The 72,089-nt window shown below is 43.4% G+C and overlaps 1 protein-coding gene across 1 annotated transcript; it reads right to left on the bottom strand.

Annotated features, from left to right (window-relative positions):
* Positions 1–13,595: 13,595 nt before the first annotated feature.
* ptgir (prostaglandin I2 receptor) lies at positions 13,596–62,733 on the bottom strand. The gene is made up of 2 exons (XM_052044373.1): positions 61,657–62,733; positions 13,596–14,961 (listed from the first exon to the last, which is right to left on the bottom strand). Exons 1-2 carry the CDS (start codon positions 62,452–62,454, stop codon positions 14,734–14,736), a joined length of 1,026 nt encoding a protein of 341 aa, XP_051900333.1. The 5' UTR covers positions 62,455–62,733; the 3' UTR covers positions 13,596–14,733.
* Between the last annotated feature and the right edge of the window lie 9,356 nt (positions 62,734–72,089).

The following is a 72,089-nucleotide window of genomic DNA, read 5'->3' as shown; positions in this document are numbered from 1 at the left end:
TCACACAACTACCCAGAGAGCTCATCATGGTCCACCTCTCACAGCCATTTATAATTTGATTGTTGCTATAGTCTTACCTCTTTATATTGCATTTTTCTCTATGAGAGTTTCCCCATTACTGGTGTAGAATGATCTTTTACCCATGTCCTTTAGTACTACCCCTATGGTTTATTTTAAGGTAAGTTTTGCCATTTCCTTAACAATGTTATTATCCACTTATATCCTTCACAAGGAGTCTCTTGTCCTCGACTGTAATGTCTAATTCTCTCCGGCCTTTCCCATTAGCTCAAACTTTGAGACAAGCCTTGGCTCTCCCCTGCCCTGCCCCTAGAACTTCAAATGTCTTTCATCCGGAACTGGAGGTAGTATTCAATGGTCTTTATGACAGGAACTCAGTACAGGTTTTGCACTACCTCTTCTGACTTGCATTCTCCTGTAAAGGTGTAATTCAATCTCCTTTTGGAGGCCACATGAACATATTCATGATAACAAAAGTGAGGTTGACCAAAGGCTCAAGGTCAGCCGAGGAGAAGAGTTGGTGATCTATCCTATCCGATTAGGTATCATCAGCACGCAGCATCAAAACAAAACAGAACGAATTGTCCAACACAGAGAAATGTTTATTATTTTACACAAACAGCAAAATCTCCCAGAGGAAATAGTAACTTGTCCCATGCAGTACTATCATATTTACAAATACAGTTAATAACAAATAATTGATTATCCACATCTATCCATCTCCAGAGTGGGGGTAGGAGGTTCCAATATTTATGAACCCACTGATAGTTCTTATTGCACCTTCTAACCACCCCTTCAGAATTTAGTCATCTGGTGTTCTCCACACCTCTCTTGATTCTTGCTGATCTTCATTTCCAATTCTTCATGTGGGAAATGGGGCTATGTACTTGTGTGGGAGAGCGGAATGTGTATTTCCCTGGGCATTGTGTATCAATGTGCAAAGTTGGTTTATGGAAGGTAATTGAGTTTGGTAGTTTTTGTAGGTGTGCCAAACTGGATGACAACCAAATACTGGGACTTTTTCGAGAGTTCTCAGGATCAGATAAGTACTGGTTTTTGATGGATCTTAAAGATCACAGAGCATTATTTCAAAGAACAGCAGAGTTCTTCCTCTTGTCATGGTTTATATTTAACCCCAATCGACAATTAAAAGCAGACATCTGGCAAATATCACACTGGTTAGTAGGAACTTGCTATGTAGACATTTTCAGCTTTATTTTCCATAACAGTGATAAAACTTCAAAAATACTTTAAAGCCCTTGGGATGTCCTGAAATTGTGAAAGGTGTTACAGAAGTCCAAGACTTTTTATTTCCCTTTTCTAAGCTTTATTGATTATTCAGTGTCACATCTAGATTGTGCTCTCTTCTACAATCCCTCTAATGGCTATCAGATTTTGCAAGTCTTGGGTGATTCAAGTTCCATCTGGTGATTGCTCCAGATGGTCCCTGCATTGCAAATCGATGAGGTTCCACATTTGATCGATCCAGCAACAACTTTTCCTTTCAAGACTACCTGAAAGGAGGCTTTGTATTTAATAACAGGCCTGGACAGTTAATTGCAGACATAATCCAACCCATGCAGACAAGATGTGTGCACTTGAGATCCAGGTATTCAATACAGTTAGTGCCCCTGGTTGTGAAGGCCCTATGCATTGTGTTTGGAGCATCTGCAATCCTGTGCCTTAATATGTCCAAAAGAATAACACCTCCGAGAGGTCTCAGGTGATCAGATGCGGGTGATGGATAAATGTCACAGAGGTGCACATGCCACAATGTTTTGGGCTTGGGAGTGCAGAAGGAACTTTACACTTTATCTAATCTATGCAGTGTTTGACCTTGGAGTGTTTGATAGGATTGTGTAGAAGGATCTTTACTCTGTACTTAACCCAACCTGTACCTGCCCTGGGAGCATTTGACAGGAGGGTGTAGAGGGAGCTCTAGCTTTCATGTTGAGCTTGCCCCAGGCACATTTGATTGGACAATCTCAAAGGATTCTTACTCTGAATCCAACCCATGTTGTCCCTGCCTTGGGAAAGTTTGACTGGACAATGTAGAGGGTGTTTTACTCTGTATCTAACCTGTATTGTACCTGCACTGAGAGTGTGAGTTCAGTCTCTTATTCTCCAGCAAAGTGGAATGTCATCTTAAGGAAAACAAAAACATAAAAATACTGGGATAGTAATAAATGTAAGACACACAGTTTTCTGATTTGAAATATCAAACGTAATTACAAATTGCTGAACACAAAATTTAAACCAGATTTATAACATGAGAAAATATATATGATGAAAATGTTCGGTGGGACAAATAATTGAAGTCAGCACATTTAAATTCACACTGTAACTCATGGGAGCAGAGGAAGTGAGCAGTCCCACTACCCAGGATAATGGGCCCAAGAAAGGAATAAGATGCAAGCACCACTTATGGAAGGAAAAAAGGAAAAGCAAATAGCTGCATTTGTTGGAAATCTTAAATAAAAACAGGAAATGCTGCTAATAATCGGCAGGTTTGGCAATAGCTGTGAGAAGAAAAATAGAGATAAGGTTTTAGAAGATGACTTTTCCTCAGAAAAGGTAGGCGTTGCTCTTGTTTTGTTGCAGAGAAAACAAAGGGATTGTCTGTGACAGGGTGAGACAAAGACAGATTAATTACAGTGGTGAAGGCTTGTTAAATGCGGATGCTCTGCCTGGAGATCATCAAAATGGAAAAATCTGAATGAAAATTGTCACCTTGTGAGGAGAAAGCCTTTGCCTCCATCCCACTGTAATCTAGTCCAGATTTGCTGCCACCTCTTACCAGAAGCAGAAAAGGCAGTATGCCAATTAATAAACAACAAAGCCTTGGAAGTGGATGGTATCTCTGCTGAAGTTCTAAAACTTGGTGGTGAGCAACCACAATCCAATCAACCACATTGGAAAAAGGAGGCTATGCCGGGGTACCTCAGAGATGCCATAAACAAGACCATCTCAACAAAGGAGACAAATCCAACTGCGTTAACTACACTTCTGCATAGGGAAAAGCATCACCAAAGTCTTTCTCAACCATCACCTTCCAGTGGAGCTGCTTCCTGAATTGCAATGTGGATTCTGCCCATCCGGAGACACAATGGACATGATCTTCACTGTATGATGTCGAAGAGAAATGCAGCAGAGAGCACCAATGCTTACATTGCTTTTACTAAAGGTTTTGAGTCCATCAACTGGGAAGTACTATGGAACACCCTCCTCAAATTTGACCTTCTGCAGAAATTCATCTCTGCCTTACATTTGCTTCATGCAAGATCTATACCTGTCTAGGGATCCACAACAGTCCTCTTCTCAGTGCAGAACTGGTGTAAAATCAAGTTATGTCATTGCCTTATTACTTTTATTCAACCTTCCTTATTGTAGTGCTGCACCTTTATCCCCTGCAAGTTTCCAGCTAATCTACAGGACTAACAGGAAACAGTTAACCTATGTCGCTTCCACATCAGAACCAAGGTCACTCCAATAACAAGTGTTGACCTGCAGTACACAGTGCCTCTGTATGAAAGCATTTGGGGGAATTATCTCCATGCTACTGGCCTCTGACAATGAAGGTGCACGATGAGACCCTGGAAAACATGAACCATGTTTCAGGAGCCACTTCTCAGTGAAGGCAGATGTCATTGATGAAAATCATTGTTGCTTTCAGTGAGCCAGTACATCCTTTGGCTGTCTGAGGAAGAGGATGTTTGAAGATCAAGACCTCAAGCACAGCACAAAATTCATTGTCTACCAGGCAGCAGTGATACCTGCCCTCCTGTATGATTTTTGAGACTTGGATTACCTACAGCAGGCAACTCAAGGCATTATGAGAAGTACCACCAATGCAAAATCTTCCAAATCCACTGTCAGGATAAATGAACCAGCTTCAGAGTTCTCCCTGGGTAACAGCCCCAGTAATGAGGCCCTGATTGCACTCAGTGGGATTCAGTGAGCATGCCCATGCCAATAGCATGCCAGACACCAGAGTCCTGAAACAGATGCTCTTCCTGTCACAGGAAGAAATTACTGAAGGCACAGAATAAAGGAGTCAAAGATTCCTTGAAAAATGCAACATACCCACTGAGTCCTGGGAATCCCTGGCCCAGAACCACTTAAAATAGAGAAAGGACATTTGGAGTGGGAGTGAGAACCTTGAGTCCATGCATTAGGAGAACACAAAGCCCTGGTGGAAAGAGTGCAGCACGTGACAGACTATCCACTCTCCTGCCTCACCAGTGGAAAAATCTTGATTTTTGCTATGTCAATCACACAGAACTGGAGTTGATGCAAATCATTCCTGAACTGGAAGTTACAGCTGAGAAGAGAGAAGATGACAAATGAAAACAGAGGGGAGACAAAGAAAATGAGAAGAAAATGACGGTACAACTGGGAGATATAGACGGTAGAAGCAAAGCACTGCAGAATGTGCAAATTTGAAATAAAAACAGAAGATGATAGAAATACTCAAAAGGTTGGGAAGCATCTGTGAGAGAAAAAAAGAGTTAATGATTCAAGTTGCTGACTTTTCATAGAACTGGCTGGTTCTGATACAAATTGGAAAAGCTGGTTTTCTGAAATTATTCGATTCAACATTAGGTCCTGAAGTCATGTGGAAATTGAAATGTCATCAGCCTGAAATGTTAACTTGGTTTCTGTCTCCATGGATTCTGCCTGGTGAGTTTTTATTAAGGAATAAAATACTTTGCACTATGGGCAAGAGTGCATTGCCTCCTAAACTATAGACTCCTGCTAAACTATAGACTTCTGACAAACAGGTCTGTTTGCGCTCCTGTCCCAGTAGTGTAGTTTTTCTGCCTCAGGAGGCTGTCGGTTCAAGTTCCTGTCCAGAGACTTGGAGTCATAGAGTTATACTGCATGGAAACAGGCCCTTCGGCCCAACTGGTCCATGCCGGCTAAGATGCCCCATCCAAGCTAGTGCCCTTTGCCAGCGCTTGGCCCATAACTTTATAAACCTTTCCAACCCATGTACCTGTCCAACAATTTTTTAAAGGTTATTGTACTTGCCTCAACCACTTCCTCTGGCAGCTCATTCCACAAAGATACCACCCTTTGTGTAAAAAAAAGTTGCCCCTCATGTTCCTATTAAATCTCTTCCCTCTCAGCTTAAACCTATGCCCTCTAGTTCTTGATTCCCCAACGCTGGGAAAAAGACTGAGTGCATTCACCTTATCTATTCCTTGCATGATTTTATGCACAAGCACAAAAACCTTGGCTGAGGGAATACTTCCATTCAGATGAGATGTTGAACCTAGAACCCATCTGCTGTTAGGTGGTGGTAAGAAATCCTATTGCACTATTAGAAATGAGAGTATGGGAGTTCTCCCCAGTATCCTGGATTAATATTTCCCTGAACCAAGATCACTAAAAAAAAAGTCTATTGAACAAATTTGGGAATGTGAAATAAAGGGCCTGGGTGAGAGATCGTTGCCGATCCCGAGGAATTCCAGATACAGCAGCAGAGGTCACCAATAAGGTTTGCTGCTTTCCCGCAGTGATGCTCACAGCAGTGCCTAGGAGATCATTCCTCGACTCTAAGAGAGCCCTGTCATGTTGGTGACCCTGCTTACATGGAATTGTACAGCACAGAAATAGGTCCTTCAGCCGACCATGTACATGCTGAATTTTTGCCTATTTACACCATTTAATCTCATATGCCCACATAGATCCATATCCTTCTATGCCTATTCAAGAGCCTGTCTAACTGTCTCTTAAACAAAGTGATTGTATCTGATTCACTACCTCATCTGGCAGCGAGTTGCGGATATCTACTAATCTATATCCACTAATCTTTCCCCTCAAATGCCCTTTAAAACTCCTACCCCTCACCATAATCCTATGTCCTCTTGTTTTTGATACACCTACCATGAAGAAAGGATACTTCCTATCTACCCTATCCAGGTTACCCCTTAGCCTCCTTCACTCCAGGGAAGACAAGTTCAACCTATCTAATCTCACCCAATAACTAAAATCCTTCAATCCAGGCAATATCTTGATGAATCTCCACTGGACTCTCTCCACCGCAACCACATCCTTTCCTGTAGTATGGTGACCAGATCTGCATGCAGTACTCCATGTGCAATCTAACCAGTGCAGTTCAGCTCAGCACATTACAGAAACCAGCCTCCCCTCCACAGACTGTCTATACTTCTCATTGCTTCAGTAAAGCAATCAACACAATCAAAGACCTCACCCACCCTGGACGCGCTCTCTTCTCGCTGCAACTCCCCACCTGCCCATCAAGCATAAGATACTAAAGCCTGAAAGCATGTACCAGCAGGCTCAAGGACAGCTTCTATCCTGCTATGACTATTGAACTGTTCCCTAGTACGATAATATGGACTCTTGACCTCACAACCTGCCTTGTTGTGGCCTTGCACCTTATTGTCTGCCCGCACTGCACTTTCTCTGTAACTGTAACACTATTTTGCATTCTGTTATTGGTTTCCCTTGTACTACCTCAATGCACTGTTGTAATGGAATGATCTGTATGGGTGGCATGCAAAACCTTGGTACATGTGACAATAATAAACCTATTTGCCAATTTACCATTGTTTTGTAAAGTTACAACACAATACCCCAAATTTATATTCCCTGCCCCACCCTTTTAAGGCAAGCATGCCATGTGCCTTCTTCACCACCCTATCTCCCTGTGTTGTTACTTTCAGGGAACTATAGCCTTGAACCCCAAGGTCCGTCTGTTCATCAACATTCTTTAGAGCCATACCATTAAATGTATATGTCCTACCACAATTTGACTTCCCAAAATGCATCACCTTACACTTGTTAGGATTAAATTTCAGCTCTCTGCCCAACTTTCCATCTGATCCATATCTTGCTGTAGACTTAGACAACCTTTCTCACTAGCCACAACATAACCAATTTCTGTGTCATCCATAAACTTACTAATCATTTCTCCTACATTCACATCCATGTTGTTAATATACATCGCAACAACAAGGGTCCCAGCACTGATCCCTGTGGTACACCGCTGGTCACAGACTTCCAATCAGAAAAGAAACCATCCACTCTCTGCCTTCTACCACCAAGCCAATTTTGTATCCAATTTGATAACTCACCTTAGAGCTCATGTTCCTTAACCTTCTGGACCAGCCTATCATGCGGGATCTTGTCAAATGCCTTACTAAAGTCCATATAGACAATACCTGCTGCCTGCATTCATCAATCTTTTTAGGTACCCCCTCAAAAAACTCTAATCAAATAAGTGAGAAAAGATTTCCCTCGCACAAGCCCATGCTGACTATCCCTGATCAGCTCCTGCCTTTCCAAATGCTATTAATCCTTAGAATTCCCTTAGAATTTTCCCCAATAATTTCCCTACCACTGACATAAGGCTCATCAGCCTGTACCTACCTGGCTTATCCCTGCCAGGTAGGTACAGAGGGAAGCAGGGATAAGCCAGGTAAGTATAGACAAATAAAGGAACAACATTAACTATCCTCCAGTTTTTGGTACCTCACCTGTGGCTAACCAAGATGTAAAAATCTTCATCAGGACCCTAGCTATCTCCTCTGTTGCTTCCTGAAGCATCCTGGGATAGATCTCATCTGGCCCTCGGAATTTATCAACCCTTACATGTTCCATGGCATCTAACATTTCCTCCTTCCTAATACTGACATGCTCCAGGCTATCAATGTACCCCTCCCTGAACTCACTACTTTCCAGGTCCTTCTTTGTAAATACAGGTAAGAAATATTCCTTGGGAACCTCACCCTTATCCCCTGCCTCCACACATAGACTAAGGAGACCCACTCTTTCCCTGGCTACCCTCTTGTTCCTGACATAAATACCAGAAGATGCATGATTTAATCCATGGTGTGCTATACTAGTCAATAGCAAATAGGTAACAATTGTGGTACATATGAGAGAAGAGGTTACCAGGAAATGGAATTGATGGGAATGCTCTGAGAGCCAGCCTAGAATTCATGGGTCGAACTGCTTCCTGCTATGTTGTAAGAACATATGGAGTCATATGGCATGGAAACAGGCCCTTTGGCCCAACTCATTCATGCTGACCAAGATGCCCATATAAGCTAGTTCCATTTACCTGCATTTGGCCATATGAAGTTAAAAAGCTGGAAACAACAGCTCTACAGATTTCTTTCATAATAAACCCCTTCAATGTGTGGAACTGATCATGATCATCTTGATTGGAGACTCCTGTCATTGGCTTTTAAAAGTGATTGAAAGTAACTCAAAAATGGCAAATTTAGGCATTATGTGCTTCTGGAATACTCCTTCATCATACTCTACATCCATTATCAGTTCTTCTCCACATCCATTACCTGTCCTTCTCTGCCAGTTTTCCAGCCTGTTCTCCTATCACAAGTGTGGCAAGGTGCTGAGTCCAATGTTTGCTCCATTTTGTCTCTGACTCCCAGTTCTGTTTATAGTCCAGTGATTCACAGATCAGAGAGTGTCTCATACTCCAGAGGTTGAATTAGTCGGAGTCTGTTTTTCAATACATAGTTATGGTTAGGAGGGGGGCAATGGCATTGGTGGAGACTGGAGGAATATGGCCAAATACTGGCCTTCTCTTGAAGTTCGTCCAGTCCCCCTTTGGAGCCTGGGTGCTGGGCTATTGGATTTCTACATTGAATTTACAACGTAGTTCTGTATTATCTTTGTCCAACTCGGTTTTGCACTAACCCTGCACTAATTTTGTATTCTGTATATACTGTTTTTTGCACTATTTTTACTTGCAAAATTTTTTTGTCTGTGTTTATTGTATGTCCTCTGTTCTATGTATGTCCTCTGTTGTGTGAGTCTGGGGGAAACGACATTTCGTTCCTCCATGTGTTTTTATAGCATATGGGTGAATAACAATAAAGTATAACTTGAACTAGAAACTATTCTGCCGAACCACTCTATGCCAGTCTTTATGCTCCACACAAGTTTCTGTCCACCCTCTGTCATCTCATCCTAGTGGTTAACTTACCAACCTAGTAATCAAGAGGCTCAATCAATGATCCATCTGTTCTGGTCCCATCTTTGTAAATCTTCTTTGCACCTTTTACAATATCTATGTCTGTCCCTGATGCAATAGCATGCTACAAACATCATCAATCTAATAATGACAGAGAATTGAAGTGCATTGTATATGGAGTGAGATTGTGCACCAAGACAATGAAGGGGATGTCCCATGTTGTATTAATTTACTTTAGAGGGAAGCTGAACAGTTGTGCTGTCTCAAAAACTCCTGTTTGTCATCCATTTCCTCAGGAAGATGAAGCCTCCAGCACAATGTCAGTGACTCTGGGGTTATTCTCTTACTACCTCTCTCTTGTCTCTTTGTTTTCCACACCCTGCCTTCTTGCTCTGGTCAAATGGCATCCTTCTGTGTTGTCAATATTCTTTCCTCTGCCTATCGGGCCACTCTGTTTTTTCCCTTCACTCCTTTGTCTCTTCCCCATCTCTCCTGCCTCTCCAATGTCACCTTTCTCCATCTCTCCCCATTTTGTCCTTTATCCCCTTTCTTCTTTCCCATTAGCATTCCTCTTTTTTCTCTATCTATGCTTCGGTCTTTTCTTTGTATCCCAATGACTCTGTCTTTAAGCCACGAATATTGTGCAGATGGTATTGGTGCTTTGAAGGAGAGGCTGCAATTCCCACTCTTACAATGTTGGCTGTGATTCAGTTCAGCTGAGTCTTAAAATTAAAGACTTACCCTTTTAATAATTCAATAACCTAAAGTACTTTCCAACCAACGGAGTACTTTGTATGGGGAAGTGGTTTTAGAGCAGTTATAAATGGAGATAGCAGATTCATTATCTGAAATTGTTGAACTTATCATTAAATCTGTAAGGTTGCACTGTGCCCTGTGGAAAATGGGACGCTATTAATAGGCTTCATGCTGTGCTTCAATGGAACAGTGCAGGAGTCTGAAGACAGAGAAGATGGAGAATTAAAGTAACTGGGGAGCAGAAGCTCAGGGCTTGCTTGCAGGAAGATCAGAAGTTTGCTGCTAAGTGGTCAACCAGTGCGAGTGTGGTCCTTCTCCATGTGGAAGAGGCCAATCATGGGCAGTGACTGCGGTGTTCTAAAATGAAAGAAGTGCAAGTAAACAGCTCCTTCGCCTTGGAGCCCAGGACAGTGGGGAAGAAGGAGGTAAAAGAGCAAGAGTTGTTTTTTTAGTTTTAAAATTGATTTGGAGTGCTTCAGAAAGCTGAAGTACCTCAGTCTGTCTGGATTGGTGAGTATTAGCTATAAGGAGAGACGAGACAAACTTGGATTGTTTTCTCTTGAGCGTCAGAGGCTGAAGGGTGACTTAATAGAAATATAAAAAATTATGAGAGGCATAGATGGGGTGGACAGTCAGAGTCTTTTTCCCAGGGTGGAAATATCAGAGGGCATAGATTTCAGGTAAGAGGGGGAGAATTTAAAGGAGCCAAGTTTTTTTTACAGAGAGTGGTAGGTGCCTGGAATGTGCTGCCAGGGGTAGTGATGGAAGCAGATTACGATAGCAACGTTTAAGAGTCATTTAGACAGAGAAACAAGATAGGGGCCCATGGTTTTACAGGAAAGGTACTACCATGGATAGAAGATTGGCTGACTGGCAGAAGGCAAAGAGTGGGAAAAAAGGGGGCCTTTTCTGGTTGGCTGCCGGTAACTAGTGGTGTTCTGCAGGGATCAGTGTTGGGTCCTCTACTTTTCAGTTATATATGTTAAAGGTCTGATGATGGAATTGATGGCTTTGTGGCCAAGTTTGCGAATGATACAAAGATAGGTGGAGGGGCAGGTAGTGTTGAGGAAGCAGGGAGTCTGCAGAAAGACTTGGACAGGTTGAGAGAATGGGCAAAGAAGTGGCAGATGGAATACAGCATGGGGAAGTGTACGGTCATGTACTTTGGTAGAATGAATAGACTACTTTCTAAACAGGGAGCAAATTCAGAAATCGGAGGTGCAAAGGGACTTGGGAGTCCTAGTGCAAGATTCCCTGAAGGTTAACTTGAAGGTTCAGTTGGTAATAAGGAAGGCAAATGCAATGTTAGCATTCATTTCCAGAGGACTAGAATATAAAAGCAAGGAAGTAATGCTGAAGCTTTATAAGGCATTGGTCAGACCACATTTGGAGTATTGTGAGCAGTTTTGTGCCCTATATCTAAGGAAGGATGTGCTAGCGTTGGAGAGGGTCCAGAGGAGGTTTACGAGAAAGATCCCAGGTAGGAAAGGGTTAATGTATGAGGAGCATTTGATTGCTCTGGGCCTGCACTCACTGGAGTTTAGAAGGATGAGGGGGGATCTCACTGAAACCTACCGAATATTGAAAGGCCTGAATGGAGTGGACGTGGAGAGGATCTTTCCAGTAGTGGGAGAGTCTCGGACCAAAGGGCACAGCCTCAGAATAGAAGGACATCCCTTTAGAACAGTGATGAGGAAGAATTTCTTTAGCCAGGGGGTGATGAATCTGTGGAATTCATTGCCACAGACGGCTGTGGAGGCCAAGTCGTTGGCTATATTTAGAGCGGGGGTTGATAGGTTCTTGATTAGTCAGGGTGTCAAAGGTTACAGGGAGAAGGCAGGAGAATGGGGTTGAGAGGGAAAAATAAATCAGCCATGATCGAATGGTGGAGCAGACTCAATGGGCCAATTCTGCTCCTATGTCTTATGGTCTTATCTGTATGTTGACTTTCAGGGAACTATGGACTGGCACCTCTCTGTACATCAATGCTCCTCAGGTTCCTGCCATCTACTCTAAATGTCCTAACAGAATTTGAGCTCCCGAAGTGCACTTCCTTGCACTTGTTTGGATGTTTGCACCATGGAGGCAGTGTGACTAAAGTTTACCAGACATTACTGGGATGGCAGGACTGATAGATGAGGAAAAAATAGGTTGATAAGGCTTATATTCACTGGAGTTTGGAAGAATGAAAGGTCTTGTAGAAACCTATAAAATTCTAAGGGGACTGAACGCAGACTAAATGCAGAGAGGATATTCCTGGTAGCTAAGAAACCTGGGGTCATAGCCTTGAGATACATGGTATGCCATTTAAAAATGAGATCAAGAGAAAATAGTTTATGAGGAGTGGGATGAGCCTATGGAATTCTCTATCATAGAAGGCAGTGGAGCCCAAACCATTAAATATATTCAGGAAGGAGGTAAATATATTTCTTCATACTCAGAGGACCAAAGCATATGAATAGAAATCAGGGACAGGGTACTGAAGTAGATAATCAGCCACCATCAGGCTGAATGGTGGAGAAGGGCTGAATGGCCTACCCCTGCTTCTATTTTTATTCTAGGTTTCTGTGTATCCCTGGCAATAATTGTGTGCATTGAAAGAAAAGCCGAATTCTCAAAATGAACCTTTCAAGACCACTGAGTTGCCAAACACTGCGCTGTGGAAATTTCTGAAAAAGGAGGGCAAAGCTTTTGGGAAACACATGCTGCTAGCTTAGGAGATCCAAGCCTGTTGCTTACATCCACACAGTTCTTTCCTTACCAGCTCGCATACTGCCTTTCAGTCCTCTGACTGTCCTGCTGACAACTGCCAGCAAAACCACAAGTAAAAACATTTAACTGCTTGGAAACCAACATTAGAAAGTGAGAACAACAGCACTGGCAAATTGCAGACTGATGTTCTGTATCGCATAATCAAATCTTCATAAATGCATTGAAGAAGGGTTGATTAACACCTATTACATGACTCAGCACCACAGGGTGAATTTACTCAACAGGTAAATCATTTTAAGGTTATTCAAAACTCATGCCCAAGTCACATAGTTCATTGACCTCCGTTGAACCACATTAGGAAAACCCTCCATGGTCTTTCCCCATCCTTACTTCTGTGTCCCACTCCAGCTCCACACCTCTCTAGATTCCTTCATTACTTAAACTTTTGCCACTTGTCATCCCCAGTTTCCTTTGCACCATCTTTGGCGGCTGTGGCATCAACTGCCTGGGCCCTAAGCTCTGGTATTCCCTCTCTGAACCTCCCTGTATTTTCCCCCCTCTCTCCTCTAAAATTCCTTCTTTGGTGTCAATTTTTATCTGCTAACTCTCCTTGGGACATTTTACTATGGTAATGTTACAATAAAATGTAAATTGTTGTGGGGTTTGGAATTTGTATTTCAGAGTTTTAGTGACATTGTGCCATAGAATCTTGGGAATTGGGTAGCTGTCATGTGATTTTTTGAAAAAAAAATATCATTTCTCCTTCAGGTTAAAAAGGATAATGCAGAACTAAACGGAAGCATTCTCAGCACACACCGCACCAGGCATAAGAACAGCAGAACGTACAGATCAGTCCCTATACAACAAAAGGTGGGCAGAACCTATAAATTGTTACGCTAATACTTTCCAAAGATACTTGATCTTGTTGATTTTATCAATTGTAAAGGTTACGTTTGTGGATATAATTTCTGGAGGACAGCAAACATCATAATCCCCTTCCTGTTTGTACATTCCTGTCATTTCCTCTTCTGGTTAAACATTTCCTGAACCAAAGTTTCAATAACATAAGGGCAAGAACAGCAGCAGAAAACAGTGAAAGACTCAGTTAACTATAAGTGATTTGAATTATGTCTTAATTTTACTCTGACACTAGTTCAAGGGAAAGGATTTGTGGTTTTGACATCATTGTAGTAAACAAACATGCACATTGGGACTACTATTCAAATCCACTGAAGAAACAATCACAGTTACTTATAGAGAACACACATGCTCTAATTATTTATTGACAACATACAATCACAGGTAACATACAATACAGTCACTTATAGATCCGATGCACACACACAAATACTACCAACACTTTTATAGCGGACATGCACACACTCATACACTCTGAAACACACACATGCACAGACACACACATACACACATGCACACATACACCATAGTCACTGACAGAAGGGACACACAAACCATTGTCACGTACAGACCTTACAAAATTGCACAGTCACTAATGGGTCAGAGACATACCCACAAAACAACTACACAAGTAACAACTACATACAACCATGGTCACTTATGGTCTAGAACAGATCATAAAGTTACACACAGATCAGACACCACCCCTTAACCAAGCAGTGTGCTGCAGTACTCTTTACAGCCATAGGGAGGAGCTCTGCTACCCTGATATTATGTACAAATTAAGTTCGGCGAAGAATAAGCAACAACTATTATAAATATTTCTTAATCTTTTTGTACATAATGCTGTTGAAGCTACGCTTTAAAACACAGGGTTCTCTGTTTCTTAGACCTTGACAGAATGACAATAAAGTGTCTGAGCATCATAATATTATTATACAGCTGTGTGGTCATAGTATCAAGTGGTCCTATCCACAATCCTATTAACATTATGGTTTTGGCTTTAACCACACTTCTTATAATTCAGCTGAGCCTGGGTTAGTACTGATCGATCTGGCTGAATGGCTAACTTATGAAGCTGAGGGATTGGGGGTGGGTGGGGGGGGGGCGCAGATGGTGAGATGCATATTGATGTGACAAAGTTAGCTCCTGCCAAGGCATCGAGTGTAATAAAAGCAACAGAAGCCAATCTGGGCAGTCTCTCCCCGTGCTTTGAACCCAGTGCTCTCCATCATCTGACGGGGACACCACTCTGGTAAAATCTCATTGTGGATACCCACCGTACCAGCTCTCTCTGATTTATCTAGCCCACCCTAAAGCCCCTGTCCCAAACCTTCCCTCCCCTCCTTCACCATTAGTCAGCACAAGGAAATGCTCTGATGCTTTAATGGTTCTTGAAGATTGTTGCTTGTGATTGAGCTGGAGAAACAGCAGCAAAGTATCTGCTGAATGGTTCGGAACATGGACTTCCGGAATAGGATGAACAGCCAGGGGTCCAAGATGGGGTTCAAGGAGTAGAAGCGGAAAGCCACAAGGTCCTTTGTGTCAACGTTGTCAGGTCTGATGGCATTGACAAATCCACGAATCTAGATGGTGCAATTAAGGAGAAACAGAAAGTTAAGTGATACTCAGTTCATGAAACAGGCTGAATCGACATCACTTGTATCACTTGGCCGCAGAGTATGGTGAAAAGAAAAGAAATAAATCACACTACAAATGGCAATTGAGAAGGAGCTTGACTGACATCAACATAATTGATCATTGGTGCTTTCAGTTCGACATGCAGAGCAGATGCTAGAAGGTTGTGGGTTCGAGTCTCATCTTTCACATGATATGCTAAGCTTTGTCCACAAAGATCACATGACCACTATTTCAAAGAGCAGGGGAATTCCCCTAGATATACCAACGAATATGTATCTCCCCTGTTACAAAGATGATTCCACTATTTAAAAAGGAGGGAGAAAGGAAACAGAAAACAATGTATAAAAGTTGCATATAACTTTGGTTAGGCTGCACTTGGAGTATAGCGTGCATTTCTGGTCACCCCATTACAGCAAGGATGTGGAGGCTTTGGAGAGGCTGCAGAAGAGGATCACCAGGATGCTGCCTGAATTAGAGTATTAGATATAAGGAGAGGTTGGACAAACTTGGATTGTTTTCTGGAGTGTCAGAAGATAAGAGGAAACCTGATAAGGAGTTTATAAAATGATGAGAGGCACAAATAGGGTAGACAGAGTCTTTTTGCCAGGGTAGAAATGTCAAATACAGGAGGGCATAGCTTTAAGGTGAGAGGAGGTGGGCAGGTTATCAAGGCGGGGGAAGGGAGCCATGGGAATAAGGGACGTCATCTCCTCTTCTCCCCTCCCCCATCCTTTATTCCATGGTCCACTGCCCTCTCCTACTGGATTTCTCCTTCTTCAGCCCTTTGCCTCTTCTACCGATCACCTCTCAGCTTATTACATCTTCTCCCCCTCCCCCACCTACTACCTTCCCCCTCTCACCTGAACTCACTCATCCCCTGCCTGTGTGCACTCCTCCCCCACTCCCACCTTCTTATTCTGGCTTCTGCTGTCTTCCCTTCCAGTCCTGATGAGGGGTCTCAGCCCAAAACGTCGATTGTTTATTTCCCTCCATGGATGCTGCCTGACCTGCTAAGTTCCTCCAGCACTTTTTGTTTGTTGCTCCAGATATATCCAGCATCTGCAGAATTTCTTTTGTCTCAAGAATGCCATATGCCTTCTTTACCACCCTATCTACTTATGTTGCTGCTTTCAGGGAGCTATGGACTAGGAGCCCAAGATCCCTCTGGACATCAATGCTGTTCAGGGTTTTGCCATTTACTGACATTGTGACAAATTTACAGAGGTACTTTCCATTATAAATATACACCTAGTGATTTGCTATGTTTACATTTGACAGCAAGCACATGCAGATAAAGTATTTTTAATATATTATAGATCTATTCAGAAAAATGTTGTCTCTGTTACCATCTCAAAGTGCATTAAGGTATGCATTTAGGGTGCCATTTGCAAATCACTTTTAAACCTGTTATTTTACGAGGTATACAACTACTTCCAATCATTATATGCTGCTCCCACAGCAAAATGTCCCAAACTAATTCACAGGAATGTAATCAGACGTAATTTGACACAGCCATATAAAGAGAAATAAGGACTGAAGACTTAAAGGAAATGTATTTTTAAGGAGAGAGGCTGAGGGAGAAAATTCCAGATCTCAAGTTTGAGATGGACGGTAGGAACAGCGTAATGTGCTGCTATCTCACAGCTCCAATGACCTGGGTTCAATGCTGACCTCTGGCAGTGTCTGTGTGAAGTTGGAATGTCATCCCTGTGACCATGTAGGTTCTCACATCCCAAAGACATGCTGGCTGAAAGGTTATTTGACCACTGTAGATTATCTCTACCGTTGGTGGTTGGTAGGAGCAGCAGGGCACGTGAGAGAGAATGGAAATAAGTAAGGGAATGGGATCGATGAGATTGCTCTGAGAGCGGGTGTAGACTCGGTGGACCTTCAGGAAATACGGAAAATATGAGGAGGCATGGCTGACAATGGGACAAAGAAAATGGAAGCAGCATGTAAGACCAGCAATGGTAGAATGTAGTATTGAAAAATGTGTTTCAACATATCTAAAATATGATCTTCAAAAAAATCTCCCAATGAACGCATGCTGTATTTTTGGTCTTTTTTGCAGCGCAGCAGTAACTTGAACACTTCACAGCTGTGTTTAAACGGAATTGCACTGTTCATAAGAACAATGGAATCTTTACTGTTGTCTGCAGAGTAAACAAAAATCAAAATTTTGTGGCTCACTATTCACCATTAAAAGTGGTTAACAGTCACTTCCTACGTACTTCTCTGCATATCAAAGATAACATTAAGATGTCGTAAAGCACTTCGTTGGATGAGATGGCATCTAATCTTGGTTTTATCTTGTTTTTCTGGCAAGTCAGCACAAGTCACATGAGAAATGTTAATGTTCAAAAAACAAACTCCTAATTCACATCAAGTACCAGCATCAAACAATCCCGGGGCCAAAGCAGCACAGGTCAGATAAGGAGTAAAACACCCTCTACACTGTGCTGTCAAACACCCACAGGGCAAGGATAGCACAGGTTAGATATGGAGTAAAATACCCTCTACACTGTGCCTTCAAACTCTCACAGGGATAGCACAGGTTAGATATGGAGTAAAGCCCCCTATACACTGACCTGTCAAATGTTCCCAGAAGTTCAGTCTGAACATGTGGTGTCATTGCTTTAGACAGTACACCAAAGACATTTGTTCTGTTAAAATGGATTAAATTATGAATGGAAGACAACTAGAGTGAGAAAAGGTATTCTCAGCTATGATCTGATAGAAGCAAATTTTTGATAATGCTTCAATTTTGAACAAAAAATTGATTTGTTATTAAAAAGAAAATTGGATAAGATACAGAGTAAGGCTTCCTCTATAATATCCCATTAAACATTCCCAGCGCAGAGGTGGCATGGGTTGGACATACAAATTAATTGAAAATTGTGTTAAAATCCAATGAAATATTTACTTTTGTTTGTAAGGGGATGATAACTGATGACGTGTTAATGTTAGATAAACGAATAACATTATTTGTGAAAATTTTAACTTGTCTTCTGTATTTAGATATTTCAGAATTTTTTATGAATAAACTATATTTTGAAACTAAGAAAAAGAATGGATTTGATACAGGGTAAAGCTTCCACTTCACTGTCCTGTCAAACATTTCCAGGACAGGGACAGCAGGGGATACAGAGTAAAGCTTCCTCCACAACGCCGTGTTTGCTGGGCATCAACATCTTGGAGGATGTATACTGGGCCCAGCACATAGATGCCATCATGAAGAAAGCACCCCAGCACCTCTACTTCGTTAGGAGTTTGAGGAGATTCAGTATGTCACCAAAGAACATAGCACGTAGAACAGTACAGCACAGTATGGGCTCTTCGGCCCACGATGTTGTGCTGACCTGTATAAATCTACTCCATGATCAATCTATCCCTTCCCTCCTACACAGCCCATAACCCTCCATTTTGCTTACATCAATGTGCCTATCTGGGAGTCTCTGAAATGTCCCTATTATATCAGTCTCCACCACCACCCCTGGCAGTGTGTTCCAGGCACCCACCACTCTCTGTGTAAAAAAACCTGCCTCTGACATCTCCCTTAAACTTTCCTCCTCTGACCTTAAACTGATGTCCTTTGGTATTGGCCATTGGCACCCTGGGGAAAAGGTGCTGGCTGTCCACTCTATCTATGCCCTTCATAATCCGATACACCTCTATCAAGTCGCCTCTCATGCTGCGTCGTTCCAAAGAGAAAAGCCCTAGCTCGCTCAAGCTATCCTCATAAGACATCTTCTCTAATCCAGGCAGCATCCTGGTAAATCTCCTCTGCACCCTCTCTAAAGCTTCCATGTCCTTCCTATAATGAGACGACCAGAACTGAACACAATACTCGAAGTGTGGTCTAACCAGAGTTTTATGGAGCTGCAACATTGCCTTGCGGCTCTTGGACTCAATACCTTGACTAATGAAGGCCAACACACTATACGCCTTCTTAACCACCCTATCAACTTGCGCGGCAACTTTGAGAGATCTACGGACTTGGACCCCAAGATCCCCATTTCCCCACACTGCTAAGAATCCTACCATTAACCATGTACCCCACCTTCAAGTTCGTTCTTCCAAAGTGTATCACTTCAGACTTCTCTGGATTCTTTTCCATCGCTTTCAGTAGTAACCTGGGGGATATCCCATCTGGCCCAGGGACTTATCTATCCTAATGTTTTTCAGAAGCTCCAATACTGCCTGTATCTTAACGTCAACATGCTCGAGCACATTTGCCTGTTCTACACTGACCTCACATTCATCAAAGTCGCTCTCCCTAGTGAACACTGAAGCAAAGTTTTCATTAAGGACCTCACCTACCTCCGCCGCCTCCAGGCACGTTTCCCCCTTTATCCCTGAGCGGTCCTACCCTCACTCTAGTCATCCTCCACTGAGAGCATCTGTTCCCAATTCATGCTCCCAAGTACTTGCCTATTGCCAGCATAATTTTCCCTCCCCCAATTAAAAGCTTTCCCATATCGTCTGCTCCTATCCTTATCCATGGCTATGCTAAAGGTCAGGGAACTGCGGTCAAGTCTCCGAAAGCTCGCGCACCAAGAGGTCTGTCACCTGACCAGGTGCAATGCCTCGTACCAGATCCAGTATGGCCTCTCCTCCAGTCGGCCTGTCCACATACTGTGTCAGGAATCCTTCCCGGACACACCTAACAAATTCTGCCCATATAAACCTTTTTCACTAAGGAGATGCCAATCAATATTGGGGAAGTTGAAGTCATCCATGACAACAACCCTGTTATTTTTGCACCTTTCCAAAATCTGCCTACTTATCTGCTCCTCAATGTCCCGTTGGCTATTAGGGGGCCTATAGAATACTTCCAGTAGAGTGATTGCTCCCCTCCTGTTCTGACTTACAATGACTGTGGACAATCCCTGCACAACGTCCTCCCTTTCTGTAGCTGTGATACTATCCCTAATTAACAATGCCACCCCCCCTTTTTACTTCCCTCCCTGTCCCTTTTGAAACATGTGAACCCCAGAACATCAAGCAGTCAATCCTGCCCTTGCGACAGCCAAGTCTCTGCAATGGCCACAACATCTAATTCCACGTACTAATCCATGCTCTAAGTTCATTACCCTTATTCTTAATACTTCTTACGTTAAATACATTTCAACCCATCAACTGCACTTATGCCCTATTCACTGCCTATCCTTCCTCACAGTCTCTCTGCGCATTACATCCAACTTTACACCAACTGCTCATTCATCTGACCTAACACTCTGGTTTCCATTCCTCTGCCAATCTAATTTAAACCCTCCCCAATAGCTCTAGCAAATCTGCCCACAAGGATATTGGTCCCTCTCAAGTTCAGGTGTAATCTGTCCCTTTCGTACAGGTCATACCCTCCCCAGATGACTCTTACCAATTTCTATAGGTGTATTTTTTTAAAATTTTATTTACAGCGTGGTAACAGGTCCTTCTGGCCCAACGAGTCCACACTGCCCATTTTAAACCCAAATTAACTTACCCGTACGTCTTTGCAATGTGGGAGGAAACCAGAGCACCCGGAGGAAACCCACGCAGACACGGGAGAACGTACAAACTCCTTACAAACAATGACGGGAATCAAACCCCGATCGTTGGCGCTGTAATAGCATCGCACTAACCGCTACGCTACCATACCGTGGTGGAAAGCATTTCTGACTGGTTGCATCACAGCCTGGTATGGACGCCCTAATGCACAGGATCGCAAGAGACTGCAGAGAGTTGTGGACTCTCCATCAGTTCCATCAGAGGCACAACCCTCCCCACCATCGAGGACATCTTCAAGAGGCGGTGCCTCAAGAAGGCGGCATCCATCACTAAGGACCCTCACCATTCGGGATATGCCCTCTTCTCATTACTACCATCGGAGAGGAGGTACAGAAACCTGAAGACCCACACTCAATGATTCAGAAACAGTTTCTTCCCCTCCATCACCAGATTTCTGAACGGTCCATGAACCCACGAACACTACCTCGTTATTCCGTTTTTTTGCACTGTTGATTTATTTTGGTAGTTTTATGCCTGCACTATACTGCTGCTGCAAAACAACAAATTTCACATCATTTAAGTCAGCAATAATAAATCTGAATCTGATTCTGACACTGTCTTGTCAAATATTCCCAGTGTAGGGATAACACAAGATGTTTGGCAATAAAATGAAGAAAAAGAAACAAGAATGAGTTAGGTATACAATAAAATTCCCTTTACCCTGTCCCATTAAACTCTTCCAGATCAGGGACATGATCTTATTCCAATCAATGTGGAACAGCTAATTGCAGTATGTGGGAACTCTGCAGTTGAGAGGAGCTGCAGAGAGACACGGTTTTCCATGTACTTTTGCTGGTGGGAAAGGGGAGAAAGGATCTAGTCGCAGAAGAACATCTGTACGTATGGCTCCATACAGGAAGGCTATTGAGGAAGTCAGAAGAGGCTGTACAATTGCAGGGGTGGGGCTGCCAGAGTAAAGCTCCCTCTAAAAAAATAAAAACAAATTCCAGCCAGGAACAGCACAGATGAGATGCACAGATTAGGAACCTCCAATGCACAGGATGGCAAGAGACTGCAGAGGGTTGTAAACTCAGCGGCTCCATCATGGGCACAGCCTTCCCCACCATCGGGGACTTCTTCAAGAGGAGATGCTTCAAGAGGGCTGCATCCATCACTAAGGACCCTCTCCATCCGGGACATGCCCTCTTCTCGGTACTACCATCAGGGAGGAGGTACAGGAGCCTGAAGACCAACACTCAGTGATTCAGGAACAGCTTCTTCCCCTCTGCCATCGGATTTCTGAACGGTCCATGAACCCATGAACACTACCTCGTTATTCCTTTTTTTGCACTATTTATTTATTTTTGTAATTTATAGTAATTTTATGTCTTTGCACTGTACTGCTGCCACAAAACAACAAACTTCATGTCACATAAGTCAGTGATAATAAAACTGATTTTGATTCAGAGTAAAGCTCCTTCTGTAGTCTCATCAAACAGTTCCAGGGCAGGAACAGCACAGGTTATGTATAGGATAAAACTACTAGATTGGCCCAGCTATTCTATAAAGACTGGATGTGTGTAGTTTTCCTGCACCAGCCATCTTGCTGTGTCTCTACAGATGGCAATGAGTTAAGACTGCCCCAGAATGATTGCACCTAATAATCATGCAGCTAACGTGCAGACAAAATATACATCTCTTGAGTCTGGGGTGATTGGAGGTCGGATCCCCACACACACTGTTTCCAAAGAAGTGTTGGATGTAATTCTAGGAGAAATGCCTGAGCCTATCTCCACAATCAAAGCCTACCTCCAGAAGTTTAATTTAGAACGGAGAGTCTTCCTTGGTCTCAGGGTGAAGTGCCTTGTGCCCGCAGGCAAAAGAATAATGAGAAGGAGGTATAACTTTTCCTTTGTTATACAGACCTACATGCCACAATGTCTGATAAATATTATTTTAACCAAATATTTTGGAGCCATTCTCCCATATTAGAACCATATGGTTCAGCATAGCTTTGCAAAATATGTTTGTTGAGGTATTTACATTATTGTTCAACAAGAAGCAACCTAGACGTTCATTCAAGGTTAGTTTTGCTTAGACATGAATTGTGTAAATTGAAAAGTGACTAGCAGGGACCAGTGTGTTGAAGGTCAGACATTCATCCAGGAAAGCATGGGAAAATAATCCAGGACAGTACACGTTAAATTAAGAAATAGAAGCAGGAATAGATAGATCATGATGGATCTTCCAGCTTGACCATTTCATCATAGGCAGTTGGTCAGAATTGAGGATGACTTGCTTTCTGTGGCTTCTGATGTGGCTGAGTAGTCCTATATGGGACCCCCAGACTCTGTCACATATGGGTCAGGTGGTACTTGACAAGGTGGGCAGGTACATGGATAGTATGGGAGGTGGTGCACACCTTCCAGCTTTTTCATTTGACTCCGTGTGCTCTTGATCAAGAGACTCATGGTTAGAAACATGGAAAAGTATAAAAGTAGGAGTAAAAGCAGGCCATTTGGCCTTTCCAGTCTCCTCTGCCATTCAATACAATCTCAATACCATATTCTTGCTCTCTTCCCATGCCCCTTGATGCCTTTTGTATCTTGATATCTATCTGTATCCTTCTTAAATATATTCAGTGACTTCCGTGGTAGTAGATTTCCCCAGGTTCACCTGAGAAGAAGTTTTTCAACATCTCAGTCCTAAATTTCTTACCCTGCATGCTAAGACTACGAACCTTGATTTTCGGCCCCTCCAGCTAGTGGAAACAGTTCCCTCTCAGAATTTCATATGTTTCAATGAGGTCCCCTCTCATTCTTCCAAAGTCCAGGTTCTCAATGCATTCCTGATGCTTCTTCAACACCCAGGAGTTGTCGGTGATGTTCTCTGGCAGCTCTACTCCCCGCTTCCTGTCAGGAATTGTTGGCACCATTTGACCCATAAGAGAGCAACCAAACTGCACCAACAAGGCCAGCTCCCAAACTGCATGCTCTGCTGTGACTGCAATACCAGCTCTGTGTAAATCAGATGCAGTTCAACAGAACAATGCAGAGGTCAGCCATAACTTCTATTTATAAAATAACCCAATGCTTAACAGGAGCATTATCTAAAAAACACGACAGCTATAAATTTGGATTGTAGTCGAAGAACTGTGAACACACAGCTGCAGATTAATTGTTGGAAAATTGTAGGATTAGGTTGGATAGTTCTGGTGGCACAGTGGTGTAATTGGTAGAGCTACTGCCTCTCAGCTCTGGTGACCTGACTTCCAGTGCTCTCTGTGTGGAACTTGCATGTTCTCCCTGCGACTACATGGGCTTCTCCAAATGCTCCAGGGAAGACGTGCAGGAGGTGGGTTAATTGGCTGCTGTAAATTGCCCCTAATGTATGGGTGAGTGGTAGAATCTGGGTGGAGTTGATGGGAATGTGGAGAGAATAAAATGGGATTAGTGTAGGATGAGTGTAAATATGTATTTGATAGCTGGTGCAGACTTGGTGAACCAGTTTCCTTGCTGTATGACCCTATGATTGGGACAGCGTAAGTACAATGGACCAAATGATCTCCTTCTCTGCAATAAACTTCTCTGATTAACGTACTTGGATAGGAGAGAAACAGAGTTAGTCTTTAAGATGCAGGACAGGGAAGCGGAGGAATGAAGTTAATGCCCTTCCTGAAAACTGAAACCATAAAATTCAATCCATTTAACTTTTGCTTTCTGCATAGCATCAGTAACTATAACTCAAAGCAATCCAGTGACATCTTAAGGGGACTTAGAAATGGTATTTAAATGCAAGGTTTTAACTGTCATTTAATTTTACTTAGCACAGGATCAAACTCAGTCCCGGTAAAAGTAAGTTATCAGGTAGCATTGCTTCCTATCTCAAGGCTGCTCACCTTTGAACACTTGGTTATTAGTTATAAAAGCAAAATAGATATAATTTGGAAGAGAGAGTTTGGCTGCTTTCTCTGTAAAATTGCCACAGCGTGCCCCTGATCATTCCATTTGCATCTGTTTCATTGATTTTCACTCCCAACCATGTCTGGTAAAAATAAAGGGTAATTCATTTTCCTGCACAGTCCACACAAATAGCACAAAGAATCAAAGAATCACTGGTCCCAATCCAAGAAACAGGTTTACTTAAGAGGTTGCAGCACAATCCAGGAAGGGCCAAAGTTCACCCCCAATTTCCTGTGCCATGTTGCTGGTGACCATGCCTTTATCAAGATAAGCCCCAAGCTTTGGAATTATCTCTCTGTGTCTTCTGGCACTCTACTCCTTTCATGACAATGTGCATTAAAATAGCACCTTTAACACAGCAAAACGTGCCAAGATACTACTGCAGGTGCATTATCGAACATTGAGCCAGATAAGCTGTTATTAAGATAGATGCATAGGACACCTTTAAGGAGGAGAGGGAATTAAGCTTAGGGAAGAAACTCTAGAGCTTAAGAGTCTTTGTCAGCTGAAGGCACGACTGCCAGAGGCGGAAAGATAGAAATCAGAGAAGACCAGAAGGCTGGGATTGGAAAGGAACACAGTTCTCTTAAATGGTTCAAGATGATGGGGCAAGTTACAGAGATAGAAGTCATGGTTGGATAAGGAAACAATAAAAACTTTTAAAATCTAAATATTGCTAAACTAGAAGTGAGGGATAATGGTGAATGGGATTTGGTGTTAGTTTGGATAAAGTAGCAGAATTTTGATGAATTCATATTTACAGATATTGGGGAGGAGGTTGGGAAGCAACCAATAAGGTTTTGGCATAACTGAGCCTGCTGATAATAGGGCTGAATAACAACAAGAAGCAGACACTTGCATTAAACACAGAAACATATTCGAAGGAACTGAACAGGAAGATAATAGAAAATGTTGTCAAAGAAACTATTCAGAAACACATCCAAAAGCTTTCTTAAAGCAGTAGGTTTCAAAGAGAGTTCTAAACGAGAGAGAGGTGAGGAAATTTATAGCTCCAGTAAATGCAGGCATGAAGTCAATGGTGGGACAAAAGAGGGAGAGGGACAAGAGGCTAACGTCTGAGGAACAGAGAGTTCTGGTTGGAACTGGGTAGGATATAGGGTTAGAGAATTTTATAAGCAGTAGGGAGGAAGTTTTAGAAGTGTTTCTCGTGCCCCTCACTCAATTTTGGGTCATCCTCCCACTTCCAAGTCTGTAATTTAAACAAGGAAAACATATAACTTGTCCCACTCGCCTGGATGACTGCAGCTCCATCAACATTCAACACAATCCAGAACAAAACTGCGTGCTTGACTTGCACTCCATAGACAATCCTAAACATTAATTACCTTCATCATGAGTGCAAAAAGCATGCATCAAATTGCCAAGGCTACTCTGACAGCATCTCCCATATCTGTGATCTCTACAGCTAAGGGTGGCAGGCGTATGGGAACACTACCAACTCAAAGTTCCCCTCTGTCACATACTGTTCTGTCATGGAAATACATCACTATTCCTTCATCACCACTGGATTCAAACTCAGCACCACTGTATGAGCACCTTCACCGAAGGACTGTAGTGGTTCAAGAAGCTCAGCACTCTCTTCTCAAGGGGCAATACACATTGGCCTTGTCAACATAACTATGCTCAGACTCCTGGCCGTGTCCATCTTGAGCTGCTAGGATAGACAGGGAACCAGAAAAGGTGATGGGGCAAGTGCAAGCACTTCTTGTCACACCCATTGGCAACCACAGGCCCATAATGGGTTCATTGCCCAATAAACAATGAATTCCATGTATGGAATTTGGACAGATCGAATCTATTCAAGGGCATTCAGATGATCTCATGGACCACAAGCACAGTGAGGATCTCAGCTGCTGCCAGCAGCTAAGTTTGTCAGTACATTTGAACCTGGAGATGCTAGATGGAAAACTTATGGTATTTTAAATGTTTAGGGGGAGGATCTTGTTCCAGTGTCTTAGAGACATCTTGAGCTCAAAATCTTAGAAGAAAGGGAGTGAGGGTTTATAAGAACAGGGACAAATTGATAAGAAGACACTTATAACCACTGTCAGCCGCACCGGCATATTTCCCCATTCCAGTCTCATTCTTGAGAAGATTTGGAAGACTGAATGGCATCCTCGTTTAAATCTGCTGCTGAAATTCCAGTTACACAGCGGATAACATTTACCCCTTCTGAGTAAACCATGATTCTGTACAGTCACACAGCAATTAACCCTTATCCTGCCAAAGTAGACATTGACTGTGTACAGTTACATAGTAACTCCTACCCTGCTGAACAAACAACAACTTTGTACAGTTGTACTGCAATTAATCCAAACCCTGTAGAGTAAATAGTGCTTCTGTGGTCACACCACAGTGAACCTTCACCTTACTGAATAAACAATGACTATGTACAATTACACCTTGATTAACCCTTATCCTGCCAAAGAAACAATGACAGTATGCTGTTACAATGAATAACTCTTAACCTGCAGAATAAACAGCGACTCTACTGTTAAAACTCGAATAATCCTTACCCGCTGTCTTGACAGCAATTGTACAGTTACACAGATTAACACTCAACCTGCTGAATAAACTAACTGTACAATTACACACTGATTAACCTTGTCTCTGCCAAATGAACAGTGACGGTGCATGGTTACAGTGTGACAAACTCTTAAACTGATAGATAAACAATTGACTCTGTATAGTTATGTGGTAACTCTAAACTTCCTTGCTGAGTAGACGGTGATTTTTAATTTATTTTTTAATTTCAGAAATATATTTTATTCAGAATATATTCAGTAAATACAATCAGGACACGTGTTTCACAAGAGATTCTGCAGATGCTGGAATCTGGAGCAACACACACAAAATGCTGGAGTCCTGATGAAGGGTCTCAACCTGAATCGTCGACTGTTTACTTCCCTCCATAGATGCTGCCTGACCTGCTGAGTTTCTCCAGCATTTTGTGTGTGTTGCTCCAGGACATGTGTTTCTCCATGTTCATTGTACCATCAATTCAACACATTCCCTTGCAATGTGTCAACGCTACTCATGTTTCCTCCTTAAGCAATGTACCCATGAAGTGTTTGAAAGCCTGTTACAAGTGCCCAGCCCCTCAGTTCCAGTGGCAGCCAATATGTGTACTGCAGCGTCATGACAATAATCAGATCACCTGTGTCAGTGATATTGCAAAGGAGATTAATATCAGTTAGATCACTGAGGAGAGCTGCCCTTGCTCTTCATATTCGTACCATAACTTCTTTTCTGTCCACCTAATAGAGCACTTTAATAACTGAATGGCAGCCCTCCTGCACTCCTTCAGTACTGCACTGGGAGAATCTGCTTGTGTTTTGGCCCAGAATTTGCGACAATTTGGCGTGATAATGACTTCCCTCTAGCTGATAATGGCTGCTGCCTGGAGAGAGATCAAGAGATTCCCTGCTGGCCAGCAGCTGTGATGTTATCAATTTGACTGAGCAGCCAATCCCATTACAACAACCAGGAGGCAATTTTTAATTGAATTTTAAATGTGGTACAGTGCTAAATAATGATTAATACAAGCACAATTAAAGTAAAGGATTAAATATCATAAACAGATTTTAAAAAAAATAACGATTTTAAAATCCTTGAAAATTTGAGAAACGTAATGTTAAACCACTACACAAACATAAATATTTTGGACAAGATTTTTTGCCAAGCAGGGAATATGGTTTATAATACTATTAAAAGCTTACTCGGACTTCATGTAGCTAAGTATTGTGCAGAGCTTAAATTTATGTTAGTTCGAGTGAGTTTTCTTGAACATGGCGGAGAAGGGTGCAAACATCACAATTATAGAAACCCACGTTGGATCACTGACAGAAACTTTGGGATTTCCATATCAGAGTACACACAACAATGTTCCTGAAGTTGCTGACAGTTTCCTATAGCAGTTTCTCCATCGTTACCGTTGCAAAATCCAGCCTAATTTCAATTTTGCCACCACCATAGTCAGAACCTGTGTTTATTGGCCTTTTGTATGAATTCATTAGGACTGACTTTGTAATTAAAATATTTTAATCCTCTCCCCTTTCAGCATTCAGAAGGGACTGTTCTCTCCATGGCTCTCGGCTTCACTCTTCCACCCCCTCCAACACATTTCTCACAGCTCCTTCCCATGTGATAGCAGGAGATGGAACACCTTTTACCTCTTCCCTTCCCACCATCTAGGAATACCAACTCTTCCTCTAGATGAAGCAGCATTTCATTGGTACTTCCAATTTAGCGTCCAGCATTTCAAAGTCAAAGTCAAAGTCAGGTTTATTGTCCTATGTATGCATAGTAGATGTGTGCACAGATGCAATGAAAAACTTACCAGCAGCAGCGTCACAGGCACATCGCATCATATAAGCAGCATTCACAAGAAAAACATAAGTTAAACATAAATTGTACATAATTTTTACAAGAAAGAATGCGAATTAGAACAAAAAAGTATCTTGGTACCCATGATGTGGTTTCTACATCGGAGAAACCAAGCACAGATTGGGTGATCACTTTAACCTGTATAGGCGACCCTGAACTTCTGCTGCCCTGTTATTTTAATTCTCCATCCCAATTCCATTTTGACATCTCTGTCTTTGGTCTCTTACATTGTTGCAACGAAGCTCAGTGTAAGTTCAAAGAACAGCACCTCACCTTCCAACTTGGCGCATTACAGCCTTCAGGACTGTTGGTTTCAACAATTTCAGATAACTAGTCTTTCTAGTTTGTGTCAGAATGGGCCAGTTCATTGTCTTTCTTTCTCCACAGATGCTGCCTGACATGGTGCGGCTTTCTGGCATTCTCATTTACCTCAGATTTCTAGCAGCTGCGCTGTTTTGTATCCCACAGTTCCAGCATTGTGCCTTAACCCTCTCTCCCCTGTCCTCATTTATCACCTCCTACTTACACCCCCGGATCAGCTGTGATTAACAAGCCCTCACCATCCTGGGGTGCAGGAGAGGTTTACCAGGATGCTGCCTGGATTAGTGGTAGTAGGCATGTGCTTTAAGGAGAGGTTGGACAAACTTGGGTTGTTTACTCTGGAGCAGCAGAGGCTGAAGGGAGTTCTAATTGAGGTTTATAAAGGACATAGATAGATTAGATAGCTGGTATCTTTTACCCAGGGTCGCAATGTCTAATACTAGAGGGCATTCATTCAAGGCGAGGCGGGTAAGTTCAAAGGAGATGTGCAGGGCACGCTTTTTACACAAAGAGTGGGGAGTGCCTGGAATGAGCTGCCAGGGGTGGCGGTGAAGGAAAATACGATGGAGGCGTTCAAGAGGCTCTTAGATAGGCACGTGAACGTGCAGAGAATGGAGGGATGTTCACCTTGTGTAGGCAGAAGAGGTTAGTTTAGTGATGCATTTAATTACTAGTTTAATTAGTTCAGCCGAAAGGCTGTACTGATCTATGTTCAATGTTCTACCCTCTCTTAGCTGGCACCACCGCCTTTTGTGTTATTCAGTTTCTCTCGGTCTCCACCCTTTCATAGACATTCCCTTTAGTCTTTGCACCCCTTTCCTTGGTTAGCAACGTAACAAATGTTTGATTTCTAAGTTTTCCTAGTTCCAGTCTAAGGTCATCAACTTGTAAAATCAATTCTGTTTCTCTAACAGATGCTGCCTAACCCACTGAGCATTTCCATCATTTTCTCTTTATATTTCAGATCCCCAGCCAACGCAGTTTTTTTTGTCTTCTGTCGCAAATTTCTCTTTGGAGTGGGACATGGAAGCCACAATCCACTGACTCAGAGCCACAGGTGAATTTATATGATCACACTGCCAATGGTGATTTGAAGCTACTGGAATATTAGCCTAAACTAACAGGTTACTAGTCCAGTAACATAACCACTACACCATAGCATGTACTGCCTTCCACATTGGGCATGTGCCTCTTAACTTTTCATACATGCACTCTTTCTCAGCACTGCATATTGTAAGCCAGTTTTGCCTGCTTTGTGCAAGAACTGGTACACCTTACCTTATAGGCACAACCAATTACTCCTCTGTTAAAATATTTTAGCTGCAAAGTCAATCCTAATGAATTCAACAAAAGACCAATAAACACAGATTTAGGCTGTGGTGTTTTCTGTTCCTAGACACTGTCTTACTTTTGAAATAAGAAAAGGACAGTGTGATGGATGAGAATAACTGTGCAGCGTTGCCATTTCCAAAAAATGTCCATATGTAAAAAAAGGTTTGCATTTCTATGGCAACTGTACAAACTCAGAATGTCCCCAAATCATTGATGTGATGTAGAAAACATAACAATAAACAAATTGTGACAAAGAGGAAGGAACCACCAGGTAGTCTGTATTGGTTGCTCAGTAGACTAGTGAGTTCTCCTCCACTCATCAGCCGGCTAGTGCTTTACAATTATCCAAGAGAGCAGACAAGGACAAATTTAACATCTCATCCAGCTGTACTGCAGTAGAATGGCACCATGGATTCAAGTCACTGTCTTAGAACTTCAATGGCTTCCTTTAGTGCAGTAATAATTCCATAATTGTTCTAACATCTAATGATTTATTGCTTTCACCGCAAGCACAGTCTTGAAGAGGACTGTACCGATGCGCTCCTGCAGCATCCTCCAATCAACTGTACAGTCACGTCATAAAACAACTCTGAAACACATCAGAATACCACATCAAGCCAGCATCACCTATCTATAAGAGCTTGTTTCCTGTCAGGGTATTAGTCTTACCTTAGTTCCAATTTTTCTCATTACAAATTCTTGTGCATTGACTGCATAGGAACGTGGAGTGAGATTGATCCTTAGGACAAAACAATAGTTGTGATGGGTTGTCATAAGTCATGTTCCAACTGCTCTTAATCCTCTTACACCAAATAAACGTTTCAAACTCTCTCATAGTAATGAACGAAGTGCAACAGGGGATACCTGCTTTTCCTCTAATCCCTGAAAAATGCATGGCATTTAGCCCAACCAACCTTTGACTTTGTGAGCAATTGAGGGAGCTGTCTCTATAAGACCTGTGCCTCTATGGTTGGTACAGTTTCTCATTCACTTTCTCTCATTTTGTTCCTCAGTGGAAGTCCTAACCAAATGGATGAAAATGGCAAAGATCTGCAGCTATTTGGTGATTGGCCTTGCAAAGTTTCACCCTCACTCAGATGCACATGTTTTGAAAAATAGAATCCACGCAATAAATTCTCCTCCCTCTTGCATTTTAATGCTACCGCCACCAGATGCTCAATTTCTAAACTGGCAAAGTCTCTTATTCGATCCTCTTTTATAAAATCATCAACTCTTGTTTACTGAAGGAGTTAGATCCCTGGAATAGCATCATTGTTGCCAAAGGATTGGACAATACACATCAGCACAACAGCAATCTTTCACCCTGCCTCTCCATCCCCTCCCTACACCCTGTTCCCATCCTCTACCCAAACATGAGATTCAAACCATGGCTGGATTTAAAACAGAACTACGTTATCCATGTTCCTGTGCTTCACGAGGGTTCCAGAGGCCATAGGAGGAAATATTTCAACAGCTGATTGTGTAAGCAGATAAATTATTTTGTCAGGTATTCTGGTAGTTCAATAGAATGAAGCAAAAATATATAAAGGCACAGCTCCTTTAACCAGGATGATCTCATCCTGTTACTACCAAATGTATGAGATTCAAGGCTTATTGGAAGGGACCAACCCAAGGGCATAGAACCAACACCAATGCTTGGCAGTGCCCTCAAGAAAGATGTTGTAATAATCTGATAACAAAAATTAAATGTCAGTAATGGGTAATAATACTGTAACTGATTGTGGTAGACTTTCCGATGCTTTGCATCCCCAAATGACTTGCAGCAAGGTTGCTGTTGAGTGGAACAACCACAGCAGATCAGCCAATTGATAAGCTGTTACAAGAAAGGACTAACATTTAAGATAAATCATCTTTCTGATACTTAATATATCAATGACTTGTTCTGAGGAAAAGGGTAGTTAACTGAGTATTTCCAGAATTATTTTTAATTTTAACTTCAGACTCCAAGTATCTACAGTCTTTTGCTTTTATTGGAGAAAAAAGGCATGTATAGTTTCTTAGTCTTATCCTTCCCATAGTTTCAATAGTTTAATCAGTGGGCAACGAAATAATCTCTGCAATTCCCAGTTGGAGTGGGAGGCGGTTATTTCTTATTGTGTGAGAGAGAGAGCAAAGAAAAATTATTTTGAACATTCCCGATTGATACTTCTGCTCGATTCTGCTATTTTTTGCTTAATGCAGTAAATTTACATTTTGAATGGGAAACAGTGGATGAAAGAGGAATGGAGTGGGGACACAAGAGACTGCAGATACTGGAATCTGGAGCAAGAAACAGACTGTTGGAGATACTTAGAGGATCAAGCAGCATTTATGGTGGCGAAGGGATGTCAAGGTTTCAGGTCGAGAACCTGCATCAGGCTGGAGTTGACTTAGCACGTTAACTTTCATCTCTGCAATCAGCTTACATTCACTCATAACAGGCAGAACATTTTCAGTCATTGCCCGACATGACGGGGCTTGGACCAAGTCACAATCTGCTTCTGTTTCAATTGAATACTCAGGAGATTCCCAGCAGAAACTTTCACCTCGTTGACAGTGGGAACCCAACTTGGGCTATGGACAATTCCTGCCAAAGATTTGATGAATAGATGATGTGAAGCAGAAGAAACTGAGAGAATTCTTGGACAGTACTGTTCAAGACCCAGGAAAAAATTGGTCTTAATACTCAACAAGATGATTGCTTCAGAGCTGGGAATGTCATCAGCATGTTCAGGGGGCTTACAAGACAGTAATGAAAAAGGGAGAGGGATGATTACCCCGTATCTAACTCCAGGAGCAGACCAACGCGGAGGTCTCCTGACCTATCTGCAACCCTCTGTGTTCAAAGATCAGGAGTGCGGGGATGAAGTGCAACCAAAACTTCAGGAGCAGTCCCTCCAAATACAGGATCAGTAGGTGGAGTGTTGCTACCTGGGTAGGGACACACACCAGCCGCTGGCCAGTCTCCTCAAACTGGAGACTCAGAACTGTGGCAGATCCCGGTGTTTCATCTTGCCCCAGAACGAATCCATGAGTTCCTTCTGGATCTTGATGGCAAAAGTAGGGGCGGGATCAAAGAGACCAATTGGTACCAAGGCATGGAGGTCACCAGTTGGTTTATGAGCAGTGTTAGGCCCCTGTAGGAAACACACAGAGGTGTCAATGGCCAGCAGCTCCACAAGCTTCTTATGAAGCCACCTTAGAAGAAGGATGAGGCACAATCCAAATCTTACTGGATCTGGACCCACGATCTCATGTACATGTCTTGGGAACCCTCAAGTGGTCCTTCGGTGCAGCATCTTCTCTTTTTACATCTGCTACAGGGCTGGGTCCTCAACAGCTCAACCCAGACAGGACTCCAAGTGAAGCAACTCCCTCTCAAGATGCCTGATCTTGCAGTCCCACCTCTTGGTCGACCCCCTTCGCATACGCCTGACAGAGGAGACAGATGTGAGTCTTGCCCACGTCCTACCATGGGGGGGGAGGGGGGGAATCCTCTTGCTTCCTTCTCCAGTCATCCCAGAGGTGACGGAATGAATTACCCATCCTCCAGCAGCTGTTTGCTAAAGTGCCAGTACGCGGTCCCCATATGCTTGCATGAGCTCCACCTATACCTGGCAGTGATCCAAGCATGGTACCAGGTGCATGGAAGTTGCTGAGGCACAGGGCACATACGCCCCTGCAAAATGTACAACAGTGTCCATTCAAGAGGCTTCTCCTCCAGACATTCAGGTGAAGGTGATGGGGTCAGAATGCTTAACCCCTTGAACCAGCGCTGGTCAATTGGACCATGCCTGAGCCCCTCACATCTTTTTGAGGATGGACAGACTCCATGAAAAGCACCAGTTCTGACCAACAGTTTGATGGCCAACTGCATCCCGTGGCTTTTCCCAGGAAATCCTGGAATTCCTCAATATGGATGAGGGGAGACTCAGCGGGGGCATGAGGTTGTCCACTGCCTCACAGGTATTGGACTCTAAATCATCCCTGGTGCCCCACGTCAAATCCTCATCCTGGGAATGTGGGACAGGGCTGTGTAGAGGGTGCTTTACAGTCTATCTAACCAGAGCTGTCCCTGACCAGGGAGTTTGTGACGGGGCAGTTCTGGGGGCCAGCTTTGATCTTTATCTAACCCACACTGTCCCTGTCCTATGTGTTTTATGGGACAGTGTAGAGGGAACTTTTACTTCATATCTAATCTGTGTTTTCTTTAACTCATGGTGTTCCTTGCCTGGGAGTGTTTGAGGGGGGAGTGCAGAGGGAGCTTTATAGTGTATGTAGTCTATACAGGGAACAAAGTGAATGAAATTCCCTGTTTGGAATTAGACTTTGCATAGAAGTTCAATCTGGTGACCATTACTTTCATAATGCAGTGATTCTGTGCATTAAAGCAATAAGGTCTTGGTCAGTTGATATGAGAAAATATGGTGACATTGATTTCTGGTTGTCTGGAGGGCAATCCTGTTGTGTTTTTGATTCTTTGCACTGGTTTTGATCTCATTTTGTTTTTAATACTGGAATTCTGCTCAGCCAGATTGTCCGTTATCCAACACAATCCCTCAGGAATATCTGTCTTTATTATGCATACAGTATTCTGCAGCATCTGCACTGAGAAAAATAATCTCCCTAATATTCTAATAGATTTCACGTCTTCTAACATGTTAGAGAGAAGTAGAAATTAATTACTTCCTCCAGCATGAGTTGAAGCCAGACTATCTCCATATACATTCCCAGAGCACATACAACACAGATTGTAAATAGGGTAAAACTCCCTTTGTACTGTCCCATCAAACACTCCCCCAGGGCAGGCACAGTGTTAGCTACAGAGTAAAGCTCCTTCTACACTGTTGCATCAAATGCTTTGCTTTTTGGATTTGGAATGGACGATGGCGTCTCGTGCATCTATCATTGTGTGGCTCCTATTTGAAGTACTGGAACATCTCCCCTTTGAAGCTGTGACTATTTAAAACCTTCAGATCTTGTTCTGTTGAACAGATTGCAGAATTATTTATCATCTTTGAATTTACGTAGATTCCTGTTCTGCTATCTGATTGCATTACACCTATAAGATCTGGATCACGTCAGCTCCATCTACGCTATTAACAAGATCTGTGAGGGATGCCAATAAGTGGACAGAGTGCAGGAACCAGACAATATTGAATTACCAATAATGCAAATATAACTAATTCTGGGAGCTGTCAGCACTGATTTATACAAACCCTTGCAGCCTTGTGCTGGCTGTTTATGCTATCAAGGAACAGGTTTTATGGGACTTCAAGAGCACTTTGAGCTCCAGAAGAGAGTGTGGACTGTAGAAGTAATGATTGATTTAATTCATAATCAGCAGTACAAGTTGCAGCAATAAGAGAAGGAGCAAGGGTGGGGGTGGGGTAATTGTGAGGCTGGTGAACCTTGGCCTCTCGTTTCCACAGCTGGGAATAATGGTTTGACTGCCAGTCCCAGGTTAGAATCAGAATCAGGTTTATTATCACTGACTTACAGTATACGACGTTAAATTTGTTGTTTTGCAGCAGCAGTACAGTACAAAGACATAAAATTATTATGTTACAAAAATAAATAAATAGTGCAAATAAAAGAATTATGAGGTAGTATTCATGGACCATTCAGAAATCTGATGGTGGAGGGGAAGAAGCTGTTCCTAAATCATGGAGTGTGGGTCTTCAGGCTCCTGTACCTCCTCCCCAAAGGTCATAACGAGAAGAGGGCATGTCCCGGATGGTGAGAGTCCTTAGTGATGGATACTGCCTTCTCGAGGCACCATCTCTTGAAGATGTCCTCGAATGTGGGGATGGGTTGTGCTTGTGATAGAGCTGGATGAGTCTACGGCCCTCTGAGCCTCTTGCGATCCTGTGCATTGTCATTGGCAGTAAGGAGAGTGGGGGACTGCGGGCTAAAAGATTTCCACTAAATGGCAATTTATTTTAAAATATCTTACATATTGACTCTTAAACCAGGGCTTCTTAAACCTTTCTAAATCAGGACCCAAAACCAAGGAGTCACTGCTTCCTCGACCCATCTTATCATCTTATCATGGGCTTTCCTAATTCTATGACTGGTGATAATAACGTATGAAGGAAATAGATGAAATCACGATTATTTGACAATTTCAAAACTAATCTAACATTTAGATTAATCTAATCAAAGATTAAGAAAGGAACTTGGGGTGCAATTGAGAAGGAGAGAAATTGCATGGCTCTATGTAAAGAACAGTGTGAGTTGCACTGATAGTCGGCATATGGTGGGCCAAATTACAATGTGACCTTTCCTGCCCTGGTTCCCTCACTTCTCCCTCACCTGTCCACTCTGCCACATCCCCTTCCTCTCTCCCACTACCCTGTCCCCCTCAGTTCCTGGCTCTCCCTCCACTCTCCATCCACTTGTTGCCCACTCTATCCTAGAATGAACGACACCATGATTATCAGTCGCCTGTTCTCGGAGATTTGTGGCATAGTTTCCTCAGAGACCACTAGCACCAACTTGGAGACCAAGCTGTAGTGGGCTAAAGATTCAGGAATCTGTATGGACTCAGATCTCTCTGCAAGAATGTGAAGACTTGCTAAAAAAACTTCTGGCTCTCTTTTCCTCTTGAGGGTCAATATTTCGGGTCCTGATGCAGGGTTTTGACCTGAAATGTTGACAATTCCTTCTTCCCTGCAGATGCTGCTCAACCCGCTGAGTTCTCCAGCAGATTGTTGCTCCAGATTCCAGCATCTGCAGTCTCTTGTGTCTCCATCCCCTTGCTCTTGTTTGCCCCACTGGGGGAATTGTTCTCTTTCTCTCTCCATGCCGTCCATTCATTTAGTTATCTAAAACATTATAATTCGATCACTCCTTAATTTTCCACATTGAGAGAACCTTCTTAATGTTCCACATTGAGAGAACCTTCTTAATTTTCCACATTGAGAGAACCATTCTCAACAAGCTCCCACTTGAATGGAGGTCATGTTCATGATAAATGGGAAATTGCTCAACCTTTGCTGCCTCCAGTCCAGAACCAAGGGCACTCCACCCTCAGTCATCTAACCGCAATCAGCAGTCAGCATTTGCTTTTGCTCACATTCAGAGGCCAAACTCAAGTCATTGTTGACTCATTCACTGCATGAGGAAGTGGGCCATACAAGAAACAATGTCCTCTATCAATACACCCTTGCTTTTGTTTCCAAAAATGTACTTTATAAATAAAAATATACACAGGAAATATAAAACAGAACATGGCTTTCTTTACATTCATAGTATCATCAAATCTAGACATGCATGGTGTCAAGTTAACACATTGTATGTAAAAAGCACCAATGCCACTCATGTGGCGTCTTTGAACAATTTGAGGGGCTGCTACATAGGACATATCCCCTCAGTGTTCAGTGGCGGTAGTGATTTAGATTGCAGCCCTTCCCCACATAGCCTTTGTGGTGGCTGGGTCCAGCTTCAATGTATCCCTCAGCATGTCCTCCTGCAACCTGGGATGTGCCAATCGACAGCATTCCCTTATGGACATCTTGCTGCACAGGAAGACCCCAGTATAGTATAGCAGTTAGCTATTGCAGTGCCAGCGATCTCGGTTCACTTTCCACTGCTGTCTGTAAGAAATTTGTATGTTCTCCCCATGTGTCTGCATGGGTTTCCTCTGGGTGCTCTGGTTTCCTCCCACATTCCAAAGATGTACAGGTTAGGAGTTGAGGGCATGCTATGTTGGCGCTGGAAGTGTGGCGACACTTGCGGGCTACCCCCAGCACATTCTCAGTAGTGCAAAAAGATGCATTTCCTGTGTTTCGCTGTACATGTGACTAATAAATAGATAAATATCTTAATAAAAATATCTTTAAAAGTTTCAGGCAGACCAAAGTGCATCTTTCATCGAGTTGATGATCTTCCAGCAGCACTTGATGTTTGTCTTGGCGTACATCCCTAGGAACAGCCTTTAGATGAGATAGTCCTCTGTAACGCAGATGCTTGGGACAAGGACCCTTGCATCCTTTTCGGACCTCCTTTGTAAATGCAAAGTCCATAAACAGATAGACGATTACCTCATTCTTATTACAGCCGTTTTGAGGGCTGTGTGCATTGGGGGTGAGACTCCAACTGTGTGGGAAGGATCTGACAGGGAGGGCCCCTCCCACTGTCAGCCAAGTGAGGTCATGGTGCTTGTTGATGAGTTCTGCCAAATGGTCTTCACAGTCCATTCAGGAAACCATCCCACAGGATCCATCATGTCCTCCTTCTACAGGTCCTGGCAGACATTCTGTGCTGAGCACCGCCTGATAGACGTGGTCAAAGGTTTAACCACAGAAACGTTTTTTACGAAGGACAGGTATTGTGGCAGGGTCCAACTGAATTGAACATTGCATGGCAATGAGGCTAACCGCTTCCTTCACAGCACTGGGGACAGGCAGAACTTGGTGTTTGCATCCTTTGGTCCTACACACAGCTTGATGGAGCCATCCACAAAGATGGAGCCATCAATTTTCTCATCAATGCTTATCAATCTGTGGACTGACCATGGACCCGAACAGAAGACGCTGACATCATCCATATGCAGGAGAAAGCAATGTAGAGACCGCTTCATACTGGACTCTACAGCCATCTCAGAACACACATAAATGGAGTGATAGAAGTCATCCATGACTGTGAGGGACTGCCTGAGAACACCTTTGGTTAAACAAATTCAATCTGTCCAAAATAATTGTGTACATTAGTTAATAGGTTATAAAAGCAGACTGTGCAACAAAAGTGAAAAAGGCTATGGGTGTGGTGTAATTGGTCATGTGATGAAGTGTGCAGGAATATATGACGCCGGCTTTATCTTTTTCCAAGTTTATTTCCTGTTGTTGCCTAAATTTTTTTGTTGGGTAGGTTTGGAATCTGCACTTTAACCAGAGGGAGGGATTAATGTTAGGGCTGGATACTTCCATTGTAGAGTTCCAGAAGAGGTTCAACAAGACTTGGATACAAAATAAGACTCCCATTACACTGACACATCAAACACTGCCAGGCCAGAGATAAAACTGTTAAAACTTATTTTATTTTGCAGTATCAGAATAATTTATGAGAACTGTCTGTCCTGTAAGAAGTATTATCTGCATGTCAATTAACAATTTGTTTTAGAAACTGCATTTTTGGCTCAAACGTCTAATCCTTGTACAATACAAAAAAAAATGGGTTTGGCAGAATAAAGTTCCCTCCGCTATCCTGTCACACACTCTCAGAGTAAGAATTACATGGGCTAGATTCCTAGCAGAACTCTTTCTACATTGTACCATAAAACACTCTCAGGGTAGGCATAACAAGGATTAGATACAGTGTAAAGCTGCCTCTACATTCTTTGTTCAAACTCTCTCAAGTACAGCATGGGTTGGAAGCATTGGGTTGGAAGCAGACTAAAGCTTCGCCAATCTGTCCCGTCACACACGTCAAAGGCAGGGTCATGCATGGATTGGACAGAAATATCCTTTCAAATCTGTCATGTCACACAAAAGAAACAAAAAACAGATTGGATGCTGAGCAAAGCTTCCTCCACACTGTTCCATCAAAAACTCCCAGGACAGGGGCAGCATGGATTTGAAGCAGTAAAGCTCCCTCCACACAATCACATCCAAGACAGAATGGGAAAGGAACCTGCATCCAACAAGGAGCCAATACCTTCAGAATCAGAATCAGATTTATTATCACTGACTTATATGACTTAAAGAGGATAACTAAGGAGGGAATTTGTGCTTGGAGTCAGAGTACATGGCTGAAGTACTAAATGAGTACTTTGTGTCAGTATTTATCGAGGAGAAGGATTTGGAGGATAGTGAAGGCAGAATGGGTCTTGCTAACATGCTGGGATATTTTGAGATGAAGGAGGAGGTAGTGCTGGGTCTTCTGAAAAGCATTAAACTGGATAAGTCCCCAGGGTCTAATGGCATATATCCTAGAATACTGAAAGAAGCAAGTGAGATTGCTGGGGCTTTGACAAAGACTTTTGTGTCCTCAGTAGCAACAGGCGAGGTCACAGAGGACTGGACAGTAGCAAATATTGTGCCTTTGTTCAAGAAGAGAAATAACGGTAATCCAGGGAACTATCAACCAGTGATCCTCACGTCAGTGAAAGGGAAGCTATTGGAAAGGATATTGAGGGATAGGATTTAATGCACATTTGGAAAGACATGGTCTGCTTAGGGACAGTCAGCATGGCTTTGTGCAGGGCAAGTCACATTTTACAAACTTACTTGAGTTTTTTGAGACAGTGACAAAGGAGCTTGATGAGGGTAAAGCAGTGGACATTATCTACCTGGACTTTAGTAAGGCATTTGATAAGGTCCCTCATGGTAGATTGATTCAGAAGATAAAAATTCATGGGATCCAGGGTGAATTGCAAGTTTGGATTCAGAACTGGCTTGCCATAGAAGACAGAGACTAGGGATGGAAGACTGTTATTCTGGCTGGAGGTCCGTAACCTGTTGTGCTCCTCAAGGATCGGTGCTGGGACCTCCGTTGTTTGTGATACATATCAATGCTTTGGATGAAGATGTAGATAGGTGGATTAGCAAGTTTGCAGATGACACCAAGATTGGTAGAGTTGTGGACAGTGTAAAGGACTATCAAAGAATACAGTGGGATATAGATCAGTTACAGATATGGGCAGAGAAGTGGCAGATGGAGTTTAATCTGGGCAAGTGTGAGGTGTTGCACTTTGGGAGGTCAAATGAAAGGAGAAAGTATTCCGTTAATGGTAGGTCCCTTAATAACATTGAGGTACAGAGGGATCTTGGTGTCTAGGTCCATATTTCACTGAAAGTGACTGCACAAGTGGATAAGGTGGTAAACAAGGCATGCTTGCCTTCATTGGTAGGGGTGTTGAGCATAAGAGTAAGGAATTTGTGCTGCAACTATATAAAACTTTAGTCAGACCACACTTGGAGTATTGTGTGCAGTTCTGGTCGCCCCATTATAGGAAGGATGTGGAGACTGTGGAGAGGGTGCAGAAGAGTTTTACCAGGATGCTGCCTGGATTAGAGGTTAAGAGCTATCAGGAAAGATTGGACAAACTTGGGTTGTTCTCCCATCTGAGGCTGAGGGGAGACCTGATAGAGGTTTTTAAAATTACGAAAGGCATAGATAGGGTAAACAGTCAGAATCTTTACCCAGGGTAGAAATGTCAAACAGCAAGGTTAGAGGGGGAAGTTTAAAGGCGATGTGAGGGGCAAGTTTTTTTACACAGAGAGTGGTAGGTGCCTGGAATAGGTTACCGGGGTAGTAATGGAAGCAGGCAGTCTGATGGAGCTTAAGAGGCTTTTAGATAGACACATGAATATGAAGGGGATGGAGGGATATGGATGATACACAGGAAGAGGACATTTAGTATAAATTTGCATCAAGATCGGTACAACATCGTGGGCCGAATGGCCTGGTCACTGATGTACTGTTCTATGTTCTATGATGTGAAATTTGTTGTTTTGCGGCAGCAGTACAGTGCAAAGAGATAAAATTACTATAAGTTACAGAAAGAAATAAAGAGTACAAAAGGGGAATAATGAGGTAGTATTCATGTGTTCATGGACCGTCCAGAAATCTGATGGTGGAGGGGAAGAAGCTGTTCATGAATTGTTGAATGTGGGTCTTCAGGCTCCTGTACCTCCTCCCTGATGGTAGTAACAAGAAAAGGGCATGTCGCGGATGCTTCAGCGTGGGCCAGAAGAATATTATTCCTAAAATCAGGTGGAAAACTTGTACAAGGATCCTGAATTGACGGATTTGCTGCAGAATGCAGCACTCCCACACAAAAAGCTAAGCAGCAACTGGAATCCAGCTAATAGCTTCTCCTTATCCCTCTGGGGGAAAGGTGCAAGGCTGATTATGGGAATTGCTTTGTTGTTTGCCTAACATACTGCACACAGCTTTTCACTGGGTGGTAACAGTCCCTTGGCACTGTTCATTTGCTAAAATACCAATCAGAGCCATAGTCTCTCATTACCTCAAGCTGAAAGTTCTAAATATGTGAAAACACTTGGAATGAAACTCACCATATGGAGCCTGTTAAGTATCAAACATTTGCTGAGAAGGGTCATTGATATTAAATTGTTCTGTTTTCCTCCTGTGAGATCATGCACTTTTAAATTAGTTTGTTTAAACATCAAGTGTTCCATGTCCTAACTGGGAACTGGCAGTGGAAGTTGGTGTGTCCCAACCTTGCAATAGAACTGCTGGTGGAATGGGTAGCAAATGGGAGGGTACATGGTCACTTGAGGATAATGGTCTGCTGGTGATACTAGTCATGAGGTGGCTTTTTGAGTTCAACCTGCTGCCTCTTTTTGAACCAGCTAGACTCAGTTTGAGAAGGATTTTCTCATTGTGTCCAATTGCTTCACAGCCAATAAACAAGTTTTTGACTTGTAGTTCACAGTTGCAATGTGGGAAATGGTGCAGCAATTTGTGCCTGGTAAGCTCCCAGCTAACAGTAATGACCAGATCATCTGTTCTGAGATTCTGGATGCAAAATAAACCGTGGCCCAGGACACCAGAATGGGCCCTTGTTCTTCTTTCATGTAGTGCCTAGTCTTTCATGTTGTCCTGAGAGAGCAGGTGAGGCTCAGTTTTAGGTTTCATCCTCAAGCTAGCATCTCCAATAAAGAAGCATTCTCTCTGTATTAGTCTGGAGTAGGACTTCTCCCATTCAATCCCATTGTCTGGAATCCCAAAGAATCACACCCTTTCTCAAGCATTCCTATTTTTTGGAATCCCAATGAATTCTTCTCCCTTCCATTCCCAGCTCATGGAATTCCAGTGAATTCATCTCCGTTACATTCCCACACTATGGAATTCCAATGTGTGACATCAGAATCAGATTTATTTTCACTGGCTTAAATGACATGAAATTTGTTGAGTACTGTTGGATTCATTGAATTTCCTTGTTGTACATCTTTTCTTAGGCATTCCTGCTTGATGGAATCTTAATGAGTTCCTCTCCCTTTCATTCTCAATAAATCACACTCTTTGAGCAAATGCTTGGATGAGGTATCATGGATGCTGAACTTTTATTCCCTGGAGACAGGGATTTGTAATGTGAGATACTCCATACCTCTGGGGCTACAATTCCATTACAGTATTTCCAAAAAAGGAATATAATTTGTTTTAAATATCTGCTCTGTAATTATTTCAATGCTTAACCCAACATCTTGCCCCAGTAATATCAAAGTAGAGCTCTATCTTTATTGTGGTCAATACGTCAACGTTGACTCAGCAGGCAACATCTCTCTCACCTTTGATTCAGAAGGCTGTTGGTTCCAGTCCCTGTCCGGACACTGAAACACTAGGCTGACGTTCCTTGTGCACAATTCAGAAAATGCTACACTGACACAGGAGTTGTCTTTGATAGGATAAGATGATGAATTTTGGCCTTTTCTCTCCCTCTCTCAGGAGTATCCAGAAGATCCCATGAAACTGTCACATGGATGTCCTGGCCAATATTTATTCTCAACTAACACTTTGACTGTCTTAGTATTATTTTTGGGTGGGAGCTTGCTGTACAGAGATTACTTGTGATGTCTCATAAATATTTTGTTGTCTGATAAGACTTTCGGATACCTAATGTGAAAAGTGCTATAAGCAGCTCTTTTTTCTCTGTTTTTAATGATGTTTTGTCTGACTTGTGATGTAGAGACAGTTAAGCATGATTTGTGACCATCCTACTTGGCATTATGTTCTCAGCTGGCATTCGTTTGTTCGGAGCTACATTCTGATTCTTTCCAATTCTGCCTTATAACTTAGCAAGTATCTTTGAAGTTCCTGACTGAGCCTTTGTTCAGAACTCTCATTAACAAGGCAGCCTACACTTAAGTGAAATAGTTTAAAGCATTATTTTGAGGATCACCCCTGCTGCTAATTTTGTTCTACATGTTAAGCCTGAATGACACAGAAGTTTCTGTAGGCAGCAGGGAACTTTCTCGTCTTCTTCATACTTAGGTCCAAGGATAAATAATTCCATTCCATTTCTGTAGGCTTTAAGGTGCCTGGAGTTCAATGCAGCATATGTGGTCTTTGCCACAGTGCTGGGTGTGTGCATAGGTTGGTGGAACTGGCCTTTCTCAGTCAGGGCATTGAGTATAGCAGTTAGCTCCTCCTGTTGTTTGCAAATTGTCTCCTCCTGCTCCCATTGTAGAGTCATGAGGTGTCTATAGCCTCCCCAGATGGCCCTTCTCCATTTTGAGTGAAGACTGGCCAGGGAGTCTCACAAATCAACAAGGATGTTACTTTTCTTTCAAAAGGCTTTGAGAACATCCACAGAGCCTTTTCTCAGTCTTCCCAGAAACTTCCTTCTGTAGCAGCAACATGGGGGTGCTCAGAGTCGAGTCTTTCTGGAATCAGGTGTCAACCCTCTGAATGAAATACAACAGGGAACTGCAGTGCAACAGATATTCCCATATACCAGCAGTGTCGTCTCAATGGGTGCTTATTATTATCACTAGTGTTGAGGAAGGGGTCATTTAATAGGTCGCCCATGACCTTATGCCTCCCATTCCCATGAGTCTCTTCCATGTTGTGAGGATCTAAGTACCATACTGTTTGCTCTCCCCTATATTTATAACTCAAGTGCTGATCTAAACCCAAGGTCAAGGATGTGTAATCATCAGCTGTGCATGTTAAACCGGAAACTGTGCTGGAATCAGAGAGGTTAAGAGTCATAGAATAATACAGCACAGAAGCAGGCCTTTTGGCCCAACTCATGCAAGTTGCCCATCTAATCTAGTTTCATTTACCTGTGTTTGGCCCATATCCCTCCAAACCTTTCTTATCCATGTACCTGTCCAAGTGTTTTTTAAATGTTTTTATTCCACCTGCCTCAAGCACTTCCTTCGGCAGCTCATTCCAAATACACACCACCCTCTGCATGAAGAAGTTGCCCCCCAGGTCCGTTATAAATCTTTCCCCCCTCACCTTAAACCTCTGCCCTCCAGTTTTTGATTACCTTTCCATGGGAAAAAGACTGTGTGAATTCACCCTATCTATGCCCCTCAGGATTTTATACAGTCTATGCACAGAAATCACTTAAGAGGCCATGGAAAGGTTCAGAAATGATGCCTATGTCTTTCATTCATGCATGAGGTGTGGACTTTGCTAGCAGTGCCAGCATTTATTGTACAACTGCCCCTGAACTGAGGACGTAGTTAACAGTCTTTCACATTGGTGAGGCTAGAGCCGCATACAGACTAGACTGGGTAAGGATGAAAGGTTTTGTTCCCTGGAGGAAAATAGTGTACCAGATGTTTGTTCTTAAACAACAATCCAGTAGTTTCACGGGTTAGAGAGCCCAGTTTTAACTCCAGATTATTGATGGGATTCAAACTCAAGTCTCTGGATCAGTGACCCAGAACTGTAGCTGTTAACTCGGTAATCTAACCACCTTGCTACCGTTCTCTACATAAATAAATAAATATCTGGAATTTAAAAAGGATTACAAATAAATGAAAGACTTGCATTTCTATAGCACTTTTCACATGTCTTTCAGGACATCCCTAAGCACTTTACAGCCAATAAAATACTTTTTGAAGTGCAGTTCCTGTTGTAATGAATGGAGTGGTAGAGTGCAAGTACACAAAGGCACGGAGGCTCTGCAAGGTTATCTGGTTATACCCAATATAGGAGAGTAAATTCAGTTCGAGGCACCATACCGCACAAACAATAAACTAGATTTGGAGTGGGTGCAGTTTTACCAGAATATCGGTTGGATTTAGAGGGTTCAATTATGAATGTGGACTGTGAAGATTAGCCTCGCATTCTGTTGAAGGTTAACAGTTGAGTGGTTAATCTAGTAATCTAGTAAAAAACCTACCTGGTTCACACAGTTTGGTCTATATGTGATTCTAGACGCACCAGTGAGGTGGACACTGACCTATTAGTTAGTTCTGGAAGGGTTAGCAAATCATAATGGATGGAGAATAAATCCACACCTCTCAGCAATACACACATCTTATGAGGGAGTAAATGAAAAAAGGTGAATTGAAAGGATTTAATAGGATACAGAGACACTATTTCCTCTGGTGCAGGCAGTCAAGAACAAGGGACATAAAATTAAAGTTGTGGCATTTAGATCTAACACCTGGAGGACTGCTTCACATAAAGGGAATGGAGATCAGCAACTCTGTCCCCACAGAGAACTGTTGGTTGAAATGAATAGAAAATTTCAAAGATTCAGTTGACTTTTTTTCTTGTTAGTTAAGGATAACCAACAGAGAGACCAAGGAGTACATAATTCTCTGAAAATGGCATCACAGGTAGACAGGTTGGTGAAGAAGTCTTTTGGCATTGGCCTTTGTCAGTCAGGGCATTGAGTATAGGAGTTGGGACATTATGTTGCAGTTGTTTAAGATGATGGGTGAGGCTGCACCTGGAGTACTGTGTACAGTTTTGGCTACCCTGTTACAGATAAGACATCATTAAACTGGTAAGAGTGCAAAGGAGATTTACAAGAATGTTGCCAGCACTCGAGGGTCTGAGTCACAGAGAGAGTTGAGCAGGCTAGGACTTTATTCCTTGGAGTGTAGGAGACTGAGGGGTGACCTTATAGAGGTGTATAGAATCATGAGGAGTAGAGAGTGAACGCACACAGTCTTTTTCCCAGGGAAAGGGAATCAAAAACTTGTGGGCATAGGTTTAAAGTGAGAAGGGAAAGATATAAAAGGGACCTGAGGGGCAACTTCTTCGTGCAGAGGGTGGTGTGTATATGGAATGAGCTGCCACAGGAAGTGGTTGAGACAGATACAATAACAGCATTTAAAACACATCTGGACAGGTACGTGGATAGGAAAGGTTTAGAGGGATATGGGCCAAACACAGGCAAATGGGACTAGCTTAGATGGGCATCTTGGTTGGCATGAATGAGCTGGTTTGAAGGACCTGTTTCTGTGCTGTATTACTCTATGACTCCATGATATTTAAGGAAAATGGAACTAACGCAGGAGAATGGTGTAAAAATACAAACCAACTTTGATCTAAATGAAGAGTGGAACAGACTTAAGGCATTGAATGACCTCCTCTTGCTCTTTTGTTGTAGGTATACAGAGATACCTGAGGGAGCCTAACTGTTTAGATGTTGCATAACTATCAAATGAGACAGATTTTGGTGTTTTAGATCTCAATAATAGGGAATGAATGGGAAGATGTTTGATTAATTAGGATTCTAATCCATTGAATCATGAATAGATGCTTGGATTGTTAGGAGTGATTGGGAAATTTCATAAGGATTCTGTCCAATAAGAGTGAACAGCAATAGATTTATCTTCCAGGGATAAGATGTGACTGTATTGAAATTTCTTGTGATACAAGTTAGGACTAATGGAAAGGGGCTTGGCCTTTTATGCTTACGTATAATAGGTGAGAATAGAATGGAGTTTATTCCATTGCGTTTCTGTTTACATTAATCATTGTTAGATATAGACTCTGTTCAAAGATATTGGCAGAGGTTCAGGCGATTTCTCTTTTCTATATTAAAACTACTGTACAATTATTTATTCACAAGGACCATATATATCAAAATATTTTTACAGATGAGAAATCTAATCCTTGGTAACTCAACAGAAGCAGAGCAAATGAAACAGTGAGACCAAAGAGAAATGAATTGAGTCACATCAAAGCTCAGTTCCTCAAAACAACTTCTTTTCTTTTCCATCTCCTCTGCTGATGATGTTGACTCCTGCTCAGATTTATTTCACATGGACCAGCACATCTCTGTATCCTCATCTGACCAGCAATTCTGCATGGCTGATTCATTATGTGGCAACATCTATTTGGCCCTAGCTCCTGGCTCAGTGGGTAGTCCCCTCACCTTGGGAATCAGAAAGATGTGGGTTTAAGTCCTGCTCTGGAGATGCTATGCGCATGGGCATGCACAGCCCAGGGAATAGAACCTTGTTACTGGTCATGTCTTTAAGACAAAACCTAAATCTGATGCCCTCTCATTTTGTAGAAGAGCTTGGTAGTTCTTCCCAATATCCAAGGCAATTTTTGGCCCACAGTCAAACCCCTTCTGGGTGGTCTAGTTCTCATTTGATTGCTATCTGTCTCCATTTGTTTTGCAATAATTGACTGCCATGCTCTGTACAGTGGCCTCTCCTCAAACACTGGGTGCACTTTGTGCTCTGTGACTTTTGAAGCATTATGTAAATGAAAGTCTTACTTTCTTTTTAAAGACAAGATAGTGAAACCCATTGGGTTAGCCAAGAATAGAAACCCCAGATAGCTTCCTTTTACCAAATTATTAATACTGCCCCAGGTGACATCAGCTGACATGATCTGCACCAGACTCCGAGCTTGGGATTTTCCTACCCTGTATAATTGTTGCTCATTTGAACACTGACCCATTGGTAAGCTTTTCATAACATTCTGTATGCCCTACTAAAAGACAGATTTCCATTTCTATACACCATTCGTGACTTAAAGATGTTCTAAAATCTCTACAGCCAATAGGCTACTAGTAGTAACTGTTCTGTTGGAGGAAATACAGTGTACAATTTCTGCACAACAATGTCTCACAATCAGCAGTGTGACAATGAATTAATAATTTGGTTTAGTGACATTGATTGTGGAATAAGTATTCACCAAGAGACCAGGAAAAAATCCTCTACTCTTCAAAATGTTGCTAAAACCACGGTATCATGTCTCACGTCTTTTCACAAGATCACAAGATCACAAGACAAGGGAGCAGAAGCAGGCCATTCGGCCCATCGAGTCTGCTCCAAGGAAAGTGAAATAGAAATGAGAAATGGGGAATGGGGGAAGAAGAAGAAAAAAAAACTATTCTAATCCCAATTACCGGCCTTATCCCCATATCCCTTGATATCCTGACTATTTAGATATCTATCTATCTCCTCCTTGAATGCCCCCACTGATCTGGCCTCCACTGCTGTACGTGGCAAGGAGTTCCACAAATTCACCACCCTCTGGCTAAAGAAATTTTTCCTCATCTCTGTTTTGAAACTGTACCCTCTAATTCTAAGATTGTGCCCTCTGGTCCTGGACTCACCCACCAAGGGAAACAGCCTAGCCACATTTAATCTGTCCTTTCCTATCAATATTTTAAATGTCGCTATGAGGTCTCCTCTCATTCTGCTGTACTCCAGCGAGTACAGTCCAAGAGCCGACAAATGCTCCTCATACGTAAGCCCTTTCATTCCTGGAATCATCCTCGTAAATCTCCTCTGAACTCAAGAGTTAGATAATACAGCCAACAATTAATCTCCTAGCCAATGGGTTAAAACCACAAATTTTATTAAAACTCAGCTAGACAGAAATGCAAAATCGAACTTGAATGATAGCAGTCACGTACTTTGCTTGTCCAACACCTACACTTACACAGCGTTGCAACAAAATGATGATTTGAGAAGTTCAGTTCAGGAAACTATCAACCAGCAGATAGTTAGGCAGGAAGTAAAGTGAGTCATGTGGAAATGCGTCATCTCACTGACAATGGAACTGTTAGGACAGATAAGCGCGGTAACTTCAGAGTGATTTGGAGGAAGAAGCTTTTGATTTTTTTATAAGTGACAAACCAAAAGGTAAAATTCATTTCTTATTGAGATTTGCACTTGCCTCTTCACTGGGATCACTTAAGAACATAAAAACAGGAGCAGGAATAAACCATTCAGCCCATTACCTGCTCTGTCATTCAGTAAGATCAGTGTTGACCCCCCCCCCCACATCAATTCTACCTTGATACTTGATTTTACAGTGACCACAGTCTCCTCCACAACTACTCTCATCTACATTCCCCACCTTCCACCTCCCTCCCTTTATCCCACGATCCACCTTCCTTTCCTATCAAATTCCATCATCTTCAGCCCTTTGACACCTCCACCTATCACCTCCCAGCCTCTAGTGCTATTCCCACTCTCCCTTCCCCCATCCACCTATTAAACCCACCCACCCCCCACCAGATCCGCCTGCCAGCTCTCGTTCCACCCCTTCCCTCTACCTTTTTATACCGGCTATCTCCTCTCCACTCTTTCAGTCCAGATGCAAAGTCTCGACCCGTCGACAGTCCACTTCCCTCCACAGATGCTGCCTGACCTGCTGACTTCCTCCTGCATGTTGTGCATTGCTCCAATTGTTCTCTGAGGGACCCCCACCCCCTTCCGTTTTGACAATACTCACTTCTGGAGTTCTTAACTAGCCCTATGTATTATTCAGCGAAAATCTGCAAGTGCCTTTAAATTCCTGACTCTCGTAAAGAAGATTAAATCTCATATATTGCTCCAAGTTATAAATTCCAGTTTCAATGCCATTATATCATCAGTGCACATCCTGAAGGATTTTTTTATGATAATGCATTTCCACTGCAATTAACCTGCAGTCCAGAGCAGTAAATGGGACACACTGCTGCATTACGGGGGGGGGGTCATAGAACAAACTGACAATCTGAAAGGATCTCAACATCTTCACAAAATGTCAAAAAGAACCTCTAAGCGAAGTGGAGACACAAGAGCAAGTGCTTGTTTACCTCACAATACTTTGGAGGCCCATAGAAACATTAGAAATAGGATCAGGAGTAGGCCATTCAGCCCTTCGAGCCTGCTTCACCATCCTGATCCTTTATTTCAATACTATATTCCAGCACTCTCCCCATACGACTTGATGCCTTTTGTGTACAATTTATACTGAGAAAGGTTAGCAGAAAGTAATTCTGAGTGGTGTGCATAGCATTTAGCCTGTTGTTAGACCCTGGGTGGATGAGCAAATATGACAGGAACTCAGGGCTGGGAAACAGGAGGAGTGGTTCTAATGACCTGGAGGATGGAGCAAAATGTTAGGTTTCCGAGTTTGCTGATTATACAAGAATAACTGGAAGGCATGTTGTGATGAGGACATTGTGATTTTGCAACAGCAATGTAACTACACTGTGTAATGAGTTGACATGTACGATCAGTATGCAAGACAAGTTTTTCACTGTACCTCGGTACAAGTGACAAAAATAAACCAATACATAATTGGACAGAAACTTGGTAAATGGAGTTTAACATGGGGCAGTATGAGGTCATACACTTTGGTAAAAGGAATCAAAGGATGGATGCGACACTTGTAGGCTGCGCCCAGAACACTCTATGGAAAAGATGTATTTCACTGTGTGTTTCGACGTACATGTGACCAATGAAGAAATCTTATCTTAAGTGGAGAGAGGCTGCAACTGTGTGAATTTCAGAGGGAGCTAAGTGTTCTAGTGCATGAATCACAAAACGTTAACAGGCAAGTCCAACAAGTAGTTAAGAAGGTAAAGGGAATGGCAGCCTTCATTGCGAAGGGGTTGAAGTTAAAGAAAGGAAGGTTTAGTTACAGTTGTACAGGGTGTTAGTGAGGCCACACCTGGAATACTGTGCACAGTTTTAGTCCCCTTACCTAAAAATGGATATAGTGGCAGTGGAGGCAGTCCACAGGTGATGCACCAGGTTAATTCCGAGGGTGAGAGGATTGTCCTCAAGAGAGGTTAGACAGTTTGGGTCTTTATTCCTTGTGTTGTGACTGTGAATTGAGTAACTGGAGAGACACTGAAGCTGATAAACATAAAGGTCTTTATTTATCATGACAAGCAGGCATTCTCTTGGAGCCCCTCTCTGTAGATCTCCCCAAATTCAAAATACATGATATTTTCATACACTTAAGAACAAAGATAACAGCAGATGATTCAATACAATGTCAGTAGCTATAATGACATTGTTTACTTCAGTATTTTGTGTCTGACATATAGTTCTGTTAAATCACATATTTACAATGGGAGTACACTGTAACTGACAAGGCACCTCTGAAGATTTAATCACCTTTGTTGGGACAAAAGTAATTCACATGGATGGATGGTAAAAACTTCTGAGGACAGAAAACCCAGACAGCCAAAATTAGTGCTGTGAGTGCTGACTGACTCTGAGTACACAAATATCCCAATTATTGATAGACAGAGCAAATATGCCTATGACCATGTTTGCTGTGCTAAGTGGCAAAATAACTTGGCTGGTGTGGAGGCTGCCTTGAACTCAGTCACAATGGTGCAAAATACCTTAGTCAATGTCTGTTGCCTGCTTTGCTATAGGCCAATTAACATACTGTAGCGGTTGCTACCGCAGAATGAAACAAGACTCTACTCGGAGGATTGCCAAACAGAACTAGTTTATTTTCCCGCCTTGCGCGGGCCCTTTAAGGGAGAATGTTCCCGCCCAAAACAACCGGCAATGACGTAAGTCCTACGTCATCAGGACTTTCCCGCGCGCGGGTTCTCCCTGTCGCTCGGAAAGATGAGGCCCGCCGCCATCTTGGGCCTCGTCGCTCCGACGCCGCGCGACCCGACTGCCGAGCCGGTTCGCCCGACTAGACGGTGAGTCGCCACACAACCCCCCCCAGAACCGGCGATACAGTCCCCAAGGTCCGTGGGCTGTGCCAGCTGCTGCTTAGGGGGGGCGGCCTCTGCGTCGCGGCGCGGCAACCTCGACAGGCTGTTGCAGATCCAAATGGGCCGGTTTGAGGCGGTCCGCCGTGAAAACCTGTTCCCTGCCTCCAATGTCCAAAATAAAAGTGGATCCGTTATTCCGTATGACTCGGAACGGTCCCTCATATGGTCGTTGCAATGGCGCCCGAGGTGTGCCCCCTGCGAACGAAAACAAACTTACAGTCCCGTAGTTCCTTGGGCTGGCAGGATGGGGCTTGACCGTGCCATGAGGTGGGAATCGGGGCCAAGGCACCAAGCTTCTCGCGCAGTCTTTGTAGGACTGCTGGGGGTTGTTCCCCTTGGTCCCGAAGGGCAGGTATGAAATCCCCGGGGACAACTAGTGGCGCCCCGTATACAAGCTCAGCTGACGAAGTGCGGAGGTCTTCTTTGGGGGCAGTGCGTATGCCGAGCAGGACCCAAGGCAGCTCGTCAACCCAGTTAGGACCCTTCAGGAGGGCCATCAAGGCCGATTTCAGATGGCTGTGAAAACGTTCCACCAACCCGTTTGATTGAGGATGGTAGGCCGTGGTGGTGGCGTCATTCAGCCTGTGGTAGTCGCCGCAGGGCCTCCACCCTCCAGTGGCTTTGGGGACCATGTGCAGGGGGGAGGCCCAGGGGCTGTCTGACCTGCGAACAATCCCCAGCTCCTCCATGTGACGGAACTCTTCCTTGCCAGGCGGAGCTTGTCTGGAGGTAATCGTCGTGCTCGGGCATGAAGGGGTGGCCCTGTGGTAATGATGTGGTGTCGTACCCCGTGTGTGGGCCTAGAATTTGTAAACGAAGGTGCCAAAATCGATGGGAATTCGGCTAGGAGCTTGGCGAAATCGTCGCCAGAAAGGGAAATGGAGTCCAGGCGCGAGGCTGGTGGGCTGATTTCTCCCAGGGGATAGGTCCGGAGAGTGCTAGAGTGGACTAACCGCTTCCTGCGCAGGTCGACTAACAGGTTGTGGGCCCGAAGGAAATCGGCTCCTAGGAGTGGTCGGGCGACGATGGCAAGGGTAAAGGTCCAGGTAAAACGGCTGCTGCCAAAGTGTAATTGAAGCGTACGGGTGCCGAAAGACCATATCGTTGTACCGTTGGCGGCATTGAGTAGAGGACCTGGTGGCCTGTCACGAGTGTCGCGGCCTGTCGGGGCCAAAATACTGACCTCCACTCCAGTATCAATGAGGAAACGCCATCCAGATTTCTTGCCCTGAACGAAGAGGAGGCTCTGTCGGCGGCCAGCCGCCGTAGCCATCAGCGGCGGCTGGCCCTGGCGTTTCCCTGAAACTTGCAGGGTGGGTGGCATCGACGGGCCTCCGCACCCCACCTCTGATGGTAGAAGCACAGCTGGTCACCCGTGTCGTCGTCTGCGTTCCTGGGGCGTGGCTGCTCAGTTGCTGGGGCCGGGCGAGGCGGCCGTTGGGCTCGCGGCCTGGTGATTTGACTGATGGACGAACCGCTCTCGCGCTTGGCCCTCCACAGGATATCTGCCCGGGCGGCCACCTCACGGGGGTTGCTGAAGTTGGCGTCAGCTAACAACAAGTGGATGTCATCGGGGAGCTGTTCGAGGAAGGCCTGTTCGAACATCAGGCATGGCTTGTGTCCCTCAGCCAATGCCAGCATCTCATTCATTAGGGCGGATGGGGATCTGTCCCCCAGGCCATCCAGATGAAGCAGGCGGGCGGCGCGCTCACGACGGGAGAGGTCGAAGGTCCGGATCTAAAGGTCTTTGAAAGCCGGGTACTTATCTTCCTCCGGAGGCGACTGGATGAAGTCTCCAACCTGGGCGGCTGTCTCCTGGTCCAGAGAGCTAACCACATGGTAGTACTTCGTGGAGTCGGAGGTGATCTGCCGAAGGTGGAATTGCGCTTCGGCCTGGTCAAACCAGACGCTGGGCCGAAGTGTCCAAAAGGTGGGCAGCTTGAGGGCCACTGCGTTGGCTGCTGCGCTGTCGTCCATTTCGTGGGTCCAAAAGCCGTTTGGACCGTCGGGGTCACCAATGTAGCGGTTGCTACCACGGAATAAAACAAGACTCTACTCGGAGGATTGCCAAACAGAACTGGTTTATTTTCCCGCCTTGCGCGGGCCCTTTAAGGGAGAATGTTCCCGCCCAAAACAACCGGCAATGACGTAAGTCCTACGTCATCAGGACTTTCCCGCGCGCGGGTTCTCCCCGTCGCTCGGAAAGACGAGGCCCGCCGCCATCTTGGGCCTCGTCGCTCCGACGCCGCGCGACCCGACTGCCGAGCCGGTTCACCCAACTAGACGGTGAGTCGCCACAATACCCTCATTGTCTTACCTTTGGTTGATGCATAGGAAATTGCTAAATTGGTTTATTATTGTCACATGTACTGAGGTACATGTACATCACCACAAAAATCTATCTGTGTGGCAAGGTCAGTGTGTAGAGTGTTCAGTCAATGCCTTCCTTCATTCCTTATCTGCATTTATCAAGGCTGAGGCTTTGTTTATTGTCCATTCCTGAGGAGGCATTTAAGATTCAACCTTGTTATTGGGTCTGGAGTCACATAGATTCCAAACCAGTTAAGGACAGCAGATTTCCTTCCCTGAACAACGTTGGCAAATCAGATAGCACTTTACAACCATCCACTTGTTTCATGGTCAGAATTACTGAGAGAAGCTTCTTAACTTCCAGATTTATTGACTTACTTGAATTTAAATTCCCCTGTGCCATAGTGGGATTTGAACTCGTATTTCTGTATCAATGGTCCAGCATAGGATGGCACAGTGGTGCAGCAATTAGTGCTGTTGTCTCACAACTTCAGTGACATGTGTTTAGTCCTGACCTCCAGTGCTGTTGGTGTGGAGTTCACGTGTTCTCCCCCCTGTGAGAAACACCCTCTGGCTGCTCTGGTTTCCTGTCACATCTTAAAGCTGCATGGGTTGGTAGGTTAATTGGCCACTTTAAATTATCCCTAGTGTGTAGGTGTGTGGTAGAATCTGGAGAAAATTGAGGGAAATGTGGGGAGAATAAAGTAGAATGAATGTAAATGTGTGCTTGATGATCGGTGTGGATTCAGTGGGCTGGAGGGCTTGTCTCCATGCTGTATAACTCTGTGACACCCTAACTACTAACTCTGCAATCTAATCCACCATCCTCACAGTTCATTTTTTATTTTAATTACATCAGTATAAAGATCTATTCTGTGACTTGGTCAAATAAATTTAGTATCAAACCCAGGCTCAAGGACAGCCACTGTCCCACTGTTGGACTCTTGGATGGACCTCTTATACACTAAAAGGTGAACTCTTGATCTTTCAATCTACCTCTTCGTGGCCCTTGCACTTAATTTGTCGACCTGCACTGCACTTTCTCTGTAACTTTAACACTATATTCTGCATTCTTTTATTGTTTTCCTTTCATACTACCTCAATATATTTATGTATGGAATGATCTGGCTGGATGGCATGCAATCAAAAGCTTTCCACTGTATCTCGGTACACGTGACAATAATAAACCAATTACCAATACACAGATCTAGCTCAGATGCCTCTGTTAATCGGAAATGTGTAATTTGTCTGGCATTTATGACCCTCTCCATCTAAAGCAGCATAAGGTAAGCCTAGCTATCTTTTTCTAATCAATCTTATGTCAAGTCTCCAAGAGAATATTACTCTGATGAAAAGCATGATAATTCACTCAACATCAGCATTTGTGGTTCATTGATACATGTGCTGAAAGTCCATTTTAACGTCATTGTGTATCATCAGGCCCTTGTTCAAGTGGAGAGAAAAATTAACAAGGCATAGAACTGTGACATATTCGTGCAAAACCCGAGCTGTGTTAGCAGTGTTCTTCAGTAAAGAAGATTTCTCACTCCTACAGAGTACAGTCATTAGTAGACTCAGCCACACTTTATGAAACTCATGTTTGGCATACTCTGAAAATATTTACATCAAACCTTTCAACTAGTGTAGAGCTTTTTCTTCTTTTTGGCTAACTAAAAGCCTACTCTACTCTCTCTATACCTATGACTGTGTGGCTAAGCATAGCTCCAACGCCATCTACAAATTCACTGATGATACCACTGTTGTTGGCAGAATCATGGATGGTGTTGAGATGGCGCACTGGAGTGAGGTAGGTCAGCTGGTTGAGTGATGTCATAACAACAACCTTGCCCTCAACATCAGCAAGACCAAGGAACTGATTGTGGACTTTAGGAAGGGGAAGTCAGGAGAACCCTCATTAAAGGGTCTGCAATGGAAAGTGTAAGCAGCTTCAAGTTCCTGGGTGTCAACATCTCGGAAGACCTATCCTGGGCCCAGCACATAGATGCAACCATGAAGAAAGCACACCAGTGTCTTTACTTTCTTTGAAGTTTAAGGAGATTCGGCATGGCATCGAAGACTCTGCAAACTTCTACAGATGTAAGTGGAAAGCACTCTGACTGGTTGCATCACGGCCTGGTATGGAAACTCCAATGCACAGGAACACAAGAGGCTACAGAGAGTGGTAGACTCAGTCAGTTCCATTATGGGTACAGCTCTCTCCACTATCGAGGACATCTACAAGAGGCTATGTCTTGGGAAGGCAACATCCATCATCAGGGTCCCCCACCATCCAGGCCATGTCCTCTTCTCATTGCTGCCATCAGGCAGGAGGTACAGGAGCCTGAAAACCCACACCTCAAGGTTCAACAACAGCTTCTTCCCCACTGCCATCAGGTTACTGAAACAACCTGAAAAGCTCTAACACTACCTCGGACTATATTTCTTTTCCTCTCTTTCAACTTGCACTAATATCATTATGTTTATTTTGTTGTGTGAGTTTTGTATAATTTATATCAATTTAAGTTTGTTAATTTATGTTTGTCATGTTTGTAATGTACTGTGCTGATGCTGCAAAAAGCTAATTTTCAAGGCATTTATACCCTGTGTATGTATGCCTACTGCAATAAAATCGAACTTAAAAATAGCCAGTAAATGCCATAGTTTCCATGCTAAAACTGAGAAAATGAATCAAGCATTCCCAGGACAGGCACAGTTTAGATTGGCATATGGAGCAACTCTCCCACTACACTGTCCCATTAAACACTCCCAGGACAGGGACAGCATCGGTGCGATAAAGAGTAAAATTCTCTCTGCACTGTACCATCAAACTGTTCCATTCTACCTTAGTTGCTTAACTAGCTTCCCTCTAAATGCATAGAAAGAAGAGAGAAGGATACAGAGAATGGTTTGTGATCGATACAAAGTAGTGGGAAGTGAGTGGGGCAGTGGGAATGGTTTGGTATTTATACAGAGATATGAGAAGTGAGTGGATTAGAAGGGATATTTCGGGATTAGTACAAAACTGCGGGAGAGAGCAGGACAGTGGAGTTAGTTTTAGAGCATAAGAAAAAGAAGCATAAGACCGTAGAGCCTTTGAAGCTGCTCTGCCTTTCAATACGATCATTTTATCTTGTGCCTTTCCAGCTCGATCCCCAATTTCCCTCAGGTCTTAAGTGCCCAAGAACCAAACAATTGCTGTTTTCAATATACCGAACAGCAGATCGTCCACAGCCTTTTGAAGTGGAGAATTCCAAACATTTACATAAAGAATGACTCGGTACTAAATGGCTGACCCACCACTGCCACAACTGTTCCCTGGAGTTTCTGTGGAAAAAATGCTCTCAGTACATTAGTGTGGGACTGATACCAGACAGGGCAGAGGAACCTGTTCACAACCCTTTGGGGCTAGAGAGAGATTGAGAGAGAGAGAGATTGAGGTCAGAGAGAGAGAGACAGAGACAGAGAGAGACAGAGACAGAGAGAGACAGAGACAGAGAGATTAGGGCAGTGGAATTAACTTTGGTTTGATGGAGAACTCATGTAAGAGGTAGTGACATGGTGGTATTTGGGATTGATATGGAGCTGTGTGAAGAGAGTGAGGAAGTTCTGATGAAAGGTCTTTAACCTGAAATACTAACTTTCCATGGAAAGCATGGGGAGGGAACTTCTCTTGTAAACCTCTGAAACAGGTTTGTAGGGCTAAACATCTCCCCCACCCCCATCCAACTCCACCTGTGCTGTGCCCTAATCCAGCTTTCATTTCCAGTAATCTTGCTGTCATCTACATCATGCTGCTTCATATAAGAGGCAATAACCATGCAATGTGAAACAGTGGCTCGATGCTGAGTGATAGACACAGCTGGACAGTGGAGAGAAGTGAAGCCAGTCGCAGTAAACAATAGCTCAATATTATCAACCACATATATCTGTAAAAAGCCAATTTATCCAACAGCAGGATCTCTGAAGATTCTATCAATTAAATTTAAGATCATTGTATAGTTTGCAAGCTTCCTCAACCTACACCGAGTGATTGGAAGGTGGTACAATTTTATTTAAATAAGCTAAATAATTCCTTCGATGCAATGTATGAAACTAGATTGTTTTAAAATAACAGGCAAACAACAACGGGAAATAAATCTTGCTTTAAAAAGTATATTGGACCGGAAACATTGTATGGCAAAATTTGACTGAGCCACATAAGGAGATATTAAGGCAGGTGACCAAAAGCTCAGTCAAAGAGGTAGGATTTAATCAGCATCTTAAAGGAGAGAGGTGGAGAGGTGGAGAATTTACAGAGGGAATTCCAGGGTTTAGGATAATACAGCTGAGGTGGAGCAATAAAAATTGGACTGCACATGAACCCAGAATCGGAGGGGCACAGAGATTTCAAAAGGTCGCGGGGTTACAGAGTTTTTTTTAAGCAGTGCACTCCAGATGCTAACCACTGCTGAGTAAATATCAGTATAAATCTTACTCAGAACTCTAGTACCTTTGATTTGAAAAGTGGCAGGACATGTCTGCCTACTCAGCAAATGACTTTAACCTCTCATTGAAAGGCAGTATCTCACAGTGCAGCCCTCCCCAGGTTGCGCAATGGACAGTTAACATGTGTTAGGCACCAGAATCCCAGAAGTAGGACCAGTTCTTCACCAATGTATACATTGTGTTGGAAGGCAGCAATTGATAAATTAGCATTGATATTGTTAATATCAAGACTTTTACAATAGAAAAGGTTAACAAATTGAATATAAGACTTTGAAATAAAGCTCTTTGAAAGCTTGTTAAGAATTTTATCTCCCCTGCTTTCATTCATATCAAGAAAACTATCCAGAAACTGTCATATAATACCAGAGATGTGGCATTATAAAGAGGTTCCAAATTTATTTTGAGGTCATAAGTCGGCCTGACATTGCAGTTTGTCAGAGTTGTGACAACATGCTTTGACATTAAGAGAATTTATAGAGCATCTTCTCATGCGACAAATGAATTGAAGACACTCAGACATCAAATTATACTGCTCTATCAAGACAGAACTCCTTTCCTTAACTGTAACACAAGCTCAAATTTAACTTTCGAGAAAATATATGAAAACATTGGAGAAACTATTTCCTGTATTGAGCAGGCTATAATCTTAATTTGAGACATAGATATATACAGCAGGCCCTTCAGCCCACCAAGTCTGTGCTGACCATCAAGCACCTGTTTACGCCAGTCCTATGTTATTGCTCTCTGCATATGTTACCACTCACCTCCACACTATCAATTTACAGTGGCCAATATACCTACCAAACCGCGTGTCTTTGGCATGTGGGAGGGAAGTGGAGCACCCGGAGGAAACCTGCGCCGTTACAGTGAGAACTTGCAAGCTCCAGACAGACCGTACCAGAGGTCAGGATTGAACCTGGGTCTCTGGAGCTGTGAGGCAGCAGCTCGACCAGCTGTGGCACTGTGCCGTCCACGATGGCTGACATTTACTAGGCTGTTCAGCCCCAGTTGTCCTGACTGAGTGAACTGCTGGCTGCTTCCAAGCACAATTAAAAACCAGTGAGGATGCTGTCGGATGGGAGTCACATATAGACCCGACCAGGTAAGGATAGCAGAACTCTTTCTCTGATGGGACGTTACTGATGCATAGAATACAATTGTCAAAGTCAGAAGGAAACCAATTGACCCCACAAGTGGCACAGTGGTAGTCCTGCTGTCTCACAGCTTGAGTGACCTAGGTTCGATCCTAACCTCTGGAGTTGTCTATGTGAAGTTTGCGCATTCTCCATCTGACCTTACGGGTTCCTCCCAAGCACTCCTTCTACATCCCAAAGATGAACTGTGGGTTAACTGGCCATAGTAAATTACCCCTCGTGTAGGTAGGTGATAGGAGAATCGGGGAGTTGAGGGGCATGTGAGAGAGGTTAGGTTACAGGCAAATAAGTGATGGAATGGGATTGATGGGCTTGCTCTGTGAGCCAGAATAGATTCAATGGGCAGAACGATCCCCTTCTATTGTCACAACCTTGCCAGTTCTACATTTCTTTTTCCCGTTGTACCTTTCCAATCCATTTTTGACAGCTGTTTATTCAATCCTCCGGCGCTCGTTCATTTTTATTACAACTAGGCGGAATGGCCAGCGAGTAACCTGACAGCTCCACCTTTCACTGACACCGGGTCTTAAATCCAGAGTTCTTTGTTTTGCTTTCTTTCGTTGAATCTAACTGTTTACACCGCCCCGGGCAAGGAACTGTACTCGCCACCAACACATCCCAGACTGAAAGTTCCAAGCTAGGTTTCCCCATTGATACACTGTCGGCCCACAGTGAAAAAAGAGTGGCCAACTTGCGCACGGAAAGATCCAAACGAGCGAGTTTGGTTTAAGAACACGTGGAAACGCTGCTTACCGTCAGGGGAAGAGAGCAGATGCCGAATATGGTGGTCATCAGAGCCAGCAGAATGAGGTGGTCCACCTCCTCCTCCCTCTGCCCGAACACACTCCTCCTGCGCCTCTGCGAGCTCAGCACGGAACCCCTCCTCGACCTCTGGCCTTTGTGCATCTTGCAGAGGCTGACGATGACCGAGGCATTGCACAGCAGGATGGCCACGATCAGGAAGGCGATGAGGCTGGCGTACAGCAGCGAGAAAGCCACCTCGGAGGTGTCCTTGGACTTCATGTTGACGAAGCACCAAGTCCCTGGGCAGTACTGCTTGTGCTCTCCGAACTCAAGCATGGGCAGGACGCAGAACAAGGCGCTGAAGACATAGATGGACGGCAGGACAACCTTGGCATAGGTTCTGCTGATGTGCTGGGAGTAATAATAGGGGTAACTGATCGCCAGGCAACGCTCCACCGCCATTGCACAGAGAATGAGAGTGGGGGCCAGCCCAAAGAAGATCATTGCAGTGGAGAAGAGGTTACAGAGAGTGCGGCCCCCAACCAGGCCAATCATGGATTTCTTCTTGGCGTACTCCACGAACACTATGGGACTCAGGAAGCATGTTCCCAGCAGGTCGGTGACAGCGAGCCCGGTCACCAAGATTAGGAAGACGGAGGACTTGGCCCGCAGTTCCTTCCTGTGCACCCCCAGGATGACCAAGGCGAGAAGGTTCCCCAGTAGACCCAACAGAAACATCAGGATGCTCACCAGAGGCTTGCTGTCTTCCAGGATCTCGGTCATTTCGTCGCATGTGGTGTTATTCATTGCTGCGGAGATTCTCTCTCTCTCTCTCTCACACACACACACACACACACACACACACACAAAGTTCCTCAAAAGTTTCCAAGTGTGGGGAGCCGGTGCCCAACCGTGTATCCTCTGCTCTGCTTGACTTTCATGCTAACACCTTTCCTATTAGGCACTCGCTGGACCCTGGCTGAAGCAGAGGCGCAGAGAAGAGAAGAGAGAGCTGGTCACTTGTCTTGATCTGAAACTAAGACAGGCTCCCCTTCATTTGTATCTGAGAATCGGAGGCGGGACCTCGGGAACTGACATTTCCGAGCGAGAAGCACACAAACTCTTAAAGCTGTACCGCCTTCGAAAACCGAAGCCTAAATTAACCTCAGGGAGGCTTGAATCTGAAACCCACCTTGTATTTCCACTCCACCCTCCCCCAGTCACCAAAGCTCCACAACCCCGCTAGGAACCATCCCTCTTTTTTTTAGCCACTTAATTTAAATAAACTCTACTACTGCACTGGTGTTAGTATCATTCAGTGAGTTTGGTAAGTGACAAATATCTACCAATACATTGGGGAAAATTCGCATCCTCCCCCCCCCCCCCCCGCATACTTTTTCAAAATGGTAGGCGTGAGATCTTTTATGTTCATCTGAGAGGCAGGGATTTAAATCAAGAGACTCCACCACTGACACCACCTCAGTACAGCTCCGGAGTATCCAGGGATTGTTTAGACACAGTTAGAGGGATCTCGTCCTTGTTCATCTGGTATCCAGTCGAGTAGTAGGGCTGAAAGGCCTCTTTTTTTGCAGTTACCATTATGTGATTCTATGGTTGTACACTGCAAGGAATGCTCAGCACTCGATCCACATTGCACTCCAGTGTGTGGAGGTAAAGGTGTGGCAGGAATCACGCCCACATGGGCAAGAAGCCCACTGCAAAAAGCAGCTTTCTTCTTTACCTATTGGTGAAGCTCCCACCACAATAAGGTCAATATGGCTCCATCTACACCTTGCAAAGGCAGCCAATGTAATCAAAGACCCTCACTCACCCCGGTCATTCTCTCTTCTCCCCTCTCCCATCAGGCAGAAGATACAAAAGCGTGAACACGTACCACCAGGCTCAAGGACAGCTTCTATCCCCCTGTTATCAGACTCTTGAATGGACCTTTAAACTTTAAAACTTTATCTATACAGCACGGTAGCAGGCCCTTCCAGCCCAATGAGCCCGCACCGCCCAATTACACGCATGTTAACCTACTAACCCGTACACCTTTGGAATGTGGGTGGAAACTGGAGCATCCGGAGGAAACCCACGCAGTCATGGGGAGAATGTACAAACTCCTTACAGACAGCGGAGGGAATTGAACCCTGATCACTGGCACTGTAATAATGTTACGCTAACCACTACACTACCGTGCCAACCTCTCATATGCTAAAAGATGAACTCTGGATCTCCCAACCTACCTCATTGTGGCCCTTGCGCTTTATTTGTCTACCTGCACTGCACTTTCTCTGTAACTGCAACATTATATTCCGCATTTTGTTTTTCCTTTTCCTACCTTGATGTACTTATGTATAGCATGATCTGTCTGGATGGCACGCAAGCAATAGTTTTTTCACTGTATCTCGGTATATGTGACAATAATAAGCCAATAAACTAAACGCTGGATAACCTCGCCCAGAGTATGTTCAGCTGTTACCTACCAAAAGCAGATCTCTGTCCTGACACAATAGCAACAGCAAAATAAAAAAAATGCATATACGTGATATTTAAAACTAAAAACAGATATTGCGGGAAATGCTCAGCTGGTCTGTGGAGAGAGAAACAGAGACAACATTTTAGGTCGAAGACCTTTCATCAGAAGGGTCTTAGTTCTGGAATGTTAACTTTTTTATTTCCACAAAAGCTACTACTTTTGGTTTTCAAATATACCATAGAGTAGAGTAAAACACCAGCACACAAGAATAGGCAAAGTGGACTCCTCTTGTTTATTGTGATTCTATAGGCAGCACAGTGGCACATCTAGTAGATCTGCTGCCTCACAGCTCCAGTGACCCAGCTCCAATCCTGACCTCGGGTGCTGTCTGTGTGGAGTTTGTATGTTTTCCCTGTGACCATGTAGGTTTCCCCTGGGTTCTCCCGTTTTCTCCCACATCCCAAAGACATGCAAGTTGGTGGGTTAATTGAGCATTGTAACTTCTCCTTGGTATGTAAATAAGTGGTAAAATTTGGAGCAAATTGATGGAAATATGGGGAGAATAAAATGGGATCATTGTAGTATCAGTGTAAATGGTTGCTTGGTTAGCATGGGTTTGATGGGATGAAGAGCCTGTTTCCATGTCACATGACTCTGACTCTATGAAGCTCAGAACACAGGCACTCAGACCATATCATTGAATCCCAGGAATATTATGGGGTTGTTCAAGCATCTAGCTGTGAACAGAAGAACAATAATGATTCTAATCAGACCTGGACAGAGTCAACTGATGCTGAACAACAAAAGTCAACAGTCTGAATGGTCTTATTCCATTATCTACAGACTGAAGCTTCTTTGACCAGGTTAATAATCCCCAAAAAATAACCAAAATTTAGTGGCCATTATTCCAGTGCTAGAATGAAAAAAAGAGAAGTTTTGTTAAACCAATGCAGTTCTTTGTTTGGACCAGACAGAGTACTAATCATGGGATAGAAAGGCACTGGAGAAGGTGTTAAAAGATGTATAAGGATGAATATCAGAACTGAGATGTTATAACTATTATGGAAAACTGATCAAGCTTTGACTTTTTCTTCTCAAATAATTGAAGTCTCAGGGATTAACCCACCAAAGACATTCAAATTATTGATAGGGTAGACATCACACAATTGTGGAGTGATGCAACAGAGAAGAGACCATTCAGTCTATCATGCCTATCTTGTTATTTAACATAATAATAAGTCATTAATACATTCAATAAGGAGCACTGAAGAATTATTTTTAATCCAGCAGCAAGAATGAGGGACTTGCTTGCACAAGAAGTGGTTCAGACAAGCAACAGAGATACATTTAAAAGGAAGGTGAGCATGTAAGGAATGGAATGGAAATATATGTTAAAGGTTAGATGAAATTTGGTAGGATATTCATGTAGACCAGTTGGGGCAAATGGCACGTTTCTGTCCAGCAATTTCTATGTAATTCCTTGTAAACATTACTTGTAACTATTCACTGTCCTGGCAACTATTAAAGATGGTCAGACATTACAAATTATAAACCCAATAAAGAATTTCAAAGAAGCTTTTGTACACTGACTATTGAGACTGTGGAACTTGATCCTACAAGGACTGTTTGAAGAGAATAATAGTGAATTGGGAAATGCTGACTAAACTGTAAATACCAAGCAAGTAAAGCAATGAGCTCTTGGACAAACTTGGGTTGTTTTCTCTGGAACGTCAGGGGCTGAGAGGAGACCTGACAGAGGTTCATGAAATTATGAGAGGCATAGATAGGGTAGGTAACATCTTTTTCCCAGGGTATAAATGTCAAATACTAAAGGACATTGCTTTAAGATGTGAGTAGCAAACTTAAAGGAGATGTGCGGAATAAGTTTCTAACACAGAGAGTGGCAGGTACCTGGAACGTGCTGCCGAGGGAAGTGGTGGAAGCAGACACGATGGTGGCACTTAAGAGGCATTTAGACAGGCACATGAATACGCAGGGAATGGAGGGATATGGATCATGTGCAGGTGGATAGGTTTAATTTACTTTGGCATCATGATCGGCACAGATGTCATGGCTTGTTCCTGTGCTGTACTGTTCTATGTTCTATGTTTTTATAAGGTTTTGTCTGCAATACTGTGCCTAAATTTGGCCTTACTTGATGGAGGCAAGGCTAAAGTGGGAGAATGATCTACAAAGCCCTTATTACTATGATGGGATATTTTCCCAAAGTATGGAATATAAGAGAACTACACCAACTATTTTACACACAGCAAGATCCCATATGCAGTAATGTGATGATTTGTTTCTGTGTAGGTTGAGAGATAAAACATTGGCTGTGACGATGGGAGGAACTCTGCTTTTCTTCTTCCAAATAATACTATAGAGATTTACATCCTTCCAAGAGACATAGAGAGGCCTCAGGAACTAAATGCTGGCACTTCTGACAGTACAGCACTCTCTCAGGCTTGCACTTTGGTCTAGATTGTACTGAAATCCAAGGAAAGCTTGGCGTTAGAGCTTCCTAGTATTAGGGGTGATAAGGCAATGTGTTGAGCAATGTCCATGGATGTAAATTTGTGCTTTGGGAGGACCATGTTAAACACACTTTGCATTGCACACAATTTAGTTATTGTGATGTGGGCTCCTCTGGCGTGACCAGCATTTATTGGCCAGCCCTAATTGCCCTTGAGAAAGTGATGGTGGGCTGCTTCCTTGAAGCCCTGCAGTCCTTTTGGTGAGGGGAACTGAAGGGCATTAGAGCCCACAACACGGACTCCAGACTCAACCCACCTGGTTCACTATTAAGGGTCTCTCAAATAGCCTAGCGAACCACTTATTTGTACCATTACTGCTACAGTCAAGCATAAGTTTGTCCGCAAGTAGGGGTATAACCCCTACTTGCCCTTCATTTTGTAACCCCTGGGCAGATGGGTTGGAGGTCAATGGGTCCTTAACTTCACACAGAGTCATTCATCACTAGATAGCACCTGAAGTTCTCAATGTGGCCAAGGTAACTGCTATTGAAGGTACAGAGGGAATGTCACACTTCCAATTGCATGAGATTTTACAATAGGAATGTGTTTAGAAGAAACAAGCCCTTTGCCCAACTCATCCATGCTGACCAGAATGCCCAGCTAAGTATCCCATTTACCAGCATTTGGCCCATATTCCATTGAACCTTTCCTATCCATGTACCTATCCAAATGTCTTTTAAGTGTTGTTATTGTACCTGCCTCAACCACTTTCTCTGGCAGCTTATTCCATATACCTGCCACCCTCTGTGTGAAGAAGTTGCCCACAGGTCCCTTTCTCCCCTCTCACCTTAAACCTATGCCCTCTAGCTTTGATTCCCTTTCATGGGAAAAAGTCTGTGTGCATTTACCTTATCTCTGCCCCTCGTGATTTTATACACCCCTATAAGGTCACCCTTCAGTCTCTTACGCTCCACGGAATAAAGTCCTAGCCTGCCCAACCTCTCCCTATAACTCAGGTCCTCGAGTGCCTCTTTGTGTTAGCCCAGTCAGATGGATGAAAAAAATCCTCGGGCTATATTTCCTAGAAGAGGTTTAGGGTTTAGTGCCCTGGCCAATTTTTATCCCTCGATCAATAGCAACAACTTTCATTAAAGTTGTTACTATTTACCTTTACATAGAAAAACAACGTAAGATGCTTCACAAAAGCTCAGCCAAAGAGAAGGATTTTAAGGATTGTATTATAGGAGGAGAGAGCCAGGTTCGATCCTGACCTCAAGCGCTGTCTGTGTGGGGTTTGTACATTTTCCATGAGACCACGTGGGTTTCCTCCAGGTGCTCCGGTTACCTCCCACATCCTATAGGCTTTTGGGTTGGCAGGTTAATTGTGCACTTTAAATTACCCCTACAGTGTAGGTGAGTGGTAGAAATTGGGGGAGCTGATGGGCATGTGGAAAGAATAGGTTACAGGGAGAGTTAGTAGGGAATGGGATTCTCTGTGAATCGGCAAAGACCTGATAGGCCAAAATGTCCTCTTATGTTGGAAATGGTGAGATTTAAGGAGGGAATTTGAGAACTTGGAACTCAGGAACCAGAGGTCGTCTATGGTGAAATGATTAAAATCAAGAGGTCAGAATTATCAGAGTGCAGAGGTCTCTGAAGGTGGAGGAGATTATGAAGATGGGGACGGGTGATTCCATGGAGTGATTTGCAATGGGTGGAGAATTTTAAAATCAAACTTAGCTATGAGCCTATATAGGTCAGCAAGCAGAGGGGATGTGGCTGAACAGTACTTGGTGTGGGTTAGCACATGGGCAGCAGAGTTCAGGGAGAGTAAGTCAAGGAAAGGCATTGAAATGGTCAAGTCTCAGGGTGCAAGGGCAGGTGTGAGAGCTTCACCAGCAGATAAACAGGGTAAAGTGGAATTCAGCAGTGATACAGAGCTGGAGAGGGATCTTCACCTGTAAATGAAATGGGATGGATGACCTTAGATATGAATGTAATTACCCCAGTCCATGTCTTCATGGCCCAGAATATCGATGGTGTAGCGGTTGCTACCGCGGAATAAAACAAGACTCTACTCGGAGGATTGCCAAACAGAACTGGTTTTTTTTCCCGCCTTGTGCGGGCCCTTTAAGGGAGAAAAACTCCCGCCCAAAAAACCGGCAATGACGTAAGTCCTACGTCATCAGGACTTTCCCGCGCGCGGGTTCTCCCCGTCGCTCGGAAAGACGAGGCCCGCCGCCATCTTGGGCCTCGTCGCTCCGACGCCGCGCGACCCGACTGCCGAGCCGGTTCGCCCGACTAGACGGTAAGTCGCCACAATGGCTTCATTTGCTGGATAATCTCCAGAGATAGTCTGTGCAGTCAAAGAACCACTAAATTCATTTCAACAACCCGTCCGGGCCATGCTGGTACAGAAGCCTGAAGTCCCACACCGCCAGGTTCAGGAACAGCTAATTCCATTCAACCATTCAGTTCTTGAACCAACCTGCACAACACTAATCACTACCTCAGTATAGCAACACTAGGACCACTTGATCACTTTGCACTAAAATATACTTTTTGTTCTAATTGTGTCCTTTCTTGCATAATTTATGTTTAATTTATGTTTTTATTGTGAATTCTGGTTATATGATGCTATGTGCCTGTGATGCTGCTGCAGGTAAGCTTTTCGTTGCACCTGTGCATACATGTACTTGTGCATATGATAATAAAGTCGACTTTGACTTTCAACCTTCACTTTGCTCGTGCTTTTGAATGGTGTCATTTGCATCTTTGCAATTCCAGACTTTGGTTACTTCAATGTGCTCCCCGAACAACTACATCTCCCACTAAGTGGCCTCAGCACCCTTTTACAAGGTAATTTTTTGCAGGATGACACTGGCCCTTTAAGAGAAAGGTGTTGGGATTCCATGTTACAATTCAGTGAGGTACCTTCAGGGGGAGCACGCCCTATCCGCAGGCACTCTGGGTGAGTTCTGGGATCAGTGAGCCCTCCAGGGGATCGCGAGTGTCGTAGACAGTGTCAACAGTATTTTGATTTGAAGTATTGGTATTGGTATTGGTATTGGTTTATTATTGTCACTTGCACCAAGGTACAGTGAAAAACTTGTCTTGCATACCGATTGTACAGGTCAATTCATTACACAGTGCAGTTACATTGAGTTGGTATAGAGTGCATTGATGTAGTACATGTTAAAACAATAAGTGCAGAGTTAAGTGTCACAGCTACAGAGGAAGTGCAGTGCAGGTAGGCACTAAGGTGCAAGGTCACAACAAGGTAGATTGTGAGGTCAAGAGTCCATCTCATCATATAAGGGAACTGTTCAATAGTTTTATCACAGTGGGATAGAAGCTGTCCTTGAGCCTGGTGGTATGTGCCCTCAGGTTTCTGTATCTTCTGCCTGATGGGAGAGGAGAGAAAAGAGAATGACCCAGGTGGGTGGGGTCTTTGATTATGCTGGCTGCTTCACCAAGGCAGCAAGAGGTAAAGAGGTAGAGTCCATGGAGGGGAGGCTGGTGTCCGTGATGTGCTGGGCTGTGTCCACAACTCTCTGCAGTTTCTTGCGGCCCTGGGCAGAGCAGTTGCCATACCAAGCTGTGATGCATCCAGATAGGATGCTTTCAAGTAGTGCGTTTTGCAATAGTTTAGTTAGCATCTGTTGTAGTCACGCATCTGTGTAGTTCCTTTTTGTTGTAGTAGCTATTGTAATAGTTGCTGTCGTTTTTGACTCTGTCATTTTGTAGTGCTTTTAAATGAATAAACTTTTGTATATTAAAAAAAGAGGTGCCTTTAGGGGCCCAGTGAGACTTCCCAAGCAATTGACAGTCATCCACTTAACTAAATTCACTCTCAAGAATCTATAAGTAACATGGGAATAGACAGGCTAGTCTGCTGGATAAATCACACACTGATGTGTGCACTGCTGATATAGATAACAGCTGAAAATATGATTTCAGTGCTAATGACCTGTGCCCTGAAATGTTTATTAGTCTCACCACTGGCCTTCCTTGAATTAATCTGTGAGATCATTAAATGTGATACCTTTGAAGTCATTAAGATGTTTGTCTTTGCTTCCTAGTGTTAAACTTCTGTCATGAACATATGCTGTAATTTGTTTTGCAATAATTAAATTGACTTTGATGAACTCAGATTTCAGAGGTGGAGTACAATGCACAGCGACAACTATGTGTGAGCATTTACCGTCCAACTGAAAGCATATATTCAGAAAAGCAAAAAACTGCAGGTGCTGGAAATCAATGCAACCCTTCTCAATTTTCTGAGATCTCTACATTCTTCCAATTCTGCTCTCTTGTCCAACCCCAACTACGTGAAACGCTGGAATTCCCTCCATAAATCTCTCCAGCTCTCTCTCTTCTTATAAGACCCTGCATAAACCCTACCTCCATAACCATGATTAAAACACAAATAACTAAAACCTGCAGCTTTAATTCGATAATCATTAAAAAATGTTATCTGTGATTCATGAAAAAAGATGTGGCACCATGGATAGGCACTCCTTAGAGTATTAAATGAACTCAAAGTCAAAGTCGAGTTTATTGTCACATGCACAAGGACATGTATGTACAGGTGCAATGAAAACCTTACTTGTAGCAGCATCACACGCACATAGCAGCAGATTGGTAAATTGGTTTATTATTGTCACATGTGCCAAGGTACAGTGCAAAACTTTGTGTTGCATGCCATCCATACTGATCATTTCATTACAACAGTGCATTGAGGTAGTAAAAGGGAAAACAATAACAGAATGCAGAAAAAAGTGTTATGGTTACAGAAAAAGTGCAGTGCAGGTAGACGAATAAAGTGCAAGGGCCACGACAAGTTAGATTGAGAGATCAAGGGTTAATCTTTATTGTATAAGAGGTCTGTTCAAGAGTCTGATAACATCATATAAGCAGTATTCACAAGTAAAGCATAAAGTAAACATAAATATACACGATTTTTACAATAAGGAACATAGAACAAAAAAACCTATAAAGCCCAACTTAGTGCAAAGTGATCAAAGTGGTCATCGTATTGCTAAACTGTAATGAATAGGGTTGTGCAGGTTGGTTCAAGAACTGAATGGTTGAAGGGAAGTAGCTGTTCTTGAACCTGTTGGTGTGGGACTTCAGGCTTCTGTACCTCCTGCCCGATGGTAGCTGCGAGAAGATGACATGGCCTGGATGGTGGGGACCCCATGTAGATACTGCCAATGATGGGGAGGGATGTGCTGGTGATGTATTGGGCTGAGTCAACTACTCTCTACAACATAGATAGGGTGAATGCACAGAGTCTTTTTCCCAGGGAAAGGGAATCAAAGACTAAAGGACATAGGTTTAAGGTGAGAAGGGAAAGATCTAAAAGGGACCTAAGAGGCATCTTTTTCTTGCAAAGGGTGGTGCGTGTATGGAACGAGCTGCCAGAGGAAGTGGTTGAAGCAGGTACAAAAACAACATTTAAGAGACACTTGGGCAGATACATAGAG

This window comes from Pristis pectinata, chromosome 35, assembly GCF_009764475.1.
Source record: "Pristis pectinata isolate sPriPec2 chromosome 35, sPriPec2.1.pri, whole genome shotgun sequence".
NCBI classification, from domain to species: domain Eukaryota; kingdom Metazoa; phylum Chordata; class Chondrichthyes; order Rhinopristiformes; family Pristidae; genus Pristis; species Pristis pectinata.
The sequence above is the reverse complement of the archived record's forward strand: the minus strand, read 5'-3'. Positions and strand labels throughout refer to the sequence as shown.

Coding starts and splice junctions, on each gene's coding strand:
- ptgir (XM_052044373.1), bottom strand. CDS start 62,454: ATGAATAACACCACATGCGACGAAATGACCGAGATCCTGGAAGACAGC. Junction 14,962..61,656: donor TCTGCTCTCTTCCCCTGACG/GTAAGCAGCGTT, acceptor TGCACCATCTAG/ATTCGTGGATTTGTCAATGC.